This window comes from Rhineura floridana, chromosome 12 (assembly GCF_030035675.1).
Source record: "Rhineura floridana isolate rRhiFlo1 chromosome 12, rRhiFlo1.hap2, whole genome shotgun sequence".
Classification (NCBI taxonomy): domain Eukaryota; kingdom Metazoa; phylum Chordata; class Lepidosauria; order Squamata; family Rhineuridae; genus Rhineura; species Rhineura floridana.
The window spans coordinates 25,830,089-25,891,390 of NC_084491.1; the positions used below are offsets into that span (position 1 = coordinate 25,830,089).

The 61,302-nt window shown below is 43.4% G+C and overlaps 3 protein-coding genes, 1 long non-coding RNA gene and 1 pseudogene across 4 annotated transcripts; 1 reads left to right on the plus strand and 4 right to left on the minus strand.

Annotated features, from left to right (window-relative positions):
* The first annotated feature begins 3,148 nt into the window (after window positions 1-3,148).
* On the plus strand, window positions 3,149-14,147 carry TGOLN2 (trans-golgi network protein 2). The gene is made up of 4 exons (XM_061592690.1): window positions 3,149-3,389; window positions 4,339-6,134; window positions 9,324-9,407; window positions 11,061-14,147. Exons 1-4 carry the CDS (start codon window positions 3,164-3,166, stop codon window positions 11,064-11,066), a joined length of 2,112 nt encoding a protein of 703 aa, XP_061448674.1. The 5' UTR covers window positions 3,149-3,163; the 3' UTR covers window positions 11,067-14,147.
* LOC133368441 (uncharacterized) lies at window positions 6,967-16,294 on the minus strand. The gene is made up of 3 exons (XR_009758641.1): window positions 16,215-16,294; window positions 7,385-7,556; window positions 6,967-7,118 (listed from the first exon to the last, which is right to left on the minus strand). It is a non-coding gene; the product is annotated as an uncharacterized LOC133368441 (long non-coding RNA).
* Window positions 9,853-9,961, minus strand: LOC133368895 (5S ribosomal RNA; annotated as a pseudogene).
* Window positions 16,295-20,020: 3,726 nt separating the features above from the next.
* Window positions 20,021-25,207, minus strand: LOC133368730 (caspase-3-like). Its single transcript, XM_061593346.1, has 4 exons — window positions 25,006-25,207; window positions 23,883-24,055; window positions 22,532-22,682; window positions 20,021-20,256 (listed from the first exon to the last, which is right to left on the minus strand). Exons 1-4 carry the CDS (start codon window positions 25,205-25,207, stop codon window positions 20,021-20,023), a joined length of 762 nt encoding a protein of 253 aa, XP_061449330.1.
* A 6,744-nt stretch (window positions 25,208-31,951) lies between these two features.
* Window positions 31,952-56,733, minus strand: RETSAT (retinol saturase). Its single transcript, XM_061592475.1, has 11 exons — window positions 56,495-56,733; window positions 56,068-56,250; window positions 52,023-52,264; window positions 49,537-49,738; window positions 45,366-45,563; window positions 41,039-41,158; window positions 39,948-40,086; window positions 39,164-39,273; window positions 37,395-37,561; window positions 35,912-36,071; window positions 31,952-33,001 (listed from the first exon to the last, which is right to left on the minus strand). The coding sequence occupies exons 1-11, from the start codon at window positions 56,652-56,654 to the stop codon at window positions 32,856-32,858; spliced, it is 1,827 nt and encodes a 608-aa protein (XP_061448459.1). The 5' UTR covers window positions 56,655-56,733; the 3' UTR covers window positions 31,952-32,855.
* Between the last annotated feature and the right edge of the window lie 4,569 nt (window positions 56,734-61,302).

Below are 61,302 nucleotides of genomic sequence, written 5' to 3' on the forward strand. Positions count from 1 at the left end.
TTCATAGGGTCACCATAAGTCAGAATCAGCTTGAAGGCACATAACATAACAACAAAGTCTGGGCTCTCTCCGGACAGGATTTTGTAATTCAATAGTTCACATTTGTGTTTGTGTATTTTCTTCTGAGTACCATAACATTTTGGGAGGTGGGGGGGCAAGGACAAAATGTTCAAAGTAAAATCAGAAAACTTGACTTTTTTTAAACAAGCAGTTTATGATGAGATAAAATAACGGTTTTAACCTCTCTGATTTTCAAGAATAACTCAGGAAATATGCTGGACGCCACAAGATGGTGCTGCGCTGCCATTGTTTGGCTGAGTCATTTTCTATGCCTTATGACAAGCTTTGTGGACTAGAGCAGGGGTTTCCAAACTTTTTTCCCCAATTGAAAATTGCTGATGGTCTTGCCGGACCACTTAAATGATTTTTCTGCCTGTTGGAAGACTTGTAATGTACTGTATGTCTTTTAACTGTATTTTTTCCTTCTTTTATTTCTTATATAGTGTATTTTATAATATTACAATTTGCATTCCATGGAATTCAAATTGCAATACAATAACATTATAAAAATAAAACAAGCAGTAAAAATACAATTAAAAATCAATATGAATATTTAATGTTGACATGCCACAGACCACGTGAATGAAGCTTGCAGAGCCCTGGTGGTCCATGGACCGCAGTTTGGGAACTAGAGTGCACTGTGTCAGTGGCAGTACGGCTAAGGTTACAATCCTATATACACGTACATGGGAGTGAGCCCCACTGAAGTAAATGTGGCTTACATTTGAGCAAACGTGTAGCATTGTGCACTGTAAATCTGGTATCTTCCACAATGACAATCATGCTGAAGAGGACTCTAGTTCACAAAAGCTTACACTAACAGAAATCTATAAAGCCACATCCACACCAGACATTTATTCCACTTTAAACAGTCATGGCTCCCCCTAAAGAATCCTGGGAAGTGTAGTTTGTGAAGAATGCTGAGTGTTAGGAAACTCCTGTTCCTGACAGAGCTCCAGTGGCCAGTGTGGTTTAACAGTCAGCCCCTCTTCTCAGAGAAATCTGGAAATTGTAGCTCTATGAGGGGAATAGGGCATCTGATAGCAACTTTCAGCAACCTTCACAAACTGCACTTCCTAGATTCTTTGGGGGAAGCCATGACTGTTTAACGTGGAATAAATGTCTGCTTTGAATATGGCTTTAGTCTTTATTTGGTGTGTGTGTGTGTGTGTGAGTGAGTGTGTGAGTGAGACAGAGACAGAGATGTGCCTTCAAGTTGATTATGACTTATGGTGACCCTATGAATCAGCGACCTCCAATAGCATCTGTTGTAAACCACCCTGTTCAGATCTTGTAAGTTCAGGTCTGTGGCTTCCTTTATAGAGTAAATCCATCTCTTGTTTGGTCTTCCTCTTTTTCTACTCCCTTCTGTTTTCCCCAGCATTAATTGTCTTTTCTAGTGAATCATGTCTTCTTATATGTCCAAAGTATAACCTTAGTTTCATCATTTTAGCTTCTAGTGATAGTTCTGCTTTAATTTGCTCTAACACCCAATTATTTGTCTTTTTTGCAGTCCATGGTATCCGCAAAACATTCCTCCAATATCACATTTCAAATGAGTTTTCTTATCCACTTCTTTCACTGTCCAATGTTCACATCTGTACATAGAGGTCGGGAATACCATGGTCTGAATGATCCTGACTTTGATGTTCAGTGATACATCTTTGCATTTGAGGATTTTTTCCAGTTCTCTCATAGCTGCCCTCCCCAGTCCTAGCCGCCTTCTGATTTCTTGACTATTGTCTCCATTTTGGTTAATGACTGTGCCAAGGTATTGTTAATCCTTGACAAGTTCAATGTCTTCATTGTCAACTTTAAAGTTGCATCTTCTGTTGTCATTACTTTAGTCTTCATGACATTCAGCTGTAGTCCTGCTTTTTTGCTTTCCTCTTTCACCAGCATTCGTTTCAGAGCATTACTTGTTTCTGCTAGTAGTATGGTATAGTCTGCATATCTTAAATTATTGATATTTCTCCCTCCAATTTTCACACCTCCTTCATCTTGGTCCAATCCTGTTTTCCGTATATGTTCTGCATATAGACTAAACAAATGGGGTGATAAAACACACCCGTCTCACACCCTTCCAGATGGGGAACAAATCGGTTTCTCCATATTCTGTCCTTATTAGTCTTTATTTACATACCACAGGACCTTCTTTTCATGTTTGTTTGGGGTAAGACACACACACACACACACACGCCTGATATCAGACAAATCAATTAATGGAATGTCAACCCTTAGGAAGAGCTTCTCTTAAGTCCCTGTTTGTGGTACTTCTTTCAAGACTGAGCAAGCATGATTCTAAACATAAAACGTATTAACGAATTCGGGGATAGCTAAAGTTGTGATCTACAACTTCCATCATCCTTGACAGATGGCTGTGCTCGCTGGGCTAACGGGAGCTGTAGTCCAAAATAACCGGAAGCCTTTCCCACCCCGCCTCCCCCGTTGGTTTCCGCTGAACTAATTTGTCTGAACCACAATTCCACTCTAGAATGGGTTTCTTTATTTGATTGAAAGCCTTCCTCCCCCAGTGGCATGTTCAGGACGGCAAAGAAAATTACTGTTGCGCAAACTGTTGCAAAAGTTCAGAAGAGATTTGAAGCAAAGATAGGAATCAACAGATGGAAGGTGATTCTTGACACAAGTGATCGATTGTGTGTTTTCAGAAGCATACGAGGCAATATATGGACGTAGCGCAACAACCCAATTTTTCTAACAAAGATTTCTGTCCCAGCGGCTGCTGTTACATGCTGAATCCATGTCATTTGCTGTATTCATTTGCTTAGGTTGTCCTTCACTGTTTTAAAAATCCAAGAGCAACAACTGCTGGAGGGCTGCACTGCAGGTTGCCCAGTACTGGTCTAGGGTGCAGCCATTCTTCCGCCCACACATTATCAAGTCTAAGGGCAGCTTTTCCATTTAAAAACTAAAAAAAAGTTCAGGCTCCGCGTCACTCTACATGCCTAGCTCTATTAGCCTTCCTACTGCCTCGTTTTCGTCTCGTCCCCCCCCCCCCGACTCACTATGAGCCTTGCCCACCAGTGGGTTGAGATTCGTTTCTCCCTCCTCTGCGAGGTTGACTCTTGGTCTCGCGAGAGTAATGGCGTCATGGAGGAAGGCACGGATTGTGGACGTACGCCGGAAGTGGACGGCTCGGTTCCTTTTCCTTCGAATATTTGCCAGAAGCGGAAGGAACTCGGCAGTCGGCATGGCGGCGGCGTGGTTGTGCTTTCTCCTTCTCTTCGACCTGGTGACGTTTGGTGCTTCGGTGCCGCTTAAATCACCCGTTTTGAAATATTTGAAGAAGACTGGAAATGCGCTTCCAGGTTGGTTCGGAATCTTGAACGCGTGAAGGAATTGTTTCCCGCAAGCCTGCCATCCAGACATGGGTTGCTCGTCCAGCCATTTTCCAGGCTTTTTGGAGGGCCGTTGGGATGAATGAGTGGCTACAGGAAAGCAACTCTGCATGTGCTCAAGTGGGCTCTTATCTCCTGTACTTCCTTTCAGGTGTTCGAGGACTTTTCTTAGCTCTACCATAGGAAATAGGCCTATGGTCTAATTGCTGGTTGCCTTCGCCTACAGTTAAGCCCAAGCGAAGGCACTGCTTGGGTCACTGGCTGGCGAGGAGGAAGAGGAGTACAGGGTAGGCATTTCGGACAGAAATCCAACAGAATCAGCAGGAAGGCCCCCCAACCGCAGCAGAACTCTCTAATTACGTGTTGGAGTGAGTGAAGTAGTCCATGTTACTCAAAGGGAGGTGGAGCTAACATGTCATTAAGTCTAGAATCTAAAGCTTCTTAAATACAACACTGGGGACTAGGTCCTCCTTAGTGGGCTGATTCTCTTTCCTCTGAGGCTGGCAACCTGATCCTCTCTGGATAAAGTGGCCTCTATCATTTGGGAAGATTGTGAGAGGAAGTTGGTTATTGGAGATCCAGAGAGTGTTAGAATTGGGAAGGATGGATCTAAAGTTACATTGTGCCTTGCTGAAGCAAGGATGAACTTGTCTGCTTCTGTCATAAAAATGCTTCAAAACACACTTACAAATTACAAAATGGCAACAGAGCCACACCTTTGTTGATTTGGAAATATGAGGTTTGATCACAAGGTGGTATGTTGCCCTGGTGGCTTCTTTCCTGTGGACTCCTTTGGGAGGAAGGGCAGGATATAAATTGAAACAATAATAATCCTAATTAGTACATAGCTTGAACATGTGTTTGTGTGCAATATAAATGGTGTGATGTACTGGATAATCTTTAAATCTTTGCATTTCAGATGCATCCCAAAAGCAGTCACTCTTGCAACACACAACTCAAGTTGAAGACACTGAAAAAAACCCATCTCGTGGATCTCTTAAAGGTGATACTCTGAATGCTGGAGATTCCAGTCCACCCTCCCAAGAGACAAATAGCCAAGGAAGCTCCCAGTCTGGTGGAAATCCTAAAGATGATACTCTGAACCAGGATAATGCTAGAGATTCCAGTCCACCCTCCCAAGGGTCAAATGGCCAAGGAAGCTCCCAGTCTGGTGGAAATCCTAAAGTTGATACTCTGAACCAGCATAATGCTGGAGATTCCAGTCCACCCTCCCAAGGGTCAAATGGCCAAGGAAGCTCCCAGTCTGGTGGAAATCCTAAAGGTGATACTCTGAACCAGGATAATGCTGGAGATTCCAGTCCACCCTCCCAAGGGTCAAATGGCCAAGGAAGCTTCCAGTCTGGTGGAAATCCTAAAGGTGATACTCTGAACCAGCATAATGCTGGAGATTCCAGTCCACCCTCCCAAGGGTCAAATGGCCAAGGAAGCTCCCAGTCTGGTGGAAATCCTAAAGATGATACTCTGAACCAGGATAATGCTGGAGATTCCAGTCCACCCTCCCAAGGGTCAAATGGCCAAGGAAGCTCCCAGTCTGGTGGAAATCCTAAAGGTGATACTCTGAACCAGGATAATGCTGGAGATTCCAGTCCACCCTCCCAGGGGTCAAATGGCCAAGGAAGCTCCCAGTCTGGTGGATCTCCTAAAGATGATACTCTGAACCAGCATAATGCTGGAGATTCCAGTCCACCCTCCCAAGGGTCAAATGGCCAAGGAAGCTCCCAGTCTGGTGGAAATCCTAAAGTTGATACTCTGAACCAGGATAATGCTGGAGATTCCGGTCCACCCTCCCAAGGGTCAAATGGCCAAGGAAGCTCCCAGTCTGGTGGATCTCCTAAAGGTGATACTCTGAACCAGGATAGTGCTGGAGATTCCAGTCCACCCTCCCAAGAGTCAAATGGCCAAGGAAGCTCCCAGTCTGGTGGAAATCCTAAAGTTGATACTCTGAACCAGCATAATGCTGGAGATTCCAGTCCACCCTTCCAAGGGTCAAATGGCCAAGGAAGCTCCCAGTCTGGTGGAAATCCTAAAGGTGATACTCTGAACCAGCATAATGCTGGAGATTCCAGTCCACCCTCCCAAGGGTCAAATGGCCAAGGAAGCTCCCAGTCTGGTGGAAATCCTAAAGGTGATACTCTGAACCAGGATAATGCTGGAGATTCCAGTCCACCCTCCCAAGGGTCAAATGGCCAAGGAAGCTCCCAGTCTGGTGGAAATCCTAAAGGTGATACTCTGAACCAGGATAGTGCTGGAGATTCCAGTCCACCCTCCCAAGGGTCAAATGGCCAAGGAAGCTCCCAGTCTGGTGGAAATCCTAAAGATGATACTCTGAACCAGGATAATGCTGGAGATTCCAGTCCACTCTCCCAAGGGTCAAATGGCCAAGGAAGCTCCCAGTCTGGTGGAAATCCTAAAGGTGATACTCTGAACCAGGATAATGCTGGAGATTCCAGTCCACTCTCCCAAGGGTCAAATGGTCAAGGAGGCTCCCAGTCTGATCTGGCTAAAGTTGGAATGAAAGGGGATGGAAAGAAAGGCGGAGAGGAGACTGATGAGCATTCCCAGTCTAATTTAAAGAACTCCTTAGCTAGTCCAGCCCCCAAGAATGGATCTGAAAATAGCCACTTCTTTGCCTATTTGGTGGCCACAGCCATTGTTGTTGCTGCTTTATATATAGCCTATCACAATAAGCGAAAAGTGAGTATTTTAACTTTTGTTTGTGTGAGCCAATACTGGTGTGTGGTATTATATGTGCAGTGATGACAGAAGTGTAGGCTATTTCCTCTGAGTGGATGAAATGGTGTCAGCCTCATTCATGAAAATTCTCGTTTCAAAACTTATTTTCAAGTAAAAGCTTGGTTGGTGTTTGTTTTTTTGCCTGCGGGCTGGGACAAGAAGCATTCTGTATGTGACGATGTTGGATTTTCTAGTCATAGAATCATAAAAGCTGGAAGGGACCTCAGAGCTCATCTAGTCCAGGCATCTGCTCAATGCATGATCGGTTTCCTGGTCAGATTTTCTCCCCCAACTCCTTGATTATAAATTCAGAAGTATCACTAGTGTAGGATATACTAGTTTCTAGTTCAATCAGTGTGACTTATGGGGGCTGGTTGTTTTGTCTTACTTTGTTTTAGAATTTCTATCTCTAAGTGCTTGCAAGGATGTCCTGGTGTGTGTGTGTGTGTGTGTGTGTGTGTGTGTGTGTGTGTGTATGTGTATGTGTGTATGTGTTTGTGTTCCAGCATACCAAACTTAGCCACCACCGGTTCCAATACTGGTCAGGGATATGTAACAGTGCCTTTTTCTCAGACTGATCTGAGCTGTGCCAGTGATGGCTGAAACACAACTCATTCCATTGTTGAAAGTTGGTTTCAGATACCATGTGGTGATATAATTATACCAACTCATATGATTTCCTGAGGTTTGTGTAATGCAGAAAAGCCACAATGCAGTGCCCATGTTCCAGCTATATGCAAGTAAATGCTTAAGCAAAATGAGGCACAGCAAATACTAAGCGGTCATGGTAAGATTGAGACTTGTTGTTTTATTCCCCATTTCAGTTCAAGAGTTTGTTCTGAAGTGAAACCAGGAGAATAACTGCATAATGTTCAACTTCCTGGGGATTGCTTTGTAACAGTCTTCAAAACCCTTGCATGAGATTTTTGTCAGGGATATAAAGTTCTGGAAAAAATAGTAAGGAATGATAAGAGAGGGGGTAAAAATAACAGGAAGCAGCAAGAGAGGAGAATGTAAAAACAATAGTGAAAGTGGAAAGCAATTTTTTAGAATTGTAGTCCAAAACACATGTACTAGAAAGGCAAGCCCTATTGAACACAATAGCACAACTGAGTAAACATGCACGGAATAGTGCAGCACATTTAGCATCAGTCCACTTTTAGTTACATTACCAAACACAGCAGCTTTATAAAAATGGTAAATTTACTTACTGAATCCAGATTTAAGTTAGTTGCACTTAAAGCCCCATTGGAATAGATGGGAAAAGATGTCGTGACTTAACTCTTCACACTGATTTCTATAGGTCCTAATGCTCAGAAGTAAGTCCTATGAAATTCAATGGAGTTTACTCCCAGGTGGATGGGTATAGGATTACATGTTTTTCTGGAACAAAATTGAATTGGAAATTTTATGCCCTAATGCGATCTGAGCTTTTTATCTTGTTTTTCTGTTAAAAGTGACCAAAGTGGCTTACGGAAAGAAAAAATAACATCAAATAGAAAAACAGATAAAGTTAAAAATAATGTCAAACACTAAGGTTGCAGCATCTTATAAAACTTTGAGAAAAGGAGTATTCTAGATTAATATTTTTCTAGATATATTTTATTCTTTTTTTTATACATGGCTCTAATGTTTCACTCTGTAAGTCAGCTTTGGATCACTTTTTTGTTAAAAAGAGGTCCAATAAATGCAGTAAGTAAATAAATTATTATTAAATCTTTCTAAATATTTTGGGACTAAAGGACACAGTCTTCATGTGCCAAGTGCTTGATATTGCACAGCTTACCAGTTGGGTTGCCACCATCGTCTTAGGTCCCCAATGTTTCTTCCGTGGCCACTGGCAGTATGGCTGGCAGGGTTATGGGAAACCGTGATGAGCAGCTCTGAGTGAGAGGCAAGGAACCTGTCTGCCGCTACATGTGGTTTGTCTACTGCTCCCATCAGCCCCAGCCAACATGGCCAATGGTCAAAGATGATAAGAACTGCAGTCCAACAACTTTTGGCGGGTCACAGGACTCCTAATCCCTGCTTCAAACGTTGCAGCTGCAATGTGGAAACAGCATCCCCTGCCCTTAGCTGACTGTGTGTTCAACCTTTTCAGACCCACCTTTAACACCCAATGTGGAACCCGCATTAACTCAAGATGCAACCCACCAGTTTGAGTCCAATTGATTAGAAGGATGGCCACCAGCTTGGATGGCTTTAAATAATCTTCTTTTAAAGCCATCCAAGCTGGTGGCCATCCTTCATGGAGGACAGGGCTATCAATGGCTGCTAGCCATGATGGCTGTGCTCTGCCACCCTAGTCAGAGGCAGTATGTTTCTGAAAACCAGTTGCCAGAAGCCTCAGGAGGGGAGAGTGTTCTTGCACTCGGGTCCTGCTTGCGGGTTTCCCCCAGGCACCTGGTTGGCCACTGTGAGAACAGGATGCTGGACTAGATGGGCCACTGGCCTGATCCAGCAGGCTGTTCTTATGAAGGACAATCTGGGTTGATTTGAACTAGCTTAAGTGTGGCAGGTTGCGTGTATTAATGTGCCAATATCTGAGTCCCTGTTAGGTGGGACAAGGGAGAGAGAGAGAGAGCCGCCTCTGTAGCCACATCTCGACTGTGGAGCTCCCTTTTGAGGGAAGCCTGCCTGGCCTCTTCCCTGATGGCCTTCCCCTGGCTCGCAAATATTTTTCTATTTCAGTAGGCATTTGGGTTGTCAAACTGTTGATGACTTTTAAACTCCCTGGATTTTGCTCTTTTTACATAAGAACATAAGACGACCCCCGCTGGATCCAACCAGAGGCCTGTTTAGTCCAGTGTCCTGCTGTTACAGTGGACAACCTGATGCCTGTGGGAAGCCCACAAGTAGGACCTGAGCGCAACAACACTTTCCCCACTTGTGATTTCCTGCAACTGGTAGTCGGGAGGCAGAGCACAGCCAACATGGCTAGCATCCATTGACAGCCTTATCCTTGGTCTGTGTGCTATAATCTGGTCTTTTATTTTTATTTTGTTGTATAGTGTGTGTTTCTATTTTAATTGTTGTTGCAAACTGACTTGCACACTACAACCATGGAAAGTTGGGATATAAATATGTTAAGTGGACAGCAGCAAGAGTTGATTTATCTACCTGTTTGTTTTTCCCCCCTTTCCCTCAAAGATTATTGCCTTTGCTTTAGAAGGAAAAAAATCAAAGGTACCCCGAAGGCCCAAATCCAGTGACTATCAGCGACTGGATCAAAAGGTAAGTTCCTGCACCATAGGTTTTTAGCAGCTTCTGTGAAGATGTGTGCCATATTAGGATTTGATTGCCTCTTAGAGTATCTTGGAATAAAAATCTGTGCAAAAGACGCAATAGAAGCCAAGGATGGGGAGCCTCAGGCCTGGGGACCAAATGCGGCCCTCAAGTCTTCCTGTCTGGCCCTCTGGACTCTTCCCCAGGCCACATCCCTCACTGGTTCTGCTTTGCACCAGCTTTTGAGTGGTTTTGCCTGTCTGGAATGTGCCCTTGAACGCTTCCGTGCTTGTATAGAGGATAGACAGGGATGCTTGTAGAAATTAGCCTACTGTTGTTATATGCCTTCAAGTCGATTACGACTTGTGGTGACCCCATGAATCATTTTTGGATGTATTCATAGAGTTTTCATGGTAAGAGGTATTCAGAGGTGGTTTACCATTGCCTCCCTCTAAGCCTACGGCACCTGGTGTTCCCAGGTGGTCTCCCATCCAAGTACTAACCAGGCCTTACCCTGCTTAGCTTCCGGGATCAGGTGTGTTCAGGGTAATATGGCCATAGGCTAGCCTACTGTACAAAGCTGAAATGTGCATTTGTTGCTCTGCATGTTTTTGCCTGTGGTCTTGCCCACCACTGACATCTGGCCCCTGAAAGCGTGCCCAGAAGGGAATGTGACCCTCAGGCTGAAAAGGGTTCCTCTCTCTGATAGTAGCAGTGTGGGGGTGGGGAGCAACAATCTCTTTTTTTTCCCCTTGGATGTTGGCGACATGGTTCATGTGGCAGGTTCTTTCCTTCCCAGGCAGGCGGGCAGACCTACAGGCAAACTTAGGGGTAAAGCAGTCCATTTTTAAAATCTAGTCTCTTGTTCTTGCACGTTCTGCTTATATCATCTCTCATACTGTTTACCAACTGAGAACTGTGTGATCACCATGTTTGTGCATGTGATCTAACCCTGCTAACAAATCAGTACTGAGTGGCCTATATCAGGGCCAAGGAACTTCTGGCCCTCCAGATTATTATTTTGGGGTGGGGGCTCCAACTCCCATCAGACTCAGCTAGCATGGCCAATGGTCAGGGATGATGGGAGTTGTAGTTCCAAAACATCCAGAGTTTTCTCCATGGCTTATATACTAGTTTGGAGGGAGTAGAGCATTTATTGCACAAATCTGGCAAACGTTTCGTGGTAAAAGCATAGAACTGCACTTCACCTAGAAGAGAAAGAAGGTTGGTCTTTCAACTTTTTCCTTTATTTTAAAATGTTTAAATGCTACAGTAGAAAAAAAGAGGGGGAATAAAGGGCATGCCGGGTTTGAGCATTCCATGGTATATTGAGGAAAGTGCAACATGTGTGGTAAGCCAAAAAAGATGGAACATTAACCTGTAGCTTATAAAATTTATATAAAACGTACCAGTTTAACCTTGTTCCTAACGGAATTGCTGTTTGTGCTCTAATGTTGCTGTCTTTAACAATCATTTTGTGGAGGGCTACAGGTTAGCCATCCCTGCTCTAGGGCATTCCACCAAACTTGTAAGAAACCTCTTAACCTAACGTTGTGTAATATTAAACAGTTTCTAGTTTTTTAAAAAAAATCTGATGTAAAGTACCGATAGTAGAATTGTACGTCTATTTAAATTTCCCCTTTTCTCCCTCTCTCTGCGCAGATCTAAAGTAATTCCAGAAATTCAAAGATGATGCTGTGCTGAATAAAGACTCATTCCCAAAATGAGTACATGCAAGACATGGAAGGAAGCCTCGCCTTCCATCATGAGTACAGCCCTGAAGCCTATTGGCTGTACTGCTGAGCCCTGGGGGAGGGAGATGCGGAAGTGCTTTTAATTGTGCACATGCACTTTGGAAACGGCTATGCCTCTGTCTTTATTTCAAATGTTTATGCTCCTCTCAGCTACTTGAAGTTGGACTGTTTTTTTCCCTAAACTGCGACATAAGAACCAACAGTGGACAGTACTGTGTGTTTGTGTGTCTCTCTTCCCAAAAGATGTGGTATTTACCTTCTGCTGTATCAAAGGGTTGTATTTAGGAAGTGGCTTATTGAATGTACAGATTAAGTAGTTCCCCTGCTAGGTTCCTGGCATTTTCCCTAATAATTGATCGGGTGGGTTAGTTGACTTTGATGAAGGCTCTCAGCTGCTATCCACGATATTGAAAGCAGAAGCTCTCTTTGTGATCCACTGTGGTACTTGAGGTATGTCTTGCCAGACAGACCTTATGGATGCCTTCTGTCTGTAGATGGCAATATTGGGAAATGAATGTTCAGTGTTGCAGTTCTTCCCCCTAGCGGTGTCAGAATACATGAAAAGGTGGAATCGTCCTGCTCAGCTTGTGGCTTCCTCATTCTTGATAAAAATGGTGCATTTCTGATTGCTAGACCAAAGGTCAAACGATCGCAAGTCTTCTGGTGTAAAAGGCTTTGGGGTTGGGGATGTTCGAATCCTCCCTTCTCTATGTCCCACTTTGTGCAGAGCTGCAGAGCTGCTTTGAGAAGGATGTTAACAAATTTATCAGGTAGTGGTGCCATATCCCCATTGCAGATGTCGCAGGAGGATGGTCTGGATCCTCCCTTCTCTATGTCCCACTTTGTGCAGAGCTGCAGAGCTGCTTTGAGAAGGATGTTAACAAATTTATCAGGTAGTGGTGCCATATCCCCATTGCAGATGTCGCAGGAGGATGGTCTGGGGCTATTCCTACCCATCTGGAGCCACAAGTAATTTAACGATACATCCTCACAGATCATTTTCAAAGGAAAAAAAACTATTTGTAAATACTTGTTTGTGTTATAAATCTACACTGAATAGACTCTCACTTAGGAACCCAAAAATGTAATTACTTGTTGCATAAATGTAAATGTGTTTTTTTTTCCACTTCAGAAACCTATTTTGGGGCATCACTTTTTAATTGTGAAGGGCACTTGTGTAAAAAATAGATCATGAATGCACTGCAGGAAATTGTAGTTCAGAGGTGCACGTGTGTGTGTGTGTAATTGCATAGCAGCACTATCTTTTTCCTGTGTCTGAATTCGGAACAAATGTTCCTGTAATTCCACAGAGCAAGCTGTAATGCACAACAGCCTGTTCTACTGAATGTGAGTTTGAGTTTGGCCTTTATCAAACTGCTGTTTTCTTTTTTTCTACTCACAATGAGGAAGGGCGAGCAGGGGAAATAAAATGTGAATGGGAAAATAATCCTAAGGTGTGCCCGAGGCTGCCTTTTTTTCTTACGTATTTCCTGTCAAAATCCTTAATTCTCTCAGTGCAATGAAACCTGTTCAGTCACTCAGCTGAGTTGCCTTTAAACCTTTTCAAATGAACTCACCCTGCACGCTGTCCCCGAAAACTGAGCCTTCCTGCACTTCCTTTCAATAGCTTCTGCCTTCAGAAATGTTTCAGGTGGGGCAACAGCACGTTTTGAATGCTTCTTGCTATAAGAAACTGACTTGCATTTCTGGGTTGAGGTGCGAGGAGAGAATCTAGCTTTGCCTACCGGGCAGTTTTTAATTTGAAGGCCACTAAGCGGGGAAGCCTTCAAAACTGATTTTCTCTTCCCCTCCCCTTGGAAGGAGCCAGATGTTATGCAGTCCATTCCACCATCTCATTCTGTTATTTGAGTAGATTAGGCCCAAGTCACTTTAGTTGTAGGAAGAGTAGGGAACTTTTTTGTGCCCAGAGGGCCAGATCTTTGTCTCTCCTCATACCATAAGCCCACTTGGACAAGTGGGTGGGGTCACCTATCTGTCTGTCATCTGAGATGATGGTGACAGGTTGGTGGTTCTACCCACCAGTCAGTTGACCCATGGGGTGAGGGGTTTGCTTCACTAGGCTATTCCCCGCACTGGTGAAGCAAGACTGAACTCTGCTCGTCAGCTTATGAGCAGAGTCTTCAGTCCTGCTCTCTGCAAGGGTCTGCTTCTCCAGTGGATTCTCTGCAGGATTGAACCCCCCACCATCAGCTGACATGCCCAAATGACATCAACTGATTAACAGGTGGGTGTGGTTTAGGGGAAATGGCCTCGCTGCCCAAATTGGTGTGTCAAGATTGCCCTGTGGGCTACAGGTTCTCCACCCCTGCTTCAATGCATGAATGGCTCAAGCAGTCTTGGGCATAGCATAGAACTTTGCTATCTCTGCAAGTCCATGGGCTAACTATAGATCTTTTAGCTTATTTGTAGCCACCCAGATAAGAAACAAAAAATGGGGAGGATTAGTATTGTATGGTTTCCTCCCACCCCTCCCCGGCCAGTAGATTACCTATTTGCAACTAGCAGAACTAGGGTAGATTTCTGGGGTGCAGTAGGATCTCTGGCTCTGAGCTGTTAGCGAATAAGCACTAGTGGGTGAATTCTGTCATCATGCCTATTTAATTATAAAATAAATCTGTGGGAATGCCTTTTCTCTTGTTCATATATTTTGTGGTATTTTGACTTCAGGCACAAGGCTAAAGTTTTAAACAGGTAAAAGCTTGCTTGGTATTTCTGTGTTCACTTTAAAGGGGGGGAGCTAAACGTCACATGAATGGAGTTCTCTTGCTGGATCACTTCCTTACGAATTGTTTTGGTGTTTTTTTTCTAGTTTTCTTTTAGGTCAGCCCCCTTCCCTGTTTGAACCCACAGGTGTGTTCCTGGTTCTTGCAGTTTTAAAAATGAGACACTTTAAGAAAAAAAAAGTTCAGACTTGTTTTGAATCTATTTGTATTCCCCCCCCCGCATGGTGAATTAAATAAATGGCTCTACCATACCTTTTGTTTTCTTGAAAGATAGTTCAACTTTTGTTATAACCAAAAGAGTCTTACCTCCAAGCTTGTGTGCCCTGTTCCAGCTCTCCTTATTTCCCCCCCTAACTTGCCTTTTTTTTAAAAAAAACCTTCCTCACAGGGGAGTTGCTCTATCCCCCTGAGTATTTTCATTGCTGTCCTCTGTGTTACAAGATTTAATCATATTTGTTCTGAAAACCATGCTACACACTCCTATGCCTGGAATAAGTGCATGCGGATGGTGGAGAACCAAGTCATGTCATCCCAAATAATTCCTATAGAAGCACATAATGCTGTTTACTTTTAGCCACGTGAATGCAGTCTTGGTTAACTTTGTAGGGTGGGGGAAAAGTTTAGTTGGCAGATGGCTCATCGGCATTGCTTTCACTGGTTTAGCAGGCGGAAAAGCAAATGTGCAAGTTAACACAACAAAAGCTGTGGACTTCCTGGTGCCATTTGTGCATGTTGACATGGTGTCGTCATGGTTGTTATCAGGAACTTGCTGGAGGGAATCCAGCAGCTAATGCTGTAGAACGGGTTCTCAAACTGTGGCTCACGAGCTTCGTTCAGGTGGTCTGTTGTGTGGTTGTGGATTTGTGGCTGAAGATGGGAGAGGGCACATCCATGGCATTAATCATTGATTTGTAATTGTTTCTTATTGCTGCTATTATTTTTTATATTGTATTTTCCTGTATTACAATTTGAATTCTATGGGATGCAAAAATACTATCTAAGAAATAAAAGCAGCAATGAAAGTACAGTTAGAACTAATACTGCATCTAGCATGGCACAATGCAATAGCTATGATGGGCAAAAAAATCATGAAGTGCTCCACCAATACTGTCAGCAATTTTCAAGTGGTCCATAAGAAAAAAAAGGGTAGGGAACCACTGCTCTAGAACAGCTATAGCCAACATGGTGCCCTCCTGAAAGTTTGGACTACAATTCCCATCACCCCTGCTAGCATGGATAATGATCAGGGATGATGGTAGTCCACAGTATTTGGAGGGCACCATGTTGGCTACCTCTGCTCTAAAGTCAAACAACCGGACCACAGCAGGGCTTGATTCCACTAAGAAATGTACCTGGGACATTCTGCATTTGTGTTTCTTCTGTCCCTTAAAGGGAAGTCCTTCGGGTCATCAATAGAAAGTCTAGGATTATTATTCTTATCTTATGTTCCTCCCAAAGGAGCTTGGGGTGGCAAACACATAAATAATGGAAACTTTTTAAAAAAAGCATTCTTAACCATTTTAAAAGCATTCTCTGAGCCAGCGATCTCAGGGTTGCCAGGAACAGCATCTTCCAGCCATCACACGTCTTGAGTAAGCAGGAATGTTTTTAATTCCTTCTGAAAGTCAATAATGTGGGAGGCAGATGCACCTCACTAGAGAGGGTGTTCCACAAATGAGGAACAACCACTGAAAAGGCCCTGTCTTGGGTCAACACCAACCAGGCAGCACCCAGTGGCTGACGCAGATCCTGCACAGCGCAAATGACAAAGGTTAGGTTAAATTTCAGTTGATAAAGACTGTATTGGGACCCAGTCACGGTGTGGGAAATTCTGCTGTGACCTAGGAAATGTCATGCAGGATGAATACAACAACCAGGATCTTATTATTTTTTAAAATAAAGGATTCTAGTCTGCCTCACCTTGGGGGGTGGGGGCTGTATTAGACCATCATTTTGGCAGAAAACCATTGCACTGTCCTGGGATGCCTAAACCTCAGATTTGGCAGGGATAGCATGTCTTGGGTGTCCGGTTGAAATTGGGATTTTAAGCTTTCCTTTCAGGGTCTCTAGGGGTAGAAGCAGAACATGAGCAGGGGTCTTAGCTCAATGGTAGAGCCCATTCTTTGTATGCAGAAGGTCTCAGGTTCAGTCTCATGCATCTTCAGGTAGGGTTTGGAAAGGCTCCCATCCTAAATCCTGGATAGCTGCTGTTAGTTAATGTAGATCATAAACGGGAACCTGTGGCCTTTCAGAGGATGATGGTTTCCCAACTGCCCATTAGCTCCTGTTTTAGGTCAATGCCAAGATCACCTACTTACCTTTATCAAAGTTGTTTTAAAGCACAGTTTCACTTTAAACAAAGAAGGAGTGCCGATTCTATCAGCTTGCTGAAAGATCTAGCAAAGCAAGCCACCAGCAAGATGATGTGATTAGCTGGAGCTGATTAGCAAAGCTTATGCAAACTTTGTCAAGTGAACTATGCTCAGGATGCAAAGTGCAGGGCAGTAAAACCTGATCACCACCTGCTCTTGCCTACTGTTAACCGCCATAGTGGCCCCCTCACTTAGATTTTATTGGTGAAAATGAAAGTCGGAACAGGAAGCGACAGTTTTGGTTGCTAGCTGCTTCTTTATTTTCTCGGTAAATAGCCATGAGAGGAAGCATGTTCCCATAGTTGTTTATGGCAACCTAACCATATGCAGTCTGGAGGGAATTATAGGCATCTACATTTAGAATTTGGAGCCCAGATAAATATTGGGTCATTCCAGTGTGATCCTAGTTAAAATTGGTGTGCCCCAAGAACTTTGACATGAATCTAATAACTGTTTCATCTGCAGAAACCTTATAACTGCATACAAAGCCTTTATTGCCATAGGATTAAGCGTGTTTAGGTAGCAGCAGACTACACAACATCTCCTGCCTTGCCGCATGAAAAAAGCCCAGTGCAAACACCTGCAATTGGCAGGCTGAACATGTGGAGACTGGGGGTGGGATTGTAGGAGCAAGTCCTGCCCTCCATGTCTAGATTGAGCCTTGTGTCCTAGGTGTGACCTGTCTGCCGTCTGTCTGCATGTGGCTAAACTCTGAGAGCCAGTGTGGTGTAGCAGTTAAGAGTGTTGGACTAGGGTCTGGGGGACCAGGCTTCAAGTCTTCATTCAACTTTGAAGCTCACTGGGTGACCTTGGGCAAGTCACAGTCTCTTACCCTAACCTACCCCACAGGCTTGTTGTGAGGATAAAATGGGGAGGCAGAGAATCATGTATGTCACCTTGAGCTTCTTGGAGGAAAGCTGAGACATAAATGCAATAATAAAGTAAGTAATACATGTTTTAATGTTGAAATGTCTCTCTCTGTCTCTTATCACAAATTCTGAACTTTGTCCTGGTAGCAAAAGAGACAGCTGAACTTGAGAGATTGTTAGCTATGTTTATGAATGTTGCCGATATGTCTGTCTGCCCATTCGTCGTCCCCCCCCCCCCAGAGGCCTACTTGGTGCCTACTCTCTTTAGCCTTCAGGGAATAAACCCCATTTATATTCCCCTTATGCCTTTAAGGTATTCTAGATTTCAGTCTGCTCTTTTTGTTAGGATTTTTAGGCTATTACATTTTATGGTTTTATTGATTTGTGTGTGTGTAAAACACCTTCAGCTCTTTGGGCAGCACATAAATGGTCTTTCTGACTGTCGTTCACTCTCCCATCCATCCATCTCATTCGCTCATTCTTGATCTTTGGAAGAGCAATACATACAGCCCTTTGCCAGGGTAACATTAGCAAAAGACAAATCCTTATCTCAAGGGGGTTATATTAAAACGGAGCCCGGGGTTTGGAAAGGGCAGGCCCACAACACCAGTATAATGGGATGCATATGAACAAATGCATGCTCGGAATGTTTTTGCTATTAGGGCTTGGACAAGTTACAACAGTTTAAAAATACAACATAATAAAATCAGTATGCAGAAAAAACATAAAACTACACACAGACACTTCTCAGCATATGCATGACTCTTAATTCTCTCAGCTGATGGCAGAGGTCGGAGTGTGATTGGGCAACTGGGAATTAGAGCAGAGTGTTCTTTAGCAGAGAGGAAGTAAAGTCCCTGCAACCGCCCCTTCCCTGGTTGGTGGTTGGAACCCAGATAGTTTCCCTATTGCCATAATGTTCTTTCTAGAAGGCAAGGGTGCAACCTTTCTGAGAAGCCCCATAGTTCGCTGACAGATGGTTAAAGATTGACTAGAAAAATAAAACTCCCCTACAGCAGCTCCATCAACAGCTCAAGATATATCTCGCCCCATGTAACATGCTAACTAGAAGGCTGTGGACTGCTTGGAGTCTTAGGGTTCAAGCACATGCATGTGTGTTTGCGTATGTGTTAGGGACATGCTGCATAGGGATCAGAGGCAGTGGGTAGAAAATAGAGTCGGCCTTGTTAAAGGGGATATGTTGAGCACAGAGAACAGGAAAGTTGGGATTACAAAGAGGGGTATTCTGAATGGCCCTCTGAAAGAACAGAGAAAGAGGAGGATTCCTTCTATTCCTATCTTTGGGTGGCCACTTCTGCATCACCAAATGCAGATTTGCATAACATTTGTGTAAGTTAATTTATGTGTACAGATGCAGATACTATAATTTAAATAGAAACACAATGCATCTTGCCAAAGCGAAGAACAAGATCGCCACCAGGTGAGCTGTGTGCCTGGCCTGCTCTGTCTGCTGCGCTCACTGTAGACGGACAACTTTCGGGCCACGCTGGCTCTCCCTCCTTACAGTTTTCTGTAATCCAGAGCTGGACTGGACAGCTCCTCACATCGAGGACTGTCCTCTGGTAACCGACATTCAGAGAACTCTGTAAAGTTGGATACATCACCAGCTTATACCATCCTTTGCTAATCTGGTGCCCTCCATATGTTTTGGACTGCAGCTCCCATCAGCTGCAGCAAGCTTGGCTGGGCTGATAGGAGTTGCAATCCAAAGCATCTGAAGGGCACCAGGTTGTTGAAGGCTGCTGTATACTAATATTTTTTACAATTTGTTTTAGCAAAAGCTCTAAAGGGAGGGGAGGGATCTCAAAGCAACCCAATGGAACTGAGCATGCTCAGCGGGCAAGGAATACTGAAGGGGTTTTTTTTTTAGGTGGTGTTGGTGTTGGAATGGAATGGAGTATCCTGGAAGTAGGCATGAATGGCTAGCTGGATCCCTGAACAGGAGCACTCCACACTGCAACATTTTGTTGCAGGTCGCGCTTGTCCAATATATGCTAGTATTTAATATACTAGTAGCAAACTTGTTATTTGTGTGTGAATCCTTATTTAGCCAAACAGGCTCCACTCACGTACCGAAGGGAGGTATCAGCAGGCTAGGGGAAGCTCTTAAGGTTTGCAGAATTAAAAAAAAAAACTTTAGGAAAAGAATTAAGAGGACATACACACGTGTGTGCCGATGGGTCTTCTCAGTGGCCATGGAATGCTGACTAATTGTTTACAGCAGTTGTGGGGAATCTTTGGCTCTCCAGATGTTTGCTGAACTTCACCACACCAGCCCCAGCAAGCATGGCCAGTGGAAGGGGATGATGAAAGTTGTAGTTCAGCAACATCTAGAGGGCCAGAGGTTCCCCACATCTGGTTTAGAGAGAAAAGAAACAGAAAATTTGAGGAGGGGGGAATAGGATGGAGTATCCTGGAAATAGGCATGGCTAACTGACTGGAATGCTGAGCAGGAGCACTTCATGCTGTAACATTTTGTTGCAGGTCCCACAGGTCTCTATAGGAGCAGAGGGAGCAGGAAGTGCCTGCTTCCAGGATGAGCGGTGTCTTTAGTTCATCTTAGATGTTAGACAACAGGTTTGTTAAATTAGATTTTTAAAATTAAGGGGGAAACAGAAAGCACAACGTCCATCGTATTAGATGTTCATGTCTACTATTTATTCTCCATTCGAGAGAGAACAGGCCACTATCACGCAGTTCATGGCAATAACATATTTCTCATACTGGAGCTGGTCCTTGTTGCACAGGATTCGTTGCCAAGGCAGAAATGTGGCTAATTCCTTATGCATTACGTTATATTCCTTGAGTCATTCCCCATGAAACAGGATTGGTGCCTCCTCCTTGCGGGATTGGAGAAATCACTTATGGCCCATGGTTTTGCAAGGAGAAGGGGTAAACCTCTCTCACCATCTTAGTGGCAAAGCAGGGCATCTCTTTACCCCCATCATATTTCCCTTTTGCTTCGAAATGAAAGGCGACTCTCCAATTAATTCGGGTCATCAAACGAGCAAGTTCGAGATGGCATTCCTCTCCTTCTAGCAACTCCAGCAAGGCCTTGAGGAACATGGATTCCCACCAATTGATGAAAGAAGCGTAGCCTGAAAACACCAGAGAATGAGCATTAAGGCCGTTGGTGTTCTTTGGTAAGGTCAAGATTGGAAGCTGCCTTCTAGGAAGTCAGAGTATTGGTCCGTCTAGCTTAGTATTGTCTACACTGACTGGCAGCTGCTCTCCAGCTACAGCAAATGGATTTCTCTGTAGCAATCATATGCGGGTCACCTGCAGGCTGTCATTATTTTGAGGAAGGGATTTGAGCGCATACTGGGAAATGTTGGTTTTCATAATTAAAGTGGATTAAACACTCTACTTAATGCAATAAATCCCCACTTTAAAAAAAAATGGAACTTGGTGGTTTGGAAAGTTAAGGGGACATGTGCTGAAAACTATGAGATGAACGAATGATTAATGGGAAGATGTGTAAACACCATGCAAGCAAATCAGGAGGAATGCTCATTTGTTGTATAACCTCCCTGCAAACAAATCAGAACAAATGCTCACTAAAGACTGGTCATTGTCTAACCTGTATGAGCAAATCAAGATGAATTTGCTCAATAAACAGGTCATCTGGAGCAGCTCTTGGTATTGTACACTGCCTTGACATTTTACAAGAGGGTGGTATATAAACACTTTTATAAAAGAAAAGCAAATAAATAAATGTTAGATCTGCTGTAATAAATGTTGATTACAGTCCTACAAATCTGTCTGTGCATATTATCATGTTTATGTTTTTAATGGACACTGCTTAGGCATTTTTGTGTTAAATGGTATATAAATATGTAATAAGGGGAATGATTGCGAAATCTAAGAATAGCTTGCAGACCTTTAAGGCTGCTGCTGCTCTTGAAATCCCAAATTTTGACTGTCATGATAGACTGCTCCTGCCATTCTGCCAGAGTGAGCTCAGAAACTGGCATACACTCTTGCTAGATACATAACTCCCATTTCCCCCCTCCCCCTGCCAGCAGGACTGAATAACTACCCGAAGACATTTAGTTTCTAGCCACTTGCAAGCCTTCAGCCATCCTCTGCCTAAGATGGCAAACCCACTTTGTCTGATAGTTGGTCTGCCCTGCTGTAAATGTGTTTCGCTGCAAGGCTGGGTGGAGAACTGCCAGATCTTTATCCCCCCTCCAAGGTCTAGTGACTGATAGGGGGGGGGTCCCATGAAGTGGAGGGATGGGGAGGTTTTCCACAGGGACCTTGCTTGCAAAGCAGCACCCAGCAGGATTGAACTCACCGACCGGGGACCAATCCTGGTCTCTGTGGGGATCTGCTTTGCCAGCATGTTCCCCCCAGCAGAAAATGTGTTGGCAAAGTAATTGCAAAGCAGGATTGAATCCTGTCCCCCCCAATCAGCTTATATCACTCAGTGATGTCAGCTGATTGACAGGTGGGTGTGGTTTGGGGAAAACAGCCTCGTGGGCCAGACTGGACCCTCTGATGGGGAAGGGCCATAGCTGAGCGGTAGAGCATCCGCCTTGCATGCAGAAGGTCACAGTTTCAATGCCTGGCATCTCCAAGGTAGGACGGTGAGAAACTCTTGCCTGAAGACCCTGGAGAGCTGCTGCCAGTCAGTGTAGACAGTGCTGAGCCAGAGAGACCAATGGTCTGATGTGGTATAAGGAGCCTTCCTATGGGACAAGATTAGCCCATGGCCTGGAGGGTTTACTGTGTTGGGTTGCGCACAGGGACCAATGAGAAGCTGCAATGGTGCCATTCCATCTGCCCTTAGTATGACTGTTACAGGCTGTTTTCTGGCCTCAACACTTTGAAAAGCAATGATTCCACACGGCAAATAAAACATTAGAGAATGTAATGTTAACTCTTTTGCAGTAATGGCAGGCACACCTCCTTGGGGCATACCTGGTGGAATTTGCTTCAAACATGTACAGGGTTGGGCTGTTAGGCACACATGAGACAATCTCTGCTGGATCGACCAAAAGTCTCACCTAGTCCAGCATCCTGTTCTCATGGTGGCCAACCTGGTGCCTATAGAAAGCCTGCAAGCAACACACGAGTGCAACACCATTCTCCTCACATGATCCCCAGCAACTGGTATTCAGCGGTATACTGTTTCTGACAGTGCAAATGGAACATGGCAATTGCGGCTAGTAGCCATTGGTAGCCTTATCCTTCCAGATTTTGTCTCTTTTAAAGTTATCCAAGTTGGTGGCCATCATTACATCTTGTGGGATAGTTTAACTGTGAGCTGTGAGAAGTTAATTCTTTTGTCTGTACTGACTCTTCCAATGTTCATCTTTGTTGGATGGCCTTTGGTTCAAGTATTATGAGAGAGGAAGAAAAACTACATACCTGGACTACAGGCAAACATTACTGCAGTATCTTGGGGGATGGAGAGATAGTGGAAGAAACGCTCTGTCTGTGGTCCACCACTGTCTGTCTGTAACCCACCACTGTCTGTCTGTAACCAAACACCTGGATCAATTTCCTTTCCACGGCAAGCCTAGAAAACACAGTGAGGGCAACAGGTATTCAGTGGCTTTTTGTGTACTGTAGCAACATCTCCCTGGATCTCACACCCCCTGGTCTGTATTCTGCCTTCCTTGTTGCCTAGAGCTTCTGCCCTGTCCCAGAACATATCAGAAACATGACCTCATTTGGTTGCCTTCTTGTTTGTTTCCGGCAAACTACACCTGCCTTTAAAATGCGCTGCTGCATTTAACAAGCAGGGGTTTTTTTTATAGATGCAAACAGCATCATCTGTGGAGGGGATAGTTTTTGCGATTGCAGTAGTTAATGAAGGAGGGAATTCCTCGCCTGCTGTGGTCTTGAGGAAAACCCATCCACCGAAACTGTCTTAGGGAGGAAATCCCCCATGATGACACCAACCATGAGTCAAATGTTGGGGATGGTTCAGAGCATGAGAGTTACACTGATATCATGAGTCCAGGTAATGCAATAAAGCTGACTCGGGGAATATCGTGATGTAGTGAACAAGTTGTTAGTCTCTGGTGAATGCGCAAGAAAATAGATCCTTCTTTTCATATTTGAGTCATACATGCAATCACTCTTGAATAGACACCAAGCACACTGAATGTGTATTTCATGAGCATAGGTTGAAATGGGCGAAGCAAACATTTTATGCATTCTGATGCCTTTTGACATATGCATAGAATGCTGGCTGATGGGGCCAGAGGAGAATGGAACACTAGGGGGAGGGGGAATGGAATGGAGTGGCTGGAAACCTGAAAAGGAGGCACTCCACGTTGCAACATTTTGTTGCAGCAACATCCTCACTAGCTTTGAACACACAATACGGTGTGGAAAGTCTGTTTTTGATAAAATGAATACAGCAAGCAGTAATGCTTTCAGCAACGTGTGTCAATTGTGTGCATACGCCCTGGACAGTGAGTTTTGGTAAGAGAACTGGGGTTTATGAATATGCCCCTAGTTTCATTTTTTGAAATGTTGAAGGCTATCCTTTACCCGCTACTGTTGTGATTCTATGTTCCATGTGGCAGAAAAGGTGGCAACATTACAGGACAGAGGAGACTGCATGAATTCCCCCATCATCACTATGACCAATTACATGTTGAAGGTAACAAGGCTGCAGCTACAGATCTTGCCTAAATTGACCCATCATCATCATCATTACGACCATTTACACAGGTTGAAGTTACAAGCCTGCAGCTTCAGATTTTACCTGAATGAAGAAGATTTTGGGCTTTCCAGCCAGTTTGTGACATCTTTGGGGTGCTAATATCTGGAAAATCTGTGTGAGCTGAACTGGTTGTCCTTCACAGTCAAATATAATCCCTTCTTCTCCGTGACTGGATAGAATACTTACAAAATAATCCCCATGATCTGCACAGCATTCTGCAAGACATGGTATACTCTGGCATCATTTTTAATTATTTTATGATCCAAATTCATATTCCACCTTTCCAAATTTATATACCATTTATATTCCACCATTCCAACTTAATATTTAAGGTGGCTTACCATCAAGATTCAAATACACAGACATTTAAAGCAACAAGTTAAAGATGGAGTCTGCTATCTTGACAATCTGTGCTTGTGACAAACCTGTCAAATTAGTGGTTCACAAAGATTGGCGTCGGCACAAAATTCCGTTCATGGTCATTGTGTCTGACAGACCATCAAGGAGACAGCCTCCAATCACTCCTGCAATGCCACGATCTTCACATAGAATCATAGCACTGGAAGGGACCTTGGAGGTCATCTAGCCAAACCCCCTGCCCAATGCAGGATCTCTAATGCAGGATGCAACAACAGCATCCCTGACAGATAGCCCTCAAACCTGTGCCTAAATGCCTGCAGCAAAAAGAGAGCCCATTGCCTCCCAAGGCTGCCTGTACAACTGCTAAACAGCACTGACAGGAAATTTCTCCTAATGTTTAGGGGAAATCTGCTCCATTGCAGTTTCCTCTAGCCATGTCCTCTGGAGCCTCAGAGAACAAGTCAGTTCCATGTTCTAATTGTCAGCCCTTCAGATATTTGAAGACTGCTATTGTGCCTCCCCTTAATTTTCATAAAGCTAGACATACCCAACTCTTAAGAACGTGAGAAGAGCCTTGTTGGATCAGAACAAGGGGACATCTAGTCCAGCATCCTGTTTCCCGGGGCCAGCCCAATGCCCACGGGGAACCCAAAGCAGGACCTGAGTGCAACAGCACTTTCCCCACTTGTGATTCCCACTGACTGGTATTCAACAGCATGCTGCTCCTCTCTGGACTTGGTTTCCATCCTGCTCTGAACATGCTCCAGGCTGTCTAAACATGCTGGAGGCAGAGCCGTACACATACCTTCCTCGTAAAGTTCTTCTATTTCCTTAGCTGTCAAGTCATAGTGCAATTTCACAGCATAGTTGCACTTGGATAATGCTCTAAAAAGCCTGTCTGCTTCCCTCCTGGCTCCTGGTCTTGAGATGAGATTCTTTTCTGCATTTCTTTCATGGAATTCATAATTAACAATGATCAGAGCTCTGCTCTTTATTTGGCTTGCCATCCTAGGAAACTCTTTGGCTGACGCCAAATTGAAAGCACACGTACATGTCTACATAATCTTTGCTTTATTATGACTCAGCTCGAGGGCAGGGCAATGAAGGAAAATCCGTATCCTGTTCGATTAGGTATGTTTGACTGCATGTGATAAGGAACCAATTGCTGTTTTGTATGGCATGGTCTGAAGTTCACCATCACCTGATGAATCCAAGCAGATCTGAGTCTTGTCACTGCCAGGGTAAGTGACTGCCTAGGGAACCACATGTATACTGCTGCTTTGGGTTCCATGCAGGAATGTTTTTTTATTTTATTTCATTTTATTTTTGCTACTAACCCCGATACCTTTGTTTTACCTCCACTGTCGGAGGCAGTATGCTTCTGAATACCAATGGCTGGGAACTGCAGGAGCAGAGAGTTGCTGCTGTGCTCAGGTCCTGCTTGCGGGCTTTCCAAAGGCATCTGGTTGGCCACAGTGAGAACAGGATGCTGAACCAAATGGGCCTTTGACCTGATCCAGCAGGGCCCTAATTATGTCATGTTCTGGTGTTTTTTTTAAGTGTTACCTCCCATAGTGGCCTTTCCCACCCTCAGCTGCCACCAGAGGGGTCTCTGAAGGACCATCTTGCTCTAAGGGGAGTGGAGAAGAATCAGTAACAGCTTCTTTTTAACAAAGAAATGGTCTTTTCCATTTTACTGTGACATATTTATATATATATTTACATAAGATTATTTCAACAATAAGCATATATATCCTGTATATATATATCTGTGTGTGTGTGTGTGTGTGTATGTATGTATATATATATATATATATATATATATATATATAGGCTTATTGTTGTAATCATCTCATGTAAACCACTTTGAAGTCTGCCTGAAAAGCGGTGTATATATAAAATACCTTAAATAAATCAATTGACGTGACACATGAACGGAAGCCTTCCACAAAACAGAGACAAAAGATGTATGCTGGGTTCGTCTCGCCCAGGATTGCCCATCTCAGATTGAAAACGGCTCTCCAGGGTCTCAGGTAGGGAAGGATCTTTCCCATCACCTGCTACCTGATCCTTTTGACTGGAGATACCAGGTGCCAAACATGGACTCTTCTGAAGGCCAAGGATATTCTCTAACATTGAACTGTGGTCCCTCTCTGTGGGCAATGGTCCCCTCCCCAAAGGAACAACAATGGTGGGAAAAAGAGTTTTCATAAATAACTTGTTTTCAAACCTAAAAATAAAGTTTATGTCACAAAAAGTGTGTGTGGGGAGTGAAAACATAACTAAAATATCTAACACCTACAGCTTGAAACCATGTAGATTTCTATAAAAGTCCAACAAGCATATTCTGCACCTCTTTGCTTGTATACAGAGTGCATTGACTTTGCCCGGTGACACCTCCTGCCACAGTTTCTGGAGCCATTGCTCTGTATTAGCAGCAAGAGAAGAGGCAGCAGATCTGAATACCAGTTGTGCGTGCGTGTGTGTTGGCAGCAACAATTGGGGAGGGCTACTGCCCTTTCTGCCTTGCCCACTGTCAGCACAGGGCAATCTGACTGGCCACTGTGGAAAACAAGATGCTGGACTAGGTACTCCTTTATTTGATCCAGCTGGGCTCTTATGTTCTTAGGACACATTGCCATGGAAAATGAATAGAAAACTAGCGATTCCTACACAATGCAGTTAGTGCAGAACGTGGCAGCCCGATTGCCGATAGGGGTGAGATCCTGTCAGCCAGCAGCATAGTGGCAAATTCGGAAGTGCAGGGTCCCTTCATGATAGCCACATCATGCCCCCTTGTAGCCCCACCTCCTTTCCACTTTCCTCATCTCCCTTGCTCTCACTGTCATCTCCAAGTCCACACTCCTCTACAACAGGTCTCCCTAGGAGCCAATCAGTATGAAAGGGGAGACTGTGTTAGCTACTGAGAAGAGTCTTCTCAGTGGCTGTCATCTCCTTTCACTCTGATTGGCTCCACTCAGTATGAAAGGACAAGGACTCTTCTCAGTGGCTAACACCCCTTTTCATGCTGATTGGCTTGTAGGATTCTAGAGACATAGGGACTGTGCTGGGACCCTGATCCCCAAAAAGTAAAGGGTCTAAGAACCCTCCAACCCCAGACAACTACACCCCTGCTGTCGGCACTCCCCATAGCTGAACTGTGCATGCTACATGCGTGAGAGATGTATGTGCTTGTAATTTTTTATTAAAAAAGGGTTGCTTTTACACTAAGCAAGCAAACGGAAGAATCTGGCACAGTGCAACACTTTCCCACATTCTCTTTGAGACACAGAAAGACAGGAAGCCGCCTTCTGCTGACTCAGGCCATGGGTCTGTCTAGCTCAGTATTGTCTGCACTGACTTGCAGCAGCTCTCCATGGTTTCAGACAGAGAGTCTCTCCCAACCCTACCTGGTGACACTGCTAGGGATTGAAAGCAGGACCTTGTGCATTGAAAGTAGAAACTCTACCCCTGAGCTTTGGGGCTTCCTCATACGATAGGTCAGAAAATAAACTGAGCTGAAGGAAATAAAGTAAGTGGATAAAGACTGCACCTTGTGGGAGGGGTAGCTATGGTATAACAGGGGCCTCAGGCTTGCCTCACATGCACCTGACTTGGTTAGTCATTCTCCTGCAAAAAGTCCTCACTGGGGGGATGTTACATTTGGTTTTGCAATTTTAATTCATGATCAGTAGCTGAAGATTTGTTTGATCTTTCCATTCTGCAATTTTATTATGAATTTATGATGGAATTGTTTTATTTACATGGAAAACTCCATGTTACGTGACCACATGATTGATATGCAAGGCTTTTTGTTTGTATGTGTGTTTGGGGGGAAAAAAGAATAAACAGAATGTTAGGGAAAAAAAATCCTTCAACAGAAATGTTTTAACTGTTTCCATCATGTCAAATACATTAGCAGCACAGTCCACAGAAATTAATGAGCTTACTCCCATGTAAGTGTGCATAGGATGGCAGTCCAAGGCTCTTTTGCCCCTGAGGAAGGAAATAGGTGAAATGAGTTGGATATATCACTTTGTAATATATATTTATTTTATTTTTAATGCCTCAGGAGTTAATATCATTAGTGAAATTAGCAGCTTGTCACAGATCTAAAGTGAAATTTTTGGCACTTGTTTTGTCTCCAGCTGTTTGTCGGTACATATAATATGATCTCTATGGTGTGTCAGGAAAAGCAGATATGTACCTCCATGAACAGAAGCCAAGTTCAGCTGCTCTCTGTAGAATTGGTGCCTGATTTCACTTGCATTCCCAGTACCTTTCCCCTTTTGTCGCATGCAAATTATTGTATTTTATGTATTTATTGCACTTATATTCCACTTTTTCTGCAAGGAGCTCAAAGTGGCATACGTGGTTTTCCATCTCGTCATTTAATCCCCACAACCTTGTGAGGTGGGTTAGGCTGAGAGACAGCAACTGGGCCAACGTCACACTGTGAGCTTCATGGCTAAGTGGGGATTCGAACCCTGGCCTCCCAGGCCCTAGTTTGGCACTTTAATCACTATACCACACTGGCTGTAGGAGCCTGTGGGCAGGGACTGTTTTCTCTTAATCTCTGTACAGCACATAGAAAATCATAGGTGCTTTCTGAGTGATCAGTGAACAGCAGATCTTCAGCAGTTTTAAGAAGCAGCAGAAGTCAGAGCACATGAGGCTGGCTGAGGGTGATGAGCCATATCATCCCATCATCCCTTTCTACCACTTGGAGCCACTGCTGAGAGGAAGACAGCATCTGGAAAGGGGGGGATGTGAGGCATCCTTCCCTGGCTCTCCCTGTTAGGTTCCTACCTGCGCGTGGCTACTGCCTGTCACTAGGCACCACCAGGGACTCCACCAGTCCGGACCGCTCTCTCTTATGGTTTCTCTCCCCGCTCTAGCACAGATCTCAACAGATCCCCCTGCTAGGCAACCACCAGTAACGTCCCAATACTAGTATTCCCAGAGACTCTGAATACTGGTATTGTTATTATCTTCACCGCTGCCACCATTTGTTACAGTTCCCCTTCAGCCTTGGTCATTACCTTACCCTCTCTTCTGGTCTGTGAAACCCCAGCCAAGGATCAGGCCTTTGGTAAACCAAATTAAGTATTTATTACAGATAACAAAGCTAACAAGATTAACAAGATTTCTTCTTAAGGCACATAAGCATATGGTTTTACTCAATACTAATCCGAACTCCACCTCCCTCCTGGTAAACAACTCTCTAAACCCCACCAAGCAACCCACAGTTCTCTTCTCCCCCCCAGATTCCACTCTCACTCTTCCTTTTATACATTCAGCCATTTTAAACACTCAGCCAATCATATCGCATTCTACTGCCCATTCACTCCCCCTCTTTCACTCCACTTACCATGTATCTTCTAAACAACTAACACTTACCATATATACATTAATATAGGAACATCACAGGGGACACTTACACCTGCAGCTCAGAGGAGAAGGAAGGGCACCCACTATAACTGCCGTCTACTGCCAGGTTTTCCTGGAGCCTATTTCTAGTCAGGTTTGGAGGTGGCTTTAGTGAGAAGGCGTAAACAACAATTGCCAAAACATCCTAATTCACTGATTTTATATAAATAGTATAGCTGAACAGCTCAGCTTCAGAGTGCCTCAATTCCCATTCCTCACTTTGGATTTCTCTAAACTGTCTTGTTAGCTGATTAAAACAAAGCCGCATCTCATTGCATAATGAAACAGGTTCAGAGGAGAGCAACAAGGATGATCAGGGGACTGGAAGCAAAGCCCTTTGAGGAGGGGCTGAAAGAACTGGGCATGGTTAGCCTGGAGAAGAGAAGACTAAGGGGAGATATGATAGCACTCATCAAGTACCTGAAAGATTGTCACACAGAGGAAGGCCAGGATCTCTTCTCAATCATCCCAGAGTGCAGGACATGGAATAATGGGCTCAAGTTACAGGAAGCCAGATTTCGGCTGAATATCAGGAAAATCTTCCTAGCGGTGCAACAATGGAACCAATAAACAAGGGAGATGGTGGGCTTTTCAGCACTGGAGGCATTCAAGAGGCAGCTAGATGGCCCCCTGATTTAAGTTGGATTCCTGCATTGAGCAGGGGGTTGGACTTGATGGTCTTATAGGCCCTTTTCACCTCTACTTTCTATGATCTTGGAATAAGTGGAGGCAAAAGTACACAGACTGCTGCTCTCTCACCTTAGGGAACCACACAGGTCACACACGAGATGGCATCTGTCACTTTGTGAGGCGGAGTAAGAGAACTGACTCTCAAGAGCTTATTTTTTGTCCAGGGATGTACAAGTTCTTCCTTTAACTGCAGCCACAGAGGGCTTCAACAGAAGTGCTTAGAGCCCTAAGATTGATTGAATTTATAGCCCATCTTTCCTCAACAGAACGTACGGCAGCATGGACACAATTCCCAGGCAAGTCTCCCATCCAGGTGCTGACCATCCACAGACCTGCTTGGCTTCAACAAGGTTGCTGCCTCGTGTGCCTTCAGCCCATATTCCTATTTAAGACATTAACAAGAATTCTGAAGATGCCTTATCCCAGCATTCATTAACAATTCAGTTCGAGCCAGTTCTACAGCATCTCACACAACCAGGTCTCTATTTTTGATGCAGGAAGGATTCTCGTTTACCTTCCAAACTGGGTTATATTCAAGCTCATGACTGCCACAAAGTGATAAAATGCAACAGCTGTAGAAGTAGAATCAATCCAAAGAAGTGTTGGGAACAAGCAACATGTCTCTCCTAGACACAAGAAATTCACTAACTCGTCTTGTGTAAATACTTACTGTGTCCAGCTTAACTAAAGATGCTCTTTTAAACCAATTTAGCTAAGCTGTTGCAATAGCCAATAGATACCCTTAATTCCATCTGATGTGTAATGATTTACTTTAGTTCAATAAGAAATTGAGCTAAGTATAATCATAGACACTGCTGAACAGGGGAATGTTATCAGCCAAAGGAGATTAGGCGTCTGCCAAGGAACTCTAGCTGGTGTTGCTAAGGGGATCAAGGCATCCAGTCCAAAGGGGAAGTCCAAATGGAGTTGTTCACAGTCCACAGATAAGCAGAAATCTGAGACAACTGGGTGCAGGAGAGCAACTGGCCAACTTTTCATCTTGGCTGTCACAGAGATCCAACCATGGAGCCATTTATAGGCTAAGTTCAAACGTAACGCTAAACCAAACCATAGCTTTGTGCAAATGTGCGTGTGGGCTCCAGGAAAGATCATGGCTGCTTCTTTCCTCCTCTGGTCCTCTTGCTGTGAGCTAAACCATGGTTTAGCTTAGCATGTCAGCCAAATCTGGGGTTTGTGGTTTGTCTCCTCCAGACAAACCACACGTGGTAAGCCATAGAATAGTTCTTGGCTACAGCTCATAGTTTGTGTGGAGCAAGACAAACCACAAGCCAGGGTTCGGACGACATGTACGATGGGGCGGAGATGATTTCTGCTCTGGGCTCCTGCTAGGAGGAAGGGCAGGATAAAAATAATAAATAAAATCTCCTGTCATTGGTATCACTGGCACTTACCTGGATGGGGATGGGGTGAGACAGGGCACCAATGAGGTTGGCATGGACACACCACTGGGAGTGCCAGATGGGTTCTGTTGCTGCATTTGCCCTGCCCTGGGAAGCTGCAGCGATGCTGGTGTCGAGAGGGCAGTGAAAGCAATAGACCCAATGACTTCAGAAATACCAATTTTGTCTTGCTCACCCAGGGCAATTAGTAAGAACCAAGAAACGCCAGTATAATTTCAAAGAGTTTATTTCCATAAAATGGTGGATAGAAAGCGATATGTCTTTGTGGCTTGGAGCACCAGTACAGAAATGTGGAACAATAAGATGGCTAGTTGTTGCAAGTTACACAGGCCAGGCGACCCCGCTTTGCCTGGACCATACACTTTAACTGAGAGATAGGCAGAGAGATTGTATTATGTGGAGGGATGGCGAGTGCTAGGGAACCGGGCAGCACACAAGGGAGGCCTAAATGCATCGGGGTGTGTGTGTGGGGAAGCTCTAATGCAAACGACTGGGGTCTGAACTATCACAAAAGTTCAGAGACAGCAAGATTATAGTAATAAGAAAGGTAAGGATGGGTAGCTGGAGCAAGATGCTAATCTGTCCCAAGGAAGGGAGACAGATGGAGGGGCGTTGGATAGGGGAGACAAAATGCTCTGGTTCATCTCATTCTGGTCTACAGTTTTCAGACCCTTGTATGGCTTTATACTGCTACAAGATGCAGTTAGGACAATCTGAAGTGCATTTAAGCTAACCGTTCTTCTATGTGAAGCCTGTTTATTTTTCCTCACACTGTCATGGATGTAGGTCTAATTTCTATCGAGTGCGGCAGCTGTGGGGAAAGCGCAACTGTGACTGCGGAAGAGCCTGTGAGTTAGCCTACGATGAGACGACGATTTCCCTAGGTCTGTTTTCTCTTCAAATGGGGCGCACGTGGGTGAACGAGAGCAGAGTACTGCTGTGCTAACACAGCAGCTGAGGAACAGGAACTGTCCACAACAGAAAACCAAGGCAGAGGGCAAGTTTTGACACCAGTTGCCATGGCGAAACGCAGAACCCAGGAAGCAGGCACCTTTCAAATCATCTATGAGGCAGGAGGAGGAGCAAATCTTCTTTGCAAGTGAAGGTTGAATGCTCAGTTTTTCTTTTTGTCATCGCTGGCTGTGATTTTCTTGCCTAGCTGCAAGAGGTCGACGTAGAGATTACGTTGCAGGACAGCAGAAGTGCAGATAACAGCTCCATGAAGTGCCCCTATAAAGCCAGCTAAAAAGACATCCTGACCTAAGACAAAACAAATACATCATTGCCTCTTCTTCATCATTAGATTTATATCCCACCCTTCCTCCCAGTAGGAGCCCAGGGCAACAAACAAAAGCACTAAAAACCACTCTGAAATATCATAAAAACGAACTTTAAAAACATCCTTAAACATATTAAAACAAAACATCAGTCACTGATCTTGTCAGTCATTGATCTGCCTGTCCTTTTCCTCATCACATCCCCTTGTCAATATCCATGGATGTATATACCTTCTGCTTGGAAGAGCATCATGGGGCTATCAAGAGCAGCTGAGTAATATTATGCAAATAGTAACCAACAGAAAGCCCCTTAAGGCACATGGGTAGCCTGATAGCCTGGAGCCTCCATCAATTAAGATTAGAAGTCTTTTAAAAACCCAATCACCCAATCAGGACAAGATGCAATCTCCTTTTGGTATTGAGCTCAACATACCATTTTCATGTTAGAACAAGATGAAGATCCTGGTAGCTAATTCCTGCAGTTCATAGGAACATAGGAAGCTGCCTTATAGTGAGTCAGACCATTGGTGCATCCAGCTCAGTACTGTCTACACTGACTGGCAGCAACTCTCCAGGGTTTCAGGCAGGAATCTCTCCCAGCCCTACCTGGAGAGGCTGTGGATTGAACCTGGGACCTTCTGCATGCAAGGCAGATGCTCTGCCACTGAGCTAGGGCCCTTCCCCAATTCTGGGAACTAGAGCAAAGTAATTCTGTCAGACTGAAACAGTCCTTCCTAACATTGAGAGGGGGATTTAAAACACACCTATGGAAGACAAAGAACCAACTAAATGCTGCATTAATTAAAATTATAATGCTGCAGCCCTCAAGGTTCTTTGTCTTGGTGGCATGCAATCTTAGGACCCTGCATCTGGATGGCTTCTGCAAGTTGCATAGCTGGTCTTGCCATGTAAACTAGGTTAGCTGCAAAGGCAGTACCATGCAGAGATGGCAGAATGACAACTCTCTTTCCAGAGGAAAAGCATCTTGTAACTCACCAAGATGGTGCTAAGTGTTGGAGTCTAGAAGAGTGGAAACTTTAGGGATCCATAACAAAGGTCTTTGGGGAAACTCTAGTTTGACATGAGAGAGTTAGTAAAACTCACCCCCTTAGTAAGATTTGTAAGAGAGTGCCATTGTTTGGAAAAATAGTCACAAAACCACATGGCATCCAGTGCTCACCACAAGAACAGGAAACTAACACAGTACGGTACAACCACAAGAGCAGGGAAATAACACCGATTGTCTAGAGTATGTGCCGTAAACGGGTTCTTAAGATCAAGGTGAATATGAGCTTTGCTCCCATCTATTGGTGTCAATGGTGTACAATTTGAAATATAAAGGTTTCTAGGTTTTCAAATACAGTATTACATTCAAGAGGGGTCTCCAGGAGGGTGAAGAGCTTGAGATATATTAGAAGTTTAAGTATCATCTAGTGTGATCTATTCCATTTTAATGATAAAGGAGTTGGGTGATATAAAATTTTAGTTTAAATATTTTAGAGGGGAGATCAGAGATTGTGGGTACTTGTAAATAAAGCATAAGGATAACATCAGGTTATTAAAACATCAGGTTATTAAAAGATTGTGGGGACCATGGAACATTTAATAACGACCAACAGAAGAGAAATATTGTCTCTACCATTGGAAGACTGCAACGAACATCCTGTTGTTGCCCTAGCAAGCTGAAATGAATGACAGGGACTATAAAATGCCAAAACTAACGACAATATAAGGTATAAAAAATGTAAATGTACTGCCTTCAAGTCGATTCCAACTTATGGCGACCCTATGAATAGGGTTTTCATGAGGCTGAGAGGCAGTGACTGACCAAGGTCACCCAATGAGCTTCATGGCTATGTGGAGATTCGAACCCTGGGCTCCCAGGTCATAGTCCAACACCTTAACCACTACACCACACTGGCTTTCAATACAAGATATAGTTTAGATAAAGCCACTGATATAAAGTTTACATAGATATAGATTATAGGTAACCATAGTAAGAGAATAAATATAGCATCAGATAAGGCTTTAATAAAGAAGGTCACTTTTGGGACAGCAATGCTTGACAGTCAGAAAAAGACCCTTCTCCCCATGGCTTGTAAGCATAAGAACCAACAGACTAATTCCTACTGGTGTGCTCGGAAGACCCCCCCCCCGAACTTTTCAACATAAGTACTTTTGCTGTGAAAGGAAAGAGCGTAGGTCTGCTTCTACAAAGAAGCAATCGCTAGGAACTGTGTTCGCTACAGAGAATTGGTTCTGTGGGAAGAGGGAATGACTGTTAAACCAAACTAGCATCTGTCGCCCTGTGAGGGGGTCTCCTAACAACTCTCAGCACCCTTCACAAACTTCCCAGGATTCTTTGGGGGAAGCCATGACTCTTTAGAGTGGAATAATTATGGAAAAAATGTCTGGTGTGAATGTGGGGTGTGTGTGAATGTGGGGTGTGTGTGTGTCCTACCAAATCCAAAAGGCCTCTGGGACTGGTGCAAGTGTAAGGGGAAGCGTTGTAAAGAGGGTACCAAATGCCAACAAATACCCTCTTGGGTAACTGTTTCTCCTCTTACTCCCTGCATGCAATTCCTTCTCACTGGTGACTACCAGGTGCTTAGATACAAGACTGGACAAAATGGAACCCGCTAACGTAGCTTTTGTGCTACTGGGTTGTTCATGTTCTTAAAACACAGATACACCTTTGCTCTTACTATAGAATTCATTTTGCTGCCTTATTTTCCTCATTGTAAGCCATGAGACCCCCAAATCATAAACAGTCAGGACCAGTACAGAAAAGTTATTTATTCTATGCCCTCAGGATGGGAAGGCTAAAGCACAACAATGAGTACAATGATCAAGAGCTGTGGCACATTAGAAATGGTAAAGCAGTAGCATTTACCTGTTAGGTAGAGGTTTGGGATAGGGGTCTGAGGTCGTATTGTGGCCGTGATGTCTGCCTGGAAGCGAGAGATGCTGTGGTCTGCGCCATACAACTCTCCTCGCGGGGAAGCTATGTAATGCTTATTGCTGAGAGGAGTTCCCGAGGAGATGCACTCAATCTGCTCAGAGAAAAAGATCAAATGGCCAGGGAATGTTGTTACTGATTCAGCAGGATTTGGGGAACACAAAACAGCAGAATGACGACTGAGCATGCTCAATGGCTATAGAATGCTGACTGGCTCTTGGGAAGGGGAGAATAAAAAAAAGAGACAGAACAAAAGGCTGGGGAACATTATTCTTATCGATTCATTTACACCTCATCTTCTTACAAAAAATACAAAAGGTACTCCCCCAGGGAAGGCATAAAGGCCCTGGAAAGGAAGGCAGAAGAGAAGAAACACAAGACACCTGCAACGGCCAGAGACACTTAAAAAAAAAAATCCTATATACTACGGACAGGAAACCTGTGTCTCTGCAGACATTGCTGGACTCCAACTGCCTGAGACTGACGGGACTTGGGCGTCCAACAACTAAAGAGGGGCCACAGCTTCCTCTCTCCTGCTGTATAGTATATAGTGACCGCATTCTCTGAGTACCGATCCTCATGGAGCCAAATGGCACCCTTCATGCACAAGAGAAACACATCAGCATGTACGGGGGAACCTCAAGGTTTGCAGAAGTTAGTAAAAAAGAAGAAGAAAAAAGTAAGGTGGTAGTGGTGTGAACTAGAGTGGCCCTCTAATAGCCAAATCAGCTGGTGAGCGATGATGGGATTGTAGCCAGAGAAGGACCACTGAGAAACAAGGGAACCTCAAAGCTTGCCAAAGTATTAAAAAAAAAAAAAACAGCCCCAAACGTTTATGGGAACAAAATATCACAACTCCACAACAGCTCAATGAGGATTCAGCACGCTCAGCGGCTACAGAATGCAAAATGTCTGCTGCAGTGTGCGCACCAGAAAAATAGGTGCCAGGAAGGGGAATGGAATGAAGCATGCTGGAAGAGCCTGGCTGACTGGGACACTGAACAGGAGCACTCCATACTGCAATGTTTTGTTGCAGGTCAAACATGGCATATTCTGGAGGAACAAAAGAAAAACCAGAAGGCAGGCCTTGCTGCTCCTGAAAGAATTGCAAAAGGACCAAGAGACTCTTATCCTGAATCCTGGCTGACTTTATGAGCTTCCTTGGAGATAGCTGTCAGTAAGCGTCCCTCCTCAGTTGACTTCAAAAGGACGAGGCAGCTGTCTCCTTAAGGTATGCCAAAGCCAGGAGTTTGTGCAAACGATTCCCAAGGGACCATACTGCACGTTATTTGAATATTTATTAAATCTATAGCCTGCTCTTCCTTGCAAAGGAGCGCAGGATGACCTCTAAAGACCGGTGAAAAGCTGCACCTTTCCTGCTGTCCGCACTTCAATGTCCTACCAGAAGTGCTCTTACATTATCTTTTATTTGAGGGTAAAATTTCAAAACTGTATCCATCATGCTGTCCACGAAACTGTTCTTGAAGCCCTCGTACTCCACTCCCCTCTTGGAGACTTTTTCTTCTTTCCAGTCCTCAAACCATTCGTATTTTGCAGCTGCCAGGACGATTAGATTGGACTTGTCTATAAGTGAAAAGGACACGAAGTGTTCACTGGCAATATATTTGCCACATTGCCTGTTGACAGAGGAAGTTTGTAAGGGGCCAAGGATGTACGTGTCTCCAAACAGAGGTCTCCTCCGGCACCTTATCTATTGAATTGTTGGCACTCCCGAGTCTTTGGCCAAGCAAGCCAGACCTGGCTCCGTAAGACAGGGATGCAGTCTTGGCCTGAATGTTGCCGGCTGGCTGCACAGCCTGACAATGGCCAGTAGCCCAATGAAGATGCACTAGGCAGTTTAAAGCCCTTCCTTCTAGTCTGGTTTCGACATATTTTGCAGCTGCCAGGACAATTAGATTAGACTTTCCTATAATGAAAAGCATGCCGGGTGTTCATTAGCAATGTAGTCACCACAAAGGGGCATCTTACAGTTGAAAGTTTGTATGGTGTCAAGGGCGTGAGGCTCAGATTGGGTCCTCCTTACCTCCTCCCCCATTGGCACAATGGGCCTTTGGCAAAACCAGGCTCTATAGGGCAAGGATGTCCTCTAGACTGCAGTACTGACCTGAATGCGGTCAGCTGCCTTCACAGCCCAACGAAGAGGCACCTGACCCCACAATATTTTTTTAAACATTTTAATGTTTTTTTAAATTGTATTATAATTCTTGTAAACTGCTTTGATTTTTTTTTACGAAGCTGCAGTATACAGATATGCTTTATAAATACATAAACAAACAAGCAAATAAAAGCCCCTTTTAGGCTTGAGCAACCTGAAGGCCTTCAAGAGGCAGCTGGATAGCCACTCGCTGGGTATGTTTTAAGTAGGATTCCTTCATTGAGCAGGGGGCTGGACTCGATGGCCTTATAGGCCCCTTCCAGCTCTATGATTCTATGATCCCCTGCCCCTCTGGGTAACAACACAGGCTCTCTATGCCTTCACTACCCAATCCAGTAGCTGTCTGACATCCAGCTTGTCTCGGAGTATGCTGCCTCCTACCCTCAGCTCTGGCTTCCTTGATTGGGTAATGGGGTCTCCGGCCCATTCACCATCATGCCTCTTGCTTCCACGTGCTCATTTATCATATTTGTATCCCACCTTTCTTCCAAGGAGTGGCATACACGGTTCTCTTCCCTCTCCATTTTATCTCACAACAACCCTGGGAGGTAGGTTAGGCTGAGAGACTTGTGACTGGCCCAAGGTCACCCAGTGAGCTTCATGGCTGAGTGGGGATTTGAACTCTGGCTTCTCAGGTCCTAGTCCAACACTCTAACCAGTACACCACCCTGGCTCTCATCCTCTGTCAAACCCAGACTGAAGCAAAATAGAAGTGGGGAAACTTTTTCATGCTGAGGCCCACATTCCCACAGGGGCAATCTGTCAGGGGCCACATCCAGAGAGCAGTGGGCAGGACCAGATCCAAAAGTGGGCAGGACATCCCTTTTCCCCCCTCTGTTCATTTCTGCCCCCCCTCCTGGTCACATGCATGAAATTAAGCCAATGGCTACCTGTTTCCTTGGGGCTGTTCTGCCTGGGCTACAAAATCCCCCGTGTTGGCTCTTCTCCATTTCCCTTCACCCCTTTTAAAAGTAATAATGTTGCACTGCTTGTTCAAATAGCTCCTATACCTGGGAATCTCTTTTCCCACAGTGGGTCCTTGGCTGATGGAGATCCAACATACAGGAAAGGAATCTTATCTGGAGCAGTTTCTCTTGAAGAATTAATATAAGAAGAGAACCTGCCAAGAAATAAAACCTTTGATTCTGGAGACAGACCATATCTTGAGACAGCTGAAGGTGACATAGTTTCTAAGGTCCATGCTGTTTTTGCAGGCTTTGCTCCTCCCTTCCCTCCTTCCGCTTCCTGTCTTTGTTCTCAGTTAGTTAGCAATGGCTCCCTGAGTACAGGCCGCATGGCTGCTTCAGCAGCATGTATGACTTTGCCTTTTTGTAGTAATAAACCTTAAATTTCTTAATCATTCAACTGCTAGTCATTCATTCACATATATATATGAATATATATCAGCCTTATTGTAAGCCACCTGGAGCACAATTTTTTGTGGAAAGGCAGCATACAAATAAAATGATGAATAAATGAATGAATATATATATAGCTCTAATAATTATAGGGTGCACTTGACAGAGTTGTAGTCTACGATGAGCCAAGCTTGATGCCATGCTTAATGTAACTTCTCCAGTTGTTGCCATGTGATCCAGAGGTTGAGAGAAGGTGTTCCCCTTTTTCCTGCTGTGGTCAAATGGATTTCAGTCTTGCCCTAGGTTTTGACATACACAGGGCCCCTTGATGAAAGAGGACTTGGGAGACATTATTCAATGGCTCCAATCGGCCACCTGAGACTACTGAAGAGGTCCCTTAATTCTCAGCTGCTGTGGTAGTAAACCTCCATCTTACCCTTCATCGAGGTTGTTGTTTCGGTAGATGTAGCAGTTTTTGGCTTCCAGTCCCAGTTCTTCCTTGGAACCTCTGAGTCCTATGAAGATACTGAATCCTCCCACACCATGTTGCACCTTGGAGAGCAGGTTCTGAATGTCTGCACACAGAGGAACAAAGGGATGCAAGAAGGGGGAAAAACCAGACAAGTGCGTTTCAGAAGCAAAATTGTGAATCCAAACAGCGTCCTCTTGCCTTTTAGGCAGGGAAATTGGAGCAAAACAAGACTCTTAAGTCAAACAACCCATGGGACTAGCAGAAATGAGGGCTGAAGACACAAATGAAATAAAGACCCCAAAGGGTTAAGAAGACAGATGAGAATTCAGAAGACTTGCTATATGGATTTTTACTGCTTTAGCAGTGGAGAACCTGTGACTCTCCAGATGTTGTTGGATCGCAACCCCCTTCATTCCTGGCGATTGACCATGCAGCCTGGGACTGATGGAAGTTGGGGGAGTCCAGCAGCATCTGCAGGGACACAGGCTCCCCATCCCTGCTTTACAAAAAGGTCCAAGTCTAAAATAGACTCTACATGATTGTAAAAGGTGCTTCCACCACTAGGAAACTCTGGGAAAGTAAAGTTTACCAGCTATGCCACATTCAATGTTAAAGCACTGAAAGGATGCAAGCTCCTAGCAGTTGAATCACAAGACGTGATTATTTGGAGATTGTATATTTTGATCTCGTACATCCTTTAAAATCAATACCTCTTTTTTTTTAAAAAAAACCCACAAAGGCATATTGTAGTTTCTGGCAATATGATATTGGAGTAACAGAATTGTGTGTGTGTGTGTGTGTCTTGAAAGTTTGCAACCTAGGTGTTTATTTATTTATTTATTGAACTTGTATACCGCCCCATAGCCGAAGCTCTCTGGGCGGTTTACAATAACTAAAAACAAATACCATTTAAAATACATCTTTTAAAAAACAATTTAAAAAACAATTTAAAAATTTAAAACAATATAGAACACTATAATTTTTTTTTTGACCACACACACAACTGCAAACTGCATCTACATAGTGAAAGCACCAGTTTTTCTGTGTTCTCTCACCTGGCAAAGCTCGCAATTTCTCAGGCAGAAGCCGCTCATAGGTGTTAAAGATGCCAGCATCAGAAATCACAACAGGAGCGTAGATGTTAACAACATCCTGAACTTTCTTTACGCTTACACCTGAAAAAGACACAATGAGACCAACATGTAAAAACCCTTGAATGCTAATCCTGAGTTGCTCTGTTCAAGGATAGGGAAAGAATCCTTTCCTGGGGATTGTAGAGAAATCTCCCCTAATGACAATTCATACTTAGAAGCTGGTGGGTATGGAGACCTTTTTAAAAAGGGCTTGTTTTTGGTGGCCCTCAAAGTTGCAAAGACTTCTGTTAAATTCTTACAATAACCTATCATATTATCATCCACATTTTGTACATGGATTTTTTTTTTGGGGGGGAGGGATGTTTATCAATATTTTACATATCATGTCCGCCAGCAAGAGAGGCTCAGTGTAATTAAAACAGAGTGCTTCAGCAAGTAAGCTGCTTAAATACCTTCAAGGAAGTTTAATGTGGGTGAGAAGAGCTTTGGCTCTTGGTTCTCAGCAAGGCAAACCCTTCTCTTTTCCTGTTCTTCAGGAGGGACCTACATTCCATGCAAGTATCAACATTTACTAGTTAAGTGCATCCTGGGAAAACACACACTCAACCGAAAGCAAGAAAAATGTGATGATTTTGCATGAAAATGTGATGAGGGCGGAGGGTAGAATCCTTGGCCATGATTCAACACTTGTTAAGAAGTTCATCCAAAGCACTGCAGTCTGGAGTGCACTCGTTCAGGGTTCCAGCAAGCCAGCCGTGGTCTCTTCAACAGCACTCCATTCCATTCATCCTCCCCATTTCTCTTCTCCTCCCCTCATGCACATCCATACAGTCAGTCTGCACTGTATGCTTGGTGAGTATTTTCCATCCTCATTGGGCTGTTTTGAGGGTTCCCCCCCTCCCATTGGGCATGTGTGTGTGTACACACACACACAGACTAATTTGAGTGGTAAATGTGCGTAACAACTGGCCATTGTGCATATTCACCAGGCATCATAGAAAATGTGCATGTAAGAGCCTTGGCTCAGTGGTAGAGCATCTGCCTTGCATGCATAAGGTCCCAGGTTCAATCGCTGGCATCTCCAGGTAGGGCTCAGACAGACTCCTGCCTGAAACCCTGGAGAGCTGCTGCCAGTTAGTGTTGACAATACTGAGCTAGATGGACCAATGGTCGGGCTCGGTATAAGGCAGCTTCCTATGTTCCTAAAGTCCCATAGAATTTTCTTTCCATAGTCTGGAGCTGAAGCCGGAAAACAATAGTGATAAGTTGTTATTTCACCCCTTCTGTGCACGCCATGGTTCACAGGAGCCTAGTGCACGCTCCCTTTTTTTTCTTCCTCATACACAAATGGGAGGACAAGCCACGAAGTTTGGTTTGTTGTGCTGTCTGAATGTGAGATCTTGATTTTTGCGGGGAGAAACAAACCATGCTCTGAAGCCAAGAGGAAGGCAATGGTAAACCACCTCTGAATACCTCTTACCATGAAAACCCTATGAATATATCCAAAAAAGATTAATAGGGTCGCCATCAGTCGTAATCGACATGAAGGCATATAACAACAACAAAACCTGATCATGGTTTGCTAGGGAGAACAAACCACAATCCCACGGTCAAGCCGGGTTTCATAGTTTCTTGCACCTGCTTGTACTACGGGAAAAGCGAAGCAGAAGTAATTAGGGATGTATAATACTACAAAATACATGAGAGAAGGATCTTGGAATTGTTGTTGATCACAAGCTGCATATGAGCCAACAATGAGATGTGACTGCAAAAAAGGCGAATGCTATTTTAGGCTGCATTAACAGAAGTATCATTTCCAAATTACGTGAAGTACTAATTCCCCTATATTCAGCCCTGGTTAGGCCTCATTTTGAGTACTGTATCCAGTTCTGGACACAACACTTTAAGAAGGATGCAAACTGGAACAGGTTCAGAGGGCAACAAGGATGACCAGGGGACTGGCAACAATGCCTAAGGATTGAAAGAATGGGGCATGTTTTCCCTTGAGAAGAGAAGACTGAGGGGAGATATGATAGCACTCTTCAAGTACTTGAAAGGTTGCCACACAGAGGAGGGCCGGGATCTCTTCTCCAATCATCCCAGAGTGCAAGAATAATGGGCTCAAGTTACAGAAAGCCAGATTTCGGCTGAATATCAGGAAAACCTTATTTATTTATTTTATTTTATTTATTAGACTTATATACCGCCCGACTAGCAATAGCTCTCTGGGCGGTGAACACAGAAAATACAATAAAATCACATAGTATAATACAACAAAAACATATAAAATAAAATAATTTAAAAACAATCACAGCAGATTTTAAATTAAATTAACTTAAATTAGTATGCCTCGGAGAAGGCATACTTATTACAGATAAAGGTTGGACATAAGGGCAGAAGGGAGAGAGGAAATGACAGGATATAACAATTTTAAACGTGAACATGAACATTAAAATGTCTTAATAAATAAAATATCTGTGTTAGGAAATATATTCTCCAACATTTGCACTGCATTCATAATCTTAACTTTGCTGAAAGCACTGGCCCTGTATGCTGAATGGATGCAATCCAAATAATAGGTAATTCTGCTGAACTGTTTGGATTTCTATTTGGCCAGTTATTTCAAGGCAACAGTACATATTATACAAAGACAAAGGAACTTCCCTTAACAAGACTGCATGCAGAGGTTTAAAAAATATTCTGTAAGTCAAGTTTAGAATACTGGTGAAAAGCTAGAAGTAACAAAACACATCATTAAACTAGTAGTGAAAATCCTTCAGCTTTAGGCAAAATCTAATAGCGCAACATGTTTACAATTCTCTGTTTTGTAAAGACCCTTTAAACAGCGTTACTGGGGATGCCTCTCAGTCAAGAAGCCAAGTCTCCAAGCATCTTCAAGGTTAACTAAGCCAAAGTAGTTTACCTTGCAATTAAGCAAATTCTTGTCCTTAAATTGGAGAACAGCACATCAAAAAGAAAAGGAAGAAGTTCCATGTGAGTCCATGGGAAGCCTATCAAAGGAAAGGAGGAAGAAACTGAAGGAAGGAATAAAACAATGTTGCACCATCCCCTAGCAGTGGGGATTAATTCCTATAGTGTGCTGCTTCCAAGAGGTGGAGTAGGTTGGCTTAGTTCTTAGCTCAGTATCAGAACCAGAACCTTCTGACTGTTAGAGCGATATGACAATGGAACCAATTACCTAGGGAGGTGGTGGGCTTTCCAACACTGCAGGCATTCAAGAGGCAGCTGGACAGCCATTTGTCAGATATGCTTTAATTTGGATTCCTGCATTGAGCAGGAGGTTGAACTCAATGGCCTTATAGGCCCAACTCTACTATAATACTATGTCAGATAATTCAGATGGAAATAGCAAAAATTGTCATTGTTCACTTATTTGTCTCATGTCTGGAATGGAAATCAATTCAGCAAATATGATTGGTATTCACTGTTGCTGCTGCTTTCAGTCTGCAAATGATACATAATTGATGGCTTTTCTCTTGCATTTCCTTTGCACTGAAATGAATGGTGTGGAGAAACACAAAAATAACGCAATTACATAAAAGCAAGACAAATAATGCCATTTTTGCCAGAAGCCGAAGTGCAGTGGAACAGAAACAGTGTGGCATACAACGAATACAGCGAAAGGGAAATCGATGCCTTCTTACATCCCTAGGAGTGATTCAGGAGCCCAATACAGTGTTTGTTCAGAGGAAGCCATGAATCGTGGCTTTTTGTGATGTACAAACAAGGCCAATACCTTAAGAGGTGCCAACTAGAGATAAAGGTGTACTCTGTTGCTAGAATCTAGGGCTGTCATGTTCAGTATGGTTAAATCAGAGGTGGTGAATGCGCGTGGCCTTTAGGTCACATATAACCTTCCGAGACATTTTGTGATTAGTTTTATATGTGATTATTAGTTTTAAATACAGTTATAAATACAAAAACTAATAAAGTTTGGCTTAGCATTACATGCAAACTGGGTGTATATCTGACCAGTGCTAGGCAAGAATATTAATAAACACTATTAATAAACATTATTAATAAACACGTATTTATATAGCACATTTACATTAATAGTATATTGTTGGAATCCTTAGAATAACCTTGTAAGACAGACCAGTACTCTCCTCATGTTATAAATGGGGAGGATGCAAGGTTGAGAAGTTTACCTGAGAAAATTCATGGATCTGCCTGTATTTTGAACCAGGAGCTTCATTTATAGTCCAGTATCTTAGCCACTATATCACAGGAACTCTTACAGAGACACCTCTAAACCAATGTAACTCACCACAGGCTTTTCCTTGTGAATTCACCAAGATACTCTGTACAGGTGCCTTGGTGAGGACAGCCCCTCCAGCCCGTTGAATGATGGGGATGGAGTGAAATGCAATTTCACTGGCACCTCCTTGAGGATACCATCCACCCTTCATGTAGTGGTCAACAAGGATTGTATGTAAAGGAAAGCTGCAGGCCGTAGGATTCACTCCTGCAAGATGCAGACAAAAGAAGAATTAAACCACAAAGGCTGAAATTAACATTGTGCTTCAGCAAAGAAGCCCTCCCCCCCCTTGCAAAAAAAGTCCATTCTGAGCAAGGTCTGCACAGGAATGTTCCAGGACACATCCCCTGTCTGAAACTCCAGAGAGCCACTACTGCCAGTCAGTGCAGACAATACTGAGTAGATGGACCAATGGTCTGATTCAGTATAGGGCAGCTTTTACATTCATGTTGTACACCACCCTAATAAGGATGGCCTATACATTTTCAAAATAAATATATGTAAGCTTGATCTGAACGTCTTATACTAAGGACAAAGGGTCTCATTATTTTCTTCCTTTCCCAAGATCTGACCAGCCTTTCTACCTCACCTGCCATTCAGCTTCACAGCATACTGCTTTGCATCATGAAGGAGTAGATGCAAGATCTCAAATGCAGCAAACTAAGGGATTCAAGTGATGGAACTAGACAGATCTGAGAACATACAGGCTGATAGTAGAGCATAATTTCCTTCAGGCATTCAAAGAACAAATGGGGCCATAAACCATAGAGGAGATGCTGAGCTGCACACATCAGGTCCCCCTCCAACATCGTTGCCAGCTGCACCCCCAAGTAAGAAAGTCTGAAAGACCCCCAAGTGGGAGTTCTGAAAGGGGATTCTACGCATGTTCAGTCAGACTCGTGCAGAATCCTCCCCGAGACTAGGAATCCCAATAATGCAGTGTTCCTGATACCAGGAAGGATTCTATGCATGTGCAGCCAGACATGAGAAGAATTCTCCTTCAGACCTACTTGCCCAATACTGGAGGGCTGGGGCTCCAGTCAAGAACATAGGCAGCTGCCTTGTATTGAGTCAGACCAATGGTCCATCTCGCTCAGGCTTGTCTACACTGGCTGGCAGTGGCTCTCTAGGGTTTCAAGCAGGGAGTCTCTCGCAGCCCGCCCTGGAGATGCCAGGGATTGAACCTGGGACCTTCTGCATGCAAAGCGCATGCTCTACCATGGAGCTACAGCTCTGCCTCAGTGGGGACTTTGTGGGCAGGGCTGGTGCACATAGCCTTCCTACACCATTTAGGCCCCGGCATGTCCTTTGAATTCCAGAGGGGCTCTCATGTTAATCTGGGAACGTGAAAGCCCATGAAGTAGCTTCTCGTTTGATGGGCCACCTAGACCACCTTTCTCAAAACAAAACCAAGCATGTTGTGCCTTCTTCAGCTGCTGTGCTCTTCACAGCTTCTATTAAGCGCAAGGTTTTGCTCGTCCTTCCAAGTCTTACACTGGCCATCGTTCCATCTCAGCGTTAAGTCACTAGTATGCACAGAGCATTTCTGCCATCCATTTCATCCCATCCTGTTGGAACTAAATCCAGTGATTCTTTCAGGCCTATGAAGAGTAGACTGAGGAAGCACATGCATTGCATGTAGAAGCTCCTAAACTCAACCTCCAGCATGCCATTTTTTTTTTAAAATCAAATAGCAGATGATGCCAAAGGCCTTTGCCTGAGATCCTGGGGAAATGCTGTTAGACAATACTGGGCTTGATGGACCAACTCAGCAAAAGGACACTTTCCATGTTCCTTACGCACAGCTGCCACTAACAGCAGCAGCCTTGTATCTCCTTCTCCCCCTTCCTGGTAAACTGTAGTTAGTTGCAATGCATGACTTCATGTTATCACACTGAATTTCCCCACCTCCGCTTCACTTTATTGGCAGCCACTGGTAGGCTCAGGGAGTGCAACACAATGACATGTCATACTTCTTTTTTTTTTTTTCAATAATTTTTATTCAGATTTTCATAAAACATACAAGACAAAATCATAAAACATTCAAAGACAAAAAACAAAATCAAAAATAGTTAAACAAAAAGAAAAAAAGAAAAAAAAAACAAAAATAAAAAATAAAGAGTAAAATATTGACTTCCCATTTGTCAAAGATCAAATCAGTTATAAGTCTATAATATATAACAATCCTGTCTCTTAAGTCATATTATAAAATCACTTTCCTCCAGTAGTTATCTTACTTAATCATCAAATCTCATAAACATTACTTTATTCTTTCCACAAAAAGTCAAAGAGAGGTTTCAATTCTTTAAGAAATATATCTATCAATTTTTTTTTTCCAGATAAGCATATCGATTAATCCATCTCATTACTAATTATGATAATCTTATTGTCATAACCATAGTCAAAATAAACATTTCAATTAATCCATCACATCAGAATCTGTTAGGTTCAATAATTTCAGTAGCCATTGTTCTATTATCTCTATTAGTTCCATTTTCCATCTTCCATCTTCAGTAGTCTTGTTAAGTCCAGTAATTTCAATATCCAATCTTCCATTATCAGTATTCCATAATAATCTTGCTGTCAAAGCCATAGTCATATAGTAAGAGTCTGATGGGGATTACCTCTATCCCAAATATTTTCTTGCCATCCATTCTGAATAGGTTGCTGAAATACTGCTGTAAAATCATATCTCTGTTCTTTTTTTCAAAATACACTGGGTCATCTCTTAAAAGTTTTTCCATTGTCACATGGCTGCAGTTAATTCCATAGATTTTCTCTATATTGGGCTCCATCACATCATTCCAGTCCAGAAGATTATCCATGCCATTGATAACTTTATCTCTAGAATCTTCATTCATTTCTTCAGAGATAACATTGAGTTCCAAACAATAGATTTTATTTCTAAAGTCCATAGACTCCAAATCTTGTTCCTGTTCCACGTTGGTTCCAATCTCCGGGATCTCCTCTCTCACAGGGACCCCTATTCCAGTCTCCAGGGTCACCTCTCTCACAGGGACCCCTGTTCCAATCTCCGGGGTCTCCTCTCTCACAGGGACCCCTTCCAGGGTCACCTCTCTCACAGGGACCCTTATATCTTTAATCTCCTGCTTCATTTTACTCAATTCAATTTTCATTATCTCAATCTCATCCATTATTTTCTGAAACATAGTTATTTCCAGATTTTCAGCCACTTTCTTAATTGCCATTTTAAAAGAAAAATATAGGAAAACCACTTCTTATTTCAGCAACAATTGGGTTAATACTCCAAACTTGGTGACATCACAGTATAAACAGAGCAGACAGCCTTATCTCTCCAATAGTTAAGTAAACAAAATGCAGTTCCCAGGATCGAAACAATTAATGGCAATCGTCAAGAAACAGATTCGTCAAAATAAAATAGACCAAAAAGAGAGTAGTCTCAAAACAGTATAATATTTTTCAAAATAAAAATCTGGAATAGAAATCCCTCTTCTGTGTATATCTTTAGAATGCAAATCCAGGACAGCTTTTTGCAACAAAAACAGAGATAAGCTATTAATTAGTGCGTAGCAGAGAGAAGTTATGGCTCCCCAGTGAGATGTCAAAAACTGATCAATCTGGCAAATCTCTTTTAAACAGCAACAATTTAAGTCAAGTAAAAGAAAAATATAGAAAGAAGGGTGCTTGCCTGTTAGTGCGTTCTCTCTTAGAAGATAAGGTGAACGTTCGCTTTATCAGATAGAGCTTGCTGTTAAAAATCCGTCCCACCTTCGTCGGCTGGACCTCGTCCCATAAATTAATGAGATCTGGTCGTCCCAACAAAAATAGGCTTTGAGGTTAATCTCTTCGTTTCTCCCTACCCGGGAGAAGTTTAATCAGTCAAAAAAAAAAGAAAAAACTGACTGATATATCTGAATAAGCTTCTTTTGAGGCAGGAGCCCGTCTCAAAAGCAGGCACAGGCTAAGTCACCCTTCCCGGAAGTCGACATGTCATACTTCTGATTTTTACTGGATGGCACCACAGGGAGTCGTCGTCTCAGGACTGCTGCTATCCATGGCAGCCACACTGATGTTCTCTGCACTGTCTAGTTCCACCCTCAGTTACGTGAGGCCTCTTTAAGCCCCCTTAAAAAGGGCATAGGGATTGTCCTTCTAAAACATCAGCTCCGTTCAGGTGGCAGGGGAGCGCATCACTTACCGTAGGTAGGGAAGATGTAACTGAACACTGCTCTCAGGTCCGCATTTGATGTGAACTCAGCTACCACTTCCGAAAGATTTTTGGAAACCATCCTAAAGAAAGGAGAGATCAAGAACACCAGGCCAGTGCGGTACAGAAGCCAGGCCAAGGGCCTCGGGAGCATTTTCAGAAGAATCATGTCATAGACCCCACGGGCAGTTTTCTGCAGTGGGGAGAAAGAGAGAGCGAAAGTAAGACACACGTCTGAAAGATGTATCAAATGATCTCAGTGTTGTAAGCACAAGAACTGGGGATCTGGGCATTTTCCTTTGCTAACTAGAGGGAAGTGGTTGTACAGCAAGCTAGCAAAACAGACATCTCCAGTTAACAAGGATCAGGTAGCAAGTGGTTTTATCTATGATTAAATTTATATTCTGCCCTTCCTTCTAGATGGAGCCCAGGGCAGCAGACAACAAATGAGAAAACATTAAAAACACCCAGGAGACACATGTGGGGATTTGAACTCAAAGACTCTGGACTCCCAGCCAGGCTCTCCTCCCCACTGTACTATACCAGCTGTCGATAAAATACTAAAAACATCTTTAAAAACAAACGTATTAAAAACAACTCCAATACAAATGCAGACTGGGACAATGGCATCTACTTAAAAGGCAAGCTGGCAGAGGAAGGTGTCAAAAAGACAACAGAGATGGAGCTTGTCTAATATATAGTGAAGACCGTCTCTGCCTGAGATTCTGGAGAGCTGCTGCAAGCCAGAATAGATGATATTGGGATGGATGCACCAATAGTTTGAATCGGGGTAAGAAACTTTCTGTGTTCACTATGCACAGTGGCTATGCAGAATCAGCCAATCTGGGGAAGAAGCAGGATGGCATCCTAGCTATAAACACTCCAGGTTTCATAAGCTTCTATGTTGGATACAAGGCTGCTTCCTTTTCAGTGTAACTGGTAAAGGGACTTGGTGCCAACCTCAGTAAATACATAGCTTATTTAATAATACCTGTTGTGTTAGACTAGCGTACGTACAGAAAACTTATCTGGATGTTTAGCTAGCTTTTCTGACACAAACAGGAGAAGGGCTCTTCAGTTCATACACATTCATTTTATTCAATTAAAATATTTATAGATGCTTTTTTACCCCACTGTCCCTTGCAAGGAACTCAGAACAGCCCCAAACAGTTCCCACTCCCATTTTGTGAGGTAAATTTAGCAGAGAGAGAGGGAATGAATGAATGAATGAATGAATGAATGATCAAAATCATCCTGTGATCATAATGAGGACATATGTATGTCAGTCAAACATCAGATCACCCCATCATAGAAATAGATGTCTTGCGGTTGGCCACCGTCCACCATAACAGCCAATGTGACTGAGCCATCTTGTGACACCCACAATACACTCTCAAAATCACAAATGTGCTCACCGGCCCCAAAAGGTTGGGGACCCCTGCTCTAATCACTACACCACCTACAATAGAATTTAGGACTGCAACATAATTGGTTTAAAATGGATTAATCCCATATATTTTAGTTGATAAATCAGTTCAGGTTTGTGTGGACCTTTCATTTCTGAAGCGAGAAGCATATGCCCTTTGTCACAAAATATAAGAAGAGCCCCGGTGTGGAAGACCAAAGGCCTGTCTAGTCTAGCATTCTGTCCTCACAGTGGCCAGCCATCTGCCTATGGGACAGCCACAAGCAGGACACAAATGCAATAGCACTCTCCGGCTCATGATCCCCAGCAACTGGTGATTATGAGGTATAGTGCCTGCACTGGCGACTGGTAGTTTAGCCCTTTGAACAGCTCCTTGAAAGTTTGGACTAAAACCTGGAGCAGATTCCACTGCCCCACTGACATGGAGCAACCAGCCGCCATTAACTGCCTGTCCTGGATGTAGCATATAGCCATTGACTAGTTGCATTATTCTCCAGGAATTTGTCCAATCTCCAAATTCTGTAGTTTCATGACGTGCTGTGTGAAGAAATTTCTTTTGTGTGTTCTGAATTTCCCACCGCTTTCTCCATACCATGCATAATTTTATAAACATCTATCATGTTCCCTCCTTATTCACCTTTTCTACCCCCCCATATTGTAACCCCCCCTGAAAAGGAAACTGCTCCAGCCCCCTGGATCACCTTGGTTGCCCTGTTGTGCACCCCTTAGATGATGCAACACATCACTTAGGTGATGCAGGCATCAGCTTAGAAAAGGCATCCCTTCCTGTATGAAGGGCAAGACAGAATTCCTCTTTAGATGCTGTTTTACTTCTGTACAAGCACTTGTTTTAAAACTGTATCTATATTTTTAAAATGGCAGCTTTTTAAACAGCTTACAGCACAATCTCATGCATGTCTATTCAGAAGTAAGTCCTATTGAGTTCACTGGGACTAACTCCTAGATAGGCATTTAAGTGTGTTTTAACAAACCAATTCATTCAAACCAATTAAGACTGCAGCTAAATTAAGGCAACTTAGAAAAGGATTACCACAACAAGTGCCACAAATTTGTCGATGCCAGCTTCTTCCCCTGGAAATTGTTTCTTTAGGCCTTCCACAAATTCCTTCCTCTTGCTGTATACGTAATACTTCTTGTAGTTGTCAGGATCTCCCAGAATGACTGTATCAAAGGGAGAGTCCATCTTGGCCCACTGGAGCTGCCCATCCGTGAGCTGGTCAACAATCATGCGTTGTTTAGAATTCTCGTGCATTTGCCCTATGTAATGGATCCCTGGAAAGGCAACCCACAAAATGTTATAATGAAAGAACAATGCTGAGAGATTAGGTTATACATATTAGGATTTAAGCTAGGATCTGTATTTGGGAGACTGCATTTGTCTGAGTGACTAGCATAATTAAATGTCAGCATAATGTCTAAAGTTATTGACATGGTATTTATTAAACTGTTCGGTATTCATCACACTGTTCTACTGCTTTGCTTTTATTGTCATGTTTATTTTAAAAATCGTTGTGATCTAAATTTTCACCGAGTTTGATTTTATCACAGAAAAGTGGAATCTAAATGTTCAGCTAGACAGCCATGGTCTACAACTGCTTTTTATCCAACCTAACAAACCTTATGCCTTCTACGTTAAATTTTACCTTTGTAGTCCCCTTTAGCATCACTCCCTATATATATGTACATATGTATGTATATATATATATATTGTATTTTAATTGTATTTTATGTATTTTAATTTATTTTAATGTTTTTGTGATCTTATTGTTTACAATTTTATTATGTATGTGTTTGATTTTATTTTTGAAAGTCGCCCTGAGTACCCTATTATAGGGTAGAAGGGCAGGATAGAAATATTTTAAATAAATAAATGTGCGGATGTGGTGGCAGGGGAGTTGTGATGTGTGTGTGTGTGCGCACGTGTTTGAGAGAGAGAGACACACACACACACAAGTTAGCCTAGGAGTGTTGCCCCTTTTCCAGTCTGATGGGCAACCTTTCAAGTGTTAGATGTTGGACAAGACTTGTTTTAGTTTTAATATGTTTATTTAAATTATTCATAATCTGCTCTTCATTGGTTATACAATCCCACAGCGAGGAACTGTGTTAAGACACAAGATTATTGCATTTAAATACAAGTTAATGTAAAAAAAAAGACTATATATTAAGAGTATAGCTACATTAGCCAAATGAGGGCCACCACTTTAGCCAACTGCTCAGGCAAACAGACATGTTTTTACCTGGCATCAAAACTCCAATAGCATTGATGTTGCTCATACCTGAGAAGGTGGGGCATTCCAGAGTCAGGGTCCCACTACTAAAAATGTCCTCTCCCCTCCTCAGTGAGGTCACTAAGGAATGCCCTTCTCATGGTGCCATAGTTCCTGGAGATACAGTATATGGCTATTGGGGAGCCGGGGAAGGGAATAAAAGAGCAGGCTGTCTTTCAGGTGCCTGGGTCCCAAGCCATCTAGGGATCTTTATGACAAAACGCTTTAAATCTGGCTGAGTGGCAAACTGGCAACCTGTGCGGAGCATTCGACATTGGTTTTATATTCTTATGGCGAATAGTCCCCACAAGCAGTCTCTAACTGCCGCTTCTGAACAAGACCCCCCTGTACTCCACGCTCTTGTAACCTCCAGATTAGACTACTGCAAAGTGCTTTACATGGGGCAGCCCTCAAAGACGATTTGGAAACTTTAACTGGTCCAAAATACAGCATTCAGATTACTGGCTGAGGTTCCATTTAGAGCTCATGTAAACCGTGCTGCAGTTTTGTTTAAGTGCAGAGCATCCAGATTATAAACAAGCCTTTGTCTTAGCTACAAGTTTAGGTATACATATATTCAAATTCAAATTCTTTATTGTTACAGTCATGGACCAAAACATTTATATAAATAAAGCCATGTACATTTATAACAAAAAAACATCTATACAATCATATCAAAAACATAGAGAAGTATAAAAACAATAAAAACAGTTACATGGAGAGGGAAACATCTGAAGGGGTAAGTACCCTCCGGACTGATTGAGCCGCAAAAATATATTTGGCTACAAGCAAGGTAGTATCCCTGTTAGCTGCAGACAGAAGGTAGCAGAGTATGCGATCAAGCGGTTTATTAGGGAATTTATTTATAATAGGAATTATAAATTTAGAGCGAAATGCAGCATATAAGGAACACTCAAAGACGACGTGGAATAGGGTTTCTATGGCGCTGACACCACATGGGCATAAACGATTTGCGTAAGGAATACGCTGAAATCTCCCTTCTAATAAGGCGGAATAGAGACAATTAAATCTAGCCTTCGTAAAGGCTAGACGGTATTTGGGGATCGTAAGGTATTCCAGATAAGAGGCGCTGGATGATGGCGCAAAACGCAAACCAAAATGAGTGGGAGAACAAGTCGAAGTGGCTGCAGTGATGGAACTTTGAAGGTCCATATCACTGATACGAGTCAGGATTGAAAGCTTAACTGACTTTGGATCCTGAGTCATCGATGTTCATTTGAAAGGCCAATATTTGCAAGATAGTTTATAAATGTTTGGGCCCATTTTGAAATATAAAGATCTTCCCAGAGTAATGGGAGATAACCAGAAGAGTATTCATAAGATATTTTAACCCAAAAATTTAGGGCAGTCATCCATGCTTGGGACTTTAGTGAGGCCAGACCAGTTTCCAACCTGAGGGCAGCCGAAGGTACACATCTGGGAACACCTAGAATTTGTCTAAGAAATAAAGATAGAACTGCCTCCATTGAGGGGTTGAAGGCGCCAATCCATAAGGGAGCCCCGTAAAGAAGTTGGGAAATAGTTTTGGATCTGAAAACTTTGATGGCTGCCGGGATGTACTGTCCTCCTTTGGTAAAGAAAAACCTTCGGATGCCATTGGCTGAATTTCTAGCGGTGGCAATTGCACCTCTAATGTGGGGAGTCCAAGACAGAGAAGAAGCAAACATAACTTATCAAACTCTGGAATCCGGGATTCACCTCTGGATCAGCTTTCTCTAAATAGCTTACCTCAGACAAATCGCTTTTCACTGAATACAGGACAAATTATGATGGAAAATAATCTATCTTCTCTGTCTCTTCCTTCACAAGAAACTTCAAACTCTGAAATACCTAATTCTCTTAACTCTGATTTTATTATTCTGGATGAGGTAAGCTCTCCCCTGCTCTTAGCTCCCATTCGCACTTCTACACTGTCATCTCATAACATGGAAAATATTAAGGCTAATCAACAAACATCATTTGACTTTGCGTGCGAGGGAGGGGATGAACTAATAAATAGTTTCCATACATTCTCAGACAGTGAACTGTTGGTCAGTGAGGCATGCTGTGAGACTCACAGACAGGGTTTTTAGCAGAGAGAGTGAAACCTGAAGCAGAAGGGTTAAGCTGGAAGAACAGAGCGCCAGGTTTTGCCAAGGTCAGCAGCTGGCTGGCAAGCAGATAAGGAGGGACTCTGGCAAAAGCTCAGTGTGGGGGTTAAGTCGTTTGTGGAAAGAACTGTGTCTAATGTCTTTTGCTAAGTAAAGACTCTTACAAGAAACTTGCCTGGCCTGGCTTATTTCCTGTTCTATGCGACACTTGGATTTCTTCCTTGTATGATCTCTATACACACACGCCAACATGAACAAACTGAGGTCATCAATAAAATGCAGAACCTATTAAACAATCTAAGGGCTAAAAGGACTTGTTCTAGATTTCTGGAGGAATACGAATTGAGCTCACCTCCTAATATACAAGTTGCCTCTTCTAGAGTTCCCCAAAAGGTACTGACACATTGCTACACAAATGTATGTAGACCCAGTATAACATGTGATGTTATAGTACATGAAGCTCCTGAATTAATCTGACAATCCCCATTAAATTCTGAAACCCCAATTCCAATCTGTGAAACTTATGAAAGAACGGTATACATATATTGTTATTATGATTTGCCTTCAAGTCGATTACGACTTATGGCGACCCTATGAATCAGTGACCTCCAATAGCATCTGTCGTGAACCACCCTGTTCAGATCTGAAGAGCTAATTGTTCTGACCCGCTCCCAGCCGGTTTGGGTTGCCTTACCTACGTCAAACTCAAAACCTTTCTCATTGAAGGTATGGCAGCAACCACCTGCCTTGCTATGCTGCTCCAGGACCAGGACACGCTTCCCGGCTTTGGAGAGTATCACAGCTGCCGCCAGACCCCCGTAGCCGCTTCCAATGATGACAGCATCCAGATTGTCAGGAACTTTGTCCTTGGAGAAGACTTGAAGAAAGGGACAAAGGGCATGAGCAATTTCCATTTCCTGCAGCTTGCCGGAGAGTAAGCCCCGTGGAACACGGCCTGACTACTGCATTACCATGCGTGGGTCTGCATTGTGAAGAACTCTCGGGCTTTCCTCCCAGCTAGGCATCCTTCATGCGTCCCTTGCCTCCCCCCCCCATTTCCGGAGCGCCCTCCACCAACCCGGCTCCACAGCAGCATCCCATGCCGAGACTTCCGTGGGTACCTTGCTTGAGGACCTTTTTCCGCGCATCTTTCTCGGTCACAAAAGGCGCGGGCGGCCGCCGGGTGTCTTCACGGAAGGGATTCGGAGAGCCGCTTCGCGAGCGCCAGAAGCGAAAAAGCAACAGCAGAAGGAGCGCACCGAGGATCAGGAAAACCCACATGACCGCTCCGGGAAGCGTGGCGTGAAAAGTGAAAGTTCGCCGGAGATTAAAAGGGGATCGCCACCGACGGCAGGCGCAGGCGCCACCACCCTTTTGCTCCAGAGCGGTCCCGCCCCTTAAAGGCGCCGTCAGGGCTTCCTCGTGAGCAAGAGAGTCCCGGGCATCCTTGGAGGGCGCAGGAGGACTCCTTTGGGGAAGCTGAGCTAGGAGGAGCCGGAAGAGCGAAGTTCAAGGGTGGGATAGTACCCTTGGTCAAATAGTCAAACTCAAACTTTCTTGTTTATAGCTCTGCTGGTCGATGACCGAAATAAATAAATTCATTCATTCATTGTTTATAGCCAAAGGCCTTAACAATGTGTACAAAATATTGCTTAAAATACCCGTCAAAGCTCTTATTAAAATAAACATCCGTTAAAAGGCTAAGCACTTGGGCCTTAAAAATAAAATTGTATAATATCGCATAATTCTTAATATGGAGAGTAGTACCCTTGGTCGGATAGCCAACCAGAGTCCCTCCTTGCACGGAAGAGCTCCACATGAATGTATCAATATGCACATACAGTCATGCTCCCTGACCTCAGGGGTTGCAGGTGGCCAGCAAGTCAGCAACAGGACTAGATAGTGCAACCCCTTTATGTGTTGGGTGTATGCATGATGTTGGGTTGTGTGTACTATGCTTTTGCCTCCATTAAACAAACACAGCAGACTGAACTCTGGGGTGAAGGTGATTCGAATTCCTAAACCAGGGGTGGGGAAACTGGGTCCAGCAGGCATGATCCCAATCCCCAGGGGCCATTTGGATAGATGGGTAGCTGACAGGTGGACAGGGTTGTCTATCCGTCAGTCCCCTGACATTACCATGAAATCAGGTGAAACACTTGCCTTTGGTTTGAACAGGGCTTTGCAAGAGCTGACAATCAGCTGCTTACTCAAGAGCAAGTCCCACTGAATGCAGCATGACACTCATGCGTAAAGTTCCCTAGTTGATGTCCAACATATGCACCATACATTTTAAAATTCTCTGGGAAGAAGGATTGATTGTTAAACCAGTTTGGCAACTGTAGCTTTGTGAGGGCAGTAGGGGTCTCCTAACAACTTTCAGCACCCTCCACAAACTATATTTCTCAAGAGTCTGGGGGAAGCCATGCCTGTTTAGAGTGGTATGAAAATGGAAATGGACTGCCTTCAAGTCGATCCTGACTTATGGCAACTCTATGAATAGGGTTTTCATGGTAAGCGGTATTCAGAGGGGGTTTACCATTGCCTTCCTCTGAGGCTGAGAGGCAGTGACTGGCCCAAGGTCACCCAGTGAGCTTCATGATTGTATGGAAATTCGAACCCTGGTCTCCCAGGTCATAGTCCAGCACTTTAACCACTACACTACACTGTGCAGATGGGACCAATATTTGCATCACACCATCAAACTCAGAATATAGCTGCTTTTGTCGTGACACTTTAAACCTAAGATATTTATGCTAAGAACATAATGGATGTATGCTGAAACCTAAATAATAACATGTGAATTCAACAAACACACATCATTTATGGTTCACTTGCCAAGGAGCCACAGTTGCCTGTAGCCCACCTTGGGCAATGTATAGCTGGTTCCTGCCAAGCCTAGGTTTGCTCCCCTGTGTAACGGAGAAAATGGTCCCCATTAGAGGAATGATTGTGTGTGTGTGTGTAGGATCCAGGGGTCTTAACCATCTGAATAAACATGGATAGGATATGGCTGAATTATATTTGATTGCACATGTGGAAGTGTAGCTGCCTCTAGTTAGTATGCCTATTGCAACATCTGTTCAGTAGACTATAGTAGAACTTGCATGCTTGTCAAAGGCTAATAGCTGTGACATCAGTGGTGAAAAGCAGTACAATCCTGTGCACGCAGTAGAGGCAGCATCCAGTGAATCCAGGCTTTTCTCCACCATTATAAAAAAAACCTCATTTTTCAACAGCAAAAGGTTTATGTCATTTCTTCCTGTGGCCATTTGGAGGCAGCTGCGACATATGGATTGCATAAAAGAGAGATTCTGCAAAGTTGTACCTTTTGAGAACTTTTTGCAAATGACATGCACAGCATGCCTCACATGTAATAAATACAAACTCCTTTCCTCAGGGTAGGCTGGGATGTGTAGTCTTATCCTATGCATATTTACTCTGAATCAGGTCCCATCACACTCTGGGATTTACTTTCAAGCAGATATTTACAACTTGATCCTCTGCAGAATTTAGGCAAACCTCATCCATATGTTTCTTTCAGTAAGTTTATTTATTATTATCTTTATTACATTTGTATCTTGCCTTCCATCCAAGAAACTCAAGGAAATTATGCTCACAACAAAGCTATGAGCTAGGTTAGGCTGAGATATAAATATTGTCCCAAGGCCACTCATGAGGTTTCTGAAGAGTCATATAGCCTCTGATCCTGTAGGCTCCATTTATTTATTTGGGTTTTTTCTTTTAAAAAGTATGTATTACCCTTGGGATCTCAGTTATTGTGGTTAAGAGCCCTTGATTACCTGTCCTCCATAAATTTGTCTAAATTTATTTACTATTTAAGAATTAGTGCCCGAGTTTGATTTTTTTCCTCTTCCCTCCCTGCCCCTTTCCCCTTGTATATCATGGTTTTTAGATTGTAAGCCTGTGGGCAGGGACTGTCTTGTATTAATTAATTGTACATAAGCCACTCTGGGAGCCTTTTTGGCTGAAGAGTGGGGTATGAATATATTGTTGTTGTTATGTGCCTTCAGGTCAACTATGACTTATGGTAACCCTATGAATCAGTGACCTCCAAGAGCATCTGTCATGAACCACCCTGTTCAGATCTTGTAAATTCATGTCTGTGGCTTCCTTTATGGAATCAATCCATCTCTTGTTTGGCCTTTCTCTTTTTCTACTCCCTTCTGATTTTCCCAGCATTATGGTCTTTTCCAGTGAATCATGTCTTCTCATGATGTGTCTAAAGTATGATAACCTCAGTTTCATTTTTTTTAGCTTCTAGTGATAGTTCTGGTTTAATTTGTTCTAACACCCAATTATTTGTCTTTTTTGCAGTCCATGGTATCCGCAAAGCTCTGCTCCAACACCACATTGCAAATGAGTTGATTTTCCTCCTATCCGCTTTTTTCACTGCCCAACTTTCACATCCATACATAGAGATTGGGAATATATAATAAATAAATAAATTTCACTTTAAAACCATCTAAGCCTGGGTCAATCCAGCTCTGTGTTTCGCTGATAAAGAAGGGGAAACATGTTGCAAGTGCTCGACACATCTTAACAATAATTTTTAATTCTTCTTCTTATAAATCACAATAATAGCTATGAAAATAATTTGATACAATATGAATAATTTGTGGGATAATAATGTCACACAAGCACAGCCTGTTCTTTGATACCGTACTGAGGGGGAAATCAATGTAGTCCATCCCTTTCTGAATCCTTCTTTACCTGTTGTGAACTCATTCCTGGTCATTTACAATCTTTTGTAGCCTTCTTAACTAGGACTAAGCCTCACTGAACTCAGTGGGAATTACTTCAGGGTTTAGTCTAAGCTTTTTTCCCTACTGCATAAGCTGCCAGCTTGCTGCCCGCCTCCAAACTAGTCAAGTAGTTTCATAAATAACATACTATTAGCAGAGCTTTTTTGTGATAGTATTCATCAGTACAGAGTACTGGCACTTTTTAATTTTTTTTGGCTTCCCATGCTAGCCCTTTTGTGCTGGCACCTACAGTACTTTTATCAAAATATGGGTACCAGCACCTCATTTGCCCCCCAAAAAGCATTGACTAGTAGTATAAGGTTATGAAGATTTAAAAGGAGCCAGTATTTATCTTCATTTTCTATTTCTTTTTATCTTTTCTCATCTATTTCTTTTCCGGAAACTACCTAGCTCCTTATTAAATCCCGTGTGCCCAACTATATTTCACACTGCACAGTTTTTTTGACACTGCACAAAATGTGTCTAGCTGCACATTCAGGATCATCCAGGGTTCCAGCAGGTCATACACCTATTACTTTTTTGGGAGCAGGGTCCCAGCCAGGTCCCTATGTATGAGCCAATCAGCATGAAAAAGGAGTGAGTTAGCTACTGAGAAGTCCTTTCATGCTGATTGGAGCCAATCAGCGTGAAAGGAGGTGAGTCAGCCACAGTGGCTAACACAGTATCTATTTTCAATCTGATTAGCTCCTAAAGCTGCCTGTTATAGTGGACTTGCAAGACGACAAGGAGAGATAGGGAGACACAGGCAAGTGGAAAAGGGGGCATGGCTGTGAGGGGTGTGGCGTGAATATAAAGAAGGGACCCCGCACTTCTGAATTTGCCACTACAGTACTGTGCAGATTAGAATCAGCAGCAGTGTAGTGGCAAATTCAGAAGTACAGGGTCCCTTCATCATAGTCACAGCCATGCCCCTCCCTCTCCTTTTGCTACTGGGTTGAGCATGAGATCCTTGTTCATGCCTTCTTCCACAACAACAGGCATCCCTAGGAGCCAATAAGCACGAAATAGGAGAGAGTTAGTTACTGAAAAGAGTCTCCCCAGAGGCTGACTCACCCCCTTTCACTCTGATTGGCTTCAGATGGCAGAAAAGGACAAGGAAGCATGTTAGAAGACTCGTCTCAGTGGCTAACATACTTCCTTTT

Bases quoted from the DNA above. Each gene is read 5' to 3' on its own strand.
- TGOLN2 (XM_061592690.1), top strand. From the start codon at position 3,164: ATGGCGTCATGGAGGAAGGCACGGATTGTGGACGTACGCCGGAAGTGG. The intron at 3,390-4,338 runs GTTGGTTCGGAA...TTTGCATTTCAG, and splicing joins GACTGGAAATGCGCTTCCAG to ATGCATCCCAAAAGCAGTCA. The intron at 6,135-9,323 runs GTGAGTATTTTA...TTTCCCTCAAAG, and splicing joins CCTATCACAATAAGCGAAAA to ATTATTGCCTTTGCTTTAGA.
- LOC133368730 (XM_061593346.1), bottom strand. From the start codon at position 25,207: ATGGCAAGCCAAATAAAGAGCAGAGCTCTGATCATTGTTAATTATGAA. The intron at 24,056-25,005 runs GTATGTGTACGG...CATGTCTTGCAG, and splicing joins AGAAGAACTTTACGAGGAAG to AATGCTGTGCAGATCATGGG. The intron at 20,257-22,531 runs GTATGTAGTTTT...TGGTGTTTTCAG, and splicing joins AATGTTTGCCTGTAGTCCAG to GCTACGCTTCTTTCATCAAT.
- RETSAT (XM_061592475.1), bottom strand. From the start codon at position 56,654: ATGTGGGTTTTCCTGATCCTCGGTGCGCTCCTTCTGCTGTTGCTTTTT. The intron at 52,265-56,067 runs GTAAGGCAACCC...TTGCCTTTCCAG, and splicing joins AGGTTTTGAGTTTGACGTAG to GGATCCATTACATAGGGCAA. The intron at 45,564-49,536 runs GTAAGTGATGCG...TGCATCTTGCAG, and splicing joins TTACATCTTCCCTACCTACG to GAGTGAATCCTACGGCCTGC.